The 65,804-nt window shown below is 49.5% G+C and overlaps 4 protein-coding genes across 13 annotated transcripts; 1 reads left to right on the top strand and 3 right to left on the bottom strand.

Moving 5' to 3' along the window:
- Positions 1 to 7,942: 7,942 nt before the first annotated feature.
- ADNP (activity dependent neuroprotector homeobox) lies at positions 7,943 to 30,439 on the bottom strand. Of its 7 annotated transcripts, XM_063172639.1 has the most exons (8): positions 25,599 to 25,703; positions 23,998 to 24,086; positions 20,743 to 20,896; positions 19,447 to 19,492; positions 18,000 to 18,306; positions 14,466 to 14,578; positions 13,550 to 13,642; positions 7,943 to 12,023 (listed from the first exon to the last, which is right to left on the bottom strand). In XM_063172639.1, exons 4-8 carry the CDS (start codon positions 19,483 to 19,485, stop codon positions 8,898 to 8,900), a joined length of 3,678 nt encoding a protein of 1,225 aa, XP_063028709.1. In that variant the 5' UTR covers positions 19,486 to 19,492; positions 20,743 to 20,896; positions 23,998 to 24,086; positions 25,599 to 25,703; the 3' UTR covers positions 7,943 to 8,897. The 7 variants fall into 7 exon arrangements, with proteins under 7 accessions (XP_063028709.1, XP_063028712.1, XP_063028714.1 ...); XM_063172642.1 differs by lacking the exons at positions 18,000 to 18,306; positions 19,447 to 19,492; positions 23,998 to 24,086; positions 25,599 to 25,703 and adding an exon at positions 30,354 to 30,439; XM_063172644.1 differs by lacking the exons at positions 18,000 to 18,306; positions 19,447 to 19,492; positions 23,998 to 24,086; positions 25,599 to 25,703 and adding an exon at positions 30,354 to 30,431 and having other exon boundaries at positions 20,743 to 20,899.
- Positions 30,440 to 37,779: 7,340 nt separating this feature from the next.
- DPM1 (dolichyl-phosphate mannosyltransferase subunit 1, catalytic) lies at positions 37,780 to 43,596 on the bottom strand. The gene is made up of 9 exons (XM_063172638.1): positions 43,478 to 43,596; positions 42,986 to 43,085; positions 42,268 to 42,301; positions 41,802 to 41,878; positions 41,666 to 41,691; positions 41,272 to 41,367; positions 40,714 to 40,782; positions 40,314 to 40,428; positions 37,780 to 38,245 (listed from the first exon to the last, which is right to left on the bottom strand). The coding sequence occupies exons 1-9, from the start codon at positions 43,582 to 43,584 to the stop codon at positions 38,141 to 38,143; spliced, it is 729 nt and encodes a 242-aa protein (XP_063028708.1). The 5' UTR covers positions 43,585 to 43,596; the 3' UTR covers positions 37,780 to 38,140.
- Positions 43,597 to 43,649: 53 nt separating this feature from the next.
- MOCS3 (molybdenum cofactor synthesis 3) lies at positions 43,650 to 45,674 on the top strand. The gene has a single exon (XM_063172636.1). It carries the CDS (start codon positions 43,650 to 43,652, stop codon positions 45,240 to 45,242), a length of 1,593 nt encoding a protein of 530 aa, XP_063028706.1. The 3' UTR covers positions 45,243 to 45,674.
- An 8,494-nt stretch (positions 45,675 to 54,168) lies between these two features.
- Positions 54,169 to 63,047, bottom strand: KCNG1 (potassium voltage-gated channel modifier subfamily G member 1). 4 transcript variants are annotated; one of them, XM_063172635.1, is made up of 4 exons: positions 62,911 to 63,047; positions 59,766 to 59,877; positions 57,703 to 58,504; positions 54,169 to 57,233 (listed from the first exon to the last, which is right to left on the bottom strand). In XM_063172635.1, exons 3-4 carry the CDS (start codon positions 58,459 to 58,461, stop codon positions 56,463 to 56,465), a joined length of 1,530 nt encoding a protein of 509 aa, XP_063028705.1. In that variant the 5' UTR covers positions 58,462 to 58,504; positions 59,766 to 59,877; positions 62,911 to 63,047; the 3' UTR covers positions 54,169 to 56,462. The 4 variants fall into 4 exon arrangements, with proteins under 4 accessions (XP_063028705.1, XP_063028702.1, XP_063028704.1 ...); XM_063172632.1 differs by having other exon boundaries at positions 57,703 to 58,507; positions 62,911 to 63,046; XM_063172634.1 differs by lacking the exon at positions 62,911 to 63,047 and adding an exon at positions 61,631 to 61,649 and having other exon boundaries at positions 57,703 to 58,507.
- Positions 63,048 to 65,804: the final 2,757 nt, after the last annotated feature.

Genomic DNA, 65,804 nt, shown 5'->3' with positions numbered 1-65,804 from the left:
CTGCTGGTCTCAGCTGGAAACAAGCTCCTCAGCTTTGTTGGACAGTGAAGCCATGCTGGCTATTCTTGTATTTGTGGGCAAATTTCTGCTGTACCACCACAGAACAGCATCCCAGCTGCTCACTAGAGTTGTCATACCAGCCAGCCCTCACTGATCTTTATTTCCTGCTGTATTACTCTTGGAAAATGAGAATGATTTTCCATCTCCTGTGACTCGTGGGTAGGTCAGTCTCTGTTTCTCTGAACGCCTTCCCAATGAGCATGAGAATATTGAGGATTTTGCCAGGCTAAATCTGGCACTTGCAGTTTTGCCACACTTGCAGGATGTGCTGGAGGGTCCAAGGTGCTTTCCATGCCCATTCCTTCTCCTCCTGAGGCTGAGGAGCAGCTGCTCAGCCTCTGTGGTGGCTGGTGTGCCCAGGCTGGCTGTGCTGGTGCCATGCCCGCTGCGCCCCCTCTCCCCTGCCAGGGGCTGCTGCTCTCTGGGGGCACTGCCCCGGAGCTGCCTCCTGCCAGCTGGGAATCAGGGGCACTGACCCCTGCTCGCCCTCAGCAGGGCTGTGCTGACCCTTTCTGACATCCCCCCTCCTTTGGAGTGCTGGGAATGGGCTCCACAAGGGTTTGCTCCATGTTGGGACTGAGCTTAGGCTGAACATCCTGTAGTTCTTCCTCCTCAGCCCTCTGGAAGCTGAACATGACGTTTGGCTTTTTTCCAGCCATCAAGAGCCTGCTCTGATTGCCCTGGCATTTCAGCTGATTGGCAGCAGCCTCACAGTGCTGGGAACCAGCAGCTTTAGCATCCCCAAATGCATCGCCTGGTCCCAAAGGTTTTGTTAGTGTTTGTGGGTTTTTCCTTTTTTCGCCAGGTTGCTGCAATAGTCCCTCTCTGGCTCTGCCTGTCCTGGTCCCTCCCTTAGATTGTCCCACTGGGCAGGGACTGGGAACCTGAGGGCAGGGCTGGCAGTAAAAGCCAGGGCAAAGAGTGCATGGAGTTACCTCACTGATAAAATGGGAGTATTTGTGCTAGAAGGGTCTGTGAAGGTCTCTGCCTGTGCTGCTCTGGAGCCTGATGTGCTCAGTGTTGGTTTTTTTTACCTTGGTTTGTCTCATTCCCTGTTTCACTCCAGCTCCCTCCTGGCTCCCCTGAAGCTGAGCAGGAGGCACTTGGGAGTCTGGGCATGGCACAGGCAGGGCTGGCTGCCCGAGGAAGCCTCTCAGACACAGATTGTCACGGCACCACAAACGGCACCAAAACACACCCAGACCTTCTGTTGCTCCTCCTGGGAATGATTCTGTCAGTGAGGAGCTGCACCCATCACCTGGTGAGCAACACACCCAACAGCACACCTGGGGCTGGACACTCAGGACCCAGCCTGTGCTGAGCTCCCGTCCCACACTGCTGTGTGCAGCCACCTCTGAGCAAGCAGCCAGTGAGCTGAGCTCCCAAGGCTCCTGCAGGGCTATTGATGTGTGCAGGTCATTATTGCAGCTGTTGAACGGATCTGAAGAGGCTGAGGGAGGAAAAGTGGGACATGGTTGTTGGTTATTTCTCCTGTGTTTTTTCTAAATTCTCTTGACTTCATGTATCTCATTATTATTTATGAAATACAAATAACTCTCTGGCAGATTTTTTTGTGTTGTCAGGGTATTGTACTTCACAAGGGAAGCCTGATTTATCCTTGCCTTGAGGAAATTATATGTTGTAAGTGAAAGGTTGTCATTAATGACCAGTTTCAGTCAACAAGATCTATGTGATGCTTTCTGGAGCTTGCATGGGATTGACTTTGCTCCAGAGCGCTTGCACAGAAGTGTTTGGAACAACAGGAAGGAAAGGACTTTTGTGTTTCTCCAGGAAGAAAATCCTGCAGCTTGTGCTCCTCATTCAGACATTTTGGGCTTACAGAGCAGTACTGTGATTCCTTTACCTGTCTGTGATAGTAAAGGTGCTCCATATGGAGAATGGAATCCAAGGAATGCTAAGTACAGGATATGTACTGTGGGAGGAAAGCAAAAACTGGGCTCCAGGGCTTGTGCTCTGAAAGTTGGAGTGATTTGACATTGCTGTGTTTGCCCTAGGACAGAAACTACTCCTGTCCTGAAGAGAATTTCACCTGGATGTGATGTACCCTGGAATGACCAGCTCTAGGCCCAGCTTTGCTGTTCTGACACTGGGCTGAGTTGTCAGTGACCACTCTGCCCTTAAATGGGTCATTTTCTTTCTGCTCCCTGTGTTTGCTGTGCCATCTGGGGCCTGGGGGCTTCCAGCTGCATTTCTCCAGGGTGCTTTCAGTGCCTTCCACACTGTGTCACACAATTTGTCTCCCTGGATAACCTGCTGCCTGTTAAAATGCAGCTGACTGAAGTCTCTAAAGCTGCCACCAGAAGTTTTAATCTTCCAGGCATGATTCTACATGCCAGTGCTTTTATTTGCCTGCAAGTGCAGAGTGGCGTGTGCTTGATTTTTCAAAAGCTCTGGTAAATGTTTTAATCCTTTCGTTACTATTATTTGATCAGGCCTCATCTGAACATGCTACACTGCCTTCCAAATGCTAAATTCCTCTGTAATTCCTTTAATCTTTATTTTCTCAGCTTATTCCCTCACTGTTGGATCTTTGAGTTAATAGAAAACAGGGGCAGATCAAGAGAGATCTGCCTTTATGATCTGGGGACACAGAGGAATCCAGTGATCTGGAGGCAAAAAGCTCTTTGCTCCTGCTTAAACCTTTCTCTTTTGATCACTTCAGGAGCCTTTGGAATTTCAGCCTTTGGAATTTTCTCCCTCTTCCCCTCATCCCCCTCCTGCTTAGCAGGCAACCACCTCACTTCTCCTTTGAGTTTCCGTGACCACAAAGGAATGATTTCCTCTCAGCCTGTGAGCTGTGCACAGCACAGGTTCCTCCTGCCCTGGGGGACACCTGTCCCACTCTGGAAAAGCTCTCCTGGGCCCTCTCTGGGAAGCCTTGTGTGGAATGGGAGCTTGGCCTCTCCTTTCCCAGGGACTCAGCAGCTGAACCTCAGATAAGGGTGAAGCGGTTCCTTTGACTCTGGCTGCTAACAAGAGTTCCTCCCTGAGTCTGGGGGATGCAGCCAAAGGAGGAGAGGTGTTGGAAGTGGTTATGGCACAGTTTTGGAAGTGGTTATGGCACAGCACTGGGAGTCACCCCCAAAATGCCCCATGGGGGTACAGAGAACGTGGCACCTGCAGGTCAGAGGGGAAGGTGTGAGTCAAAAGAGCTGCAATGTTAGAGAAAGAGTGAGGTATTAGACATCAAAGCATCACATTTACTATCACAGGGATCTAAAAAAATACTAAACTCTCATTGCAACTGTAGCATCATCTTTTGGAGGAGTTTTGGGTAGTAAGTGCTCTCACTCTCTCAAGTAACAGGTTACAAAGCAGAGTGGGACAGAGGTTTCACGAGCTTGGGAAAGGCAGAGGCTGCTTTTGGGGCTGTGGGAGAGGCTGTGCCCCAGGGAAGCTGGCTTGCTCAGGCCAGAGCTTTCTGCAAACAGACTGGCACCCAGCTCGTTAACCTTAATTACTGTCATTCACAGCCCAATTTCTGCCCCTCGATCCCGGGGTGACCACTGGCAGTGCTGCCCTAAAAATGAGGGACAGATTATTTTACTCGAGAAACTGGAGTGGTCTGTAACTTTTCCTTCTCTCTACTTTTATTTTGGGGAAGAGAGTGACAGTGTTCATATCCCACCATGAATTATTACAGCTGGATATTCTCACAGCTTTTTGCTTCAGGCTTTTTGTCCTTTCTGTTTCACAGGGGTGCAGGTCATGACTAGCAGCACTTCCATGATCAGTTCAGATTCCCCAGCTTGTCTTACCAGTGCTTGTGAAGGCTGAGAGTCAGAGAAGGAAAACTTGGGTTTGGGTTACACTGAAAGTTGTGCCCAAGGGAAGGAGGTGATGAAACACAGGGAGGAGAATTGCACAAAAATACATGGGAAGATTTAATCTAAATAGCAAACTGGCCTCTGGAAATAGGTGAAGTTTAGAGCCTGGAGAGCATCAACCTCAGGGGAAAGACAGGCTCCTTTTCCATTGAGACTGGGATTTAAGCTGGAGGTTTGCATTGCTGCACTACAGAAAGAAATTACTTATCTCCTCAATTCGGGATTAATCAATTATTTGAATTCTTAAAAACCCCAGAAGCAAACCCAAATCCCCCTCTGTATTTCTTCTGTAGTCAGTATTTTCAAGTGGTACTAATTCATTTGCATTTCTCTGTGCTTTAAAACTAATTTCCCCAGTGTTCTACTCTATTTTTATCTGTTCAATATTAAACCAGCTAAGATGATTTCAAAGTCTGTAGAATCAGGTGTGAGAGTAAACAACTTCACATTTTCAGCACTGCTTGCAAAGTCAGTTATTATTACTGGAGAGCAACTTCAGTTCTCAGATGATGATTCCACCCCCCTGGTCTCTTTCAGCAGACAATTCCCTCAAGTATTATTTCCTGTTCTTGAGCAAGAAGCTGAATTTCTGCCCTGTTTCTGTTTCAGAGCCATGTCCTGCCTGGCCTCACCCCTCTGGCCTGCAGAGCCTCCCCAGCTAAGGCTTTCTCCTGGGACAGTGTTGGTACCAAAAGTCAGAGTAAGTAATTCTTGATAACCAAGAGGCTCCTGGGAAAGGTGCCTGAGTTATTCTGAAGGGTTCATCCTTCAGGACACCCTGGCTCTGTTACACCTCAGGTCTTTGGCTGGCAGCTCTAAGGGGAAGCACAGATTCCTGACCCTGCTGTAGCTCTGTGGAGAGAGAAGATTTATTCCAAGATTTGATCCCAGGAGTCTGTACCTGGTTGAGCTTCCAAATTCAGTGAAGACAATACCCAAAAATCTCACTTTGTTGACCTTCATGTTTAATATTTGAAATAATCAGGGGTTGGAGAGCGCTCTAGTGCAAACCTGCCAGTCCTGTGCCAACTCTGCCAGCTCCACAAACACTGATTTTGCAGGAGACTTTGAAGTCAGTGGCAGAATTTTAAAATGCCATAAACACCAGCTGGCTGAAGCCTCCAGCACACTCTGCACCAGGAGCAGTGTTTTACAAACTGCTGCGTGATATAACCTCAATGATAGAAATAAACTTTCTGTGCAGCTGTTCTGGGCCTTTGCAGGTTCCATTTTGCAGTTAGGTGTGATTCAGCCAGGACCACCAGCAGCACAGCCCGTCCCTGCACCTGTAGCATTTTAAAGGTTTTTACTTCAGAAGAGCCCCAGGAACATTAAACACCCCTAGTTCTTTGAATAGGGAAGAGAGGAGGGGATGTTCCTTTTAGATTATTGGCTTTGCATCAAGTACAATGTGGAGAAATGGAAAAAATGCTTGTTTTAAAAATGCATGTGGAAAAGCTCAAGATGGAGAACCCACTGCAAAATCTGTAAAGGGAAAAAAAGCACCAAGCTTATGGTGAAAGTAAAGCTGCATGGCTGTAACCATGGAGACCAAAGCTCTTCTGATGCAGAAATAAATGAACACAACCTTTTCATATTTATTAGTGGGACTGATGATGAAAGATAAAGTCAAATTAAAATATAAAGCAATAGAGACAAGAGTGAGTGGCTGCCTCTGCCCCTGCAATGCAGGTTCTTGTAATGGATCATCACAAACGAGCTGGGGTTACAGAGAGACAAATCGCTTATAAAAGGAACAAAATACTCCCAGTTCTACCAACCTGCTTATGCAAATATCAGCTTCTTTATTAACAAAACTGGAGAGACAAAGCACATGACATATTCCTGAAATCTTTTGGTTCTGACTAAAATGGAAATTGTTTTCCTACCACAGGTGTGTGAAATGTGTTCTACACAATGGGAAACTTTCCTATAACTGTACTAGGGAGTATTTGAAACCTGCTTATTTCTTAGTGGCAAGAATAAGAGAATTTTCCTATAAAATTTTCCTATTTTCCTGGGTGAATATTCAGGTTTGCCATGAAAATACGTGTCAAAGGTCCAAGTCCTGACTGGTGAGTTGCTGTTGGGGAGCTGTCGCTGCGGGACAGAGGGACAGCAGCAGCAGATGGCACTGGAGCTGATTTCAGCGAGGGTCAGAGCTGGAGCAATGAACCTGCACTGCACAGCTGACAGCAGACATGGTTTGACTGAGCAGCAGTCCCAGAGGAGGGGAAGGATGCAGCCACGGCCCTGCAGGAGGGTGCTGAGGGGAAGGCCGGCTTTGGGGCGTGATTCAGGGACAGAGCAGGAGCTCACAGAGCTGCCTGCGTGCCCCTGCCTGCCGGGACATCCCTGCCCGGCGGCTGTGCCTCGGGAACAGGGCAGGCAAGGAGGGAGGAGCAGCAGGAAAAGGCAGCAAAGAGCCCGGGCTGGAGCACAGCAGCTCAGGATGGGAGCAGGGCTCCAGCACCTCGGCTCTGCCCGAGCCTGCAGCGGCAGCACTAATGCCGGGGGCTCCCCAAGCCAGTGCAGGGCCGGGGGCGGCTGGAGCTGCTCCTGCGAGCCCGGGATGGGCTGGGAAAGGCTGGGGATCTGCCCCGGGACTGCAGAGGGGCTGGGAAAGGCTGGGATCTGCCCCAGGAGGGGCTGGGAAAGGCTGGGATCTGCCCCAGGAGGGGCTGGGAAAGGCTGGGATCTGCCCCAGGAGGGGCTGGGAAAGGCTGGGATCTGCCCCGGGAGGGGCTGGGAAAGGCTGGGGATCTGCCCCAGGAGGGGCTGGGAAAGGCTGGGGATCTGCCCCGGGACTGCAGAGGGGCTGGGAAAGGCTGGGGATCTGCCCCGGGACTGCAGAGGGGCTCTCTGTGAAAGGCTGGGGATCTGCCCCGGGAGGGGCTGGGATGTGCCCATGACTGCAGAGGGGCTGGGAAACACGGGGAACTTCCAGCCCATCCAGCTCATGGTACCACATCCTAAATTACACACATCGGGTTAAGGTCCTTCCAGTTTTACTGAACTATTTTCTTCCCCTTTCTGACTTCCTCAAAGTGTGGTTAGCCTCAAATCTGGAGAGGAATCAGTGAACAGCCTCAAAGCCAGATTTGAAGAGTAACTGGTTTGAAATACTAGAAAGTTTATGCCAAGACTTTAAATAACCACCCTCCATCCTTCTTGATATCCTGGTAAGAGAATGGTTGCGTACAAGACCTTTAATTTAATCACTGTATAAAATAGTATTTCCTGGAATTTTCTGGCAAATGAAACACTATTAAAGAGATCATATTTCAGTCTTACATTTCACTGACTACACCCAGGACTTCAGAACACTGCAATCTGATTTTTAACTATAAAGTTTGCTAACACTAACATTGCCTTAGCAGGTACTGAGACAAGTGTGATGCACATTGGTAAAAGGATAAAAAGTTGTTTGTGTCATTGCTAAACAGATAAAGGCTGCTGCACTTCCCCACTGCACAGAGTTCTTATCTCATCACAGCAGCATCTCAGTGAATCCCCTCAGGTCCCTGCCCAGAGCCCACACTGCAGGCCTGGCCTGGCCAAACCAAGCACAGCTTTGAACAAACTCCAGTTCAGTTTTTCTGGTGTCCAATTTACTTTACCTTCCAGGCTTGTGCTCCCCTTGTGAAGGGTCAGTATTCCAAAGCACTGCCCTCCTGGCCCCCAGGCCCAGAGCTCTGCACACTCAGGGGAGGATTTTCCAGGTGAAATCAGATCTCCATTCATTGAGGAATCCACAGATCTCCTTTCCCCAGGATGCAGAACAAGCAAACCAGTACAATGCTATTTATAACTGTGTTCTACAGCACTGAACAGGAACAACACATTTCAGCCCAAGTTACTCTGCACATTCTCAATAACCTTGAAGGAGATAAGTACTCAGTAAGTACTAAACAGAGAGGCCCCAGCAGGGCTGGGGAGCACTTGGAAAAACAGAGGCAAAAAAGGAGGAATGAATATAGTGAGGTTGGATTTACCAACCAGGAATGGAGCACTTGCATGTAATAAAGCAAATATTTACATTAAGCACAATACAGCAATTTATTTAGATGCTTAAATGAAGAATACAAAGGGAAATAAAGATCACAAAATTATACATACTACAACAGTGTGTCATATATTAGATGGTATAAATGAATACAACACCTTGTTGGTGTTAACTAAAGATAAAACTAAATATCCAAATCCAGCACTTTGTCTCAGTGTGCTGCTTCAACACAATACACTTTTATACAGATCTAAAAGGTGTCAAAATTAGTAGCTGCAAACTTGTTTCTTGCATGTGATTTTTCTTTTTTAGCTTAAAAGATTTCAGAAAATGGCTCTGAAATATGTTTGTCATCAGTTGTCATGTCAAGGATATTCAGAACAAGAAAATTCTATAATACAACAGAGCCCAGATATATTTTTATGTTGCTGGCCTCTGGTTGGAGATTGTACAAGGTTATGTGCAAAAACTAAGTCTGTCAAAATTCATACTAGAGCAGTCTCAAGCTTTGCTAGGGAAACTAGATACAGCATTTATTACACAGCAGGGCAACACTAAAAAAGAGAAACAGATCTATGATGGGTACACAAGAACAGTTCCATAAGCTTCACTTGAATAGGTCTAAAAGACTGTACAAATATACATTTCAACTATTCAGAATGATACATGAAAACTCCATTTGCCCAGAGTCTGCTATACAGGGCACCGGGTCGCTGGCACGGGGCTACCGGAGAGGGGCCCTTGGAAAGACACAACTCAACATGGACAAGGTGAAGGGAGGGCTGGAAATGCAGATAAAATAATCCTCTGCTTTTCTCTGTGTGCATTCTGGAGCCACCAGCGTATCCATTTTCACACGAAGTTACTGTGCTCATGCCAGCAGGAGCCCCCAGCCCCTGGGCCAGCAGATCTGTACACGAGCCCGGGCAGCAGGAGCAGCTGGCAGGGCAGCGGCGCCCAGGCAGTGCCAGGCCCAGGGCTGCTCACGCCTGCTGGCTGCTGAGCTCCACCCCGGGCAGGCTGCCGTGCATGGGCTCGGCCCCCACGGCCCCGAAGGCCTCGCCGTCCTCGCTGTCCATTGTGCTGCTCTGCCACTCCATCTGCTCGCTGGCCAGGCTCTCCTCCAGCTCGGAGGCGTTTTTCCATTGCGACTGGTCCTTGGACCAAAACCCTTCTACTTTTCCATAGGAACGATTCTTCCACTTTGACTGTTCTTCATCGCTTTCAGATCCACCCCCCTTGGCCTCCACAGCGGGTTTACTGCCCCCGGCATCTTCGCTTTGGGAAGATTCATCTGTCCACACTTCTGGTTTTACCTCCAATGCGTTATCTTCAAAATCCGAAACCTGCTGGGAGCCAGGCCCGCTTTCAGACTGGGAAGCTCCATCCTTCCACTCCACTGCATCTTCCTGCTCATCCTGATCACCTTCACTATCTGAAACGTCACCCACCAGTTTTGTGGGCTCTTCAGCAGCAATTATCTCTTCGTATTTAGAGCATTCCTCTTGTTTTTGCTCAGCCTTCTCTGGAGACTGTAGTGTGTTTTCCTCCAGGATTTCCTTGGCTAAGCTGTCCTGGGGGTCCTGCACTGTGCTGTCTGTCGAGGGTTTCCCACCCATGTCAGAGACATGCTGGCCAAAGGGACTGCGGCTCTCGCTGTATTCCTCCTCTAGGTTTTCGTAGCTGTCTGAGGAACTGTCATTGTCTTTTTCTAAGTTGATTTTTTTATCAACAGTCTTACTGACATTGACCCTGGAACTCTTCTCGTCGTGGTTTTCAAACAGCCATTCAGCATCAAAATCCATCTCGTGTTTGACTTTGTTCAGCTCTTTCATGTTGAAGCCCAGCAGCACCCCAGGTTTGTACTTTTCACAATCCCTGACACATTTCTTCCTTTTGTTGCTGAAGTGAGACGCGATGTCAGATTTCCAGAGCCACAAACTGGCCGCCAGCTTCTCGATCTCTCTCCGAGTGGGGTAGGGCTGCTTATTGAAATATTTTGTAAGAAACGTTTTCCTGGCTTCGTACGAATCATCTTCGTGACCCTTGGGGTCCAGTGCTAGAACTACAGGTTCTTCTGGCTTCTCCTCAAAGGCAGAGGGGGAGTCATCGTCATCCATCTTCCTCTTCTTCATCAGGGGGAACTCCATGTGCTCGTAGGCGCGTTTCAGCGGCGCGGCCGCGGGGGACTGGCCCAGCCGGGACGAGGTCCCTTTGTCCTGCCCGTTCTGGGTCTTGCCCACGCCCCTGCAGTGCACCAGGTGCAGCGTTATGGTGGAGGCCGTCATGTTGCTCGTGTACACGCCCAGGCAGTGGATGCACTTGTAGGTCAGCTTCTTCTCCACGGGGTGAACCGTCTGAATCACCTGGTGCCTCTCCCGGAGGTGATGTGCCAGTGCGTCGGAGATGGGGCCTTTTAGGATCGAAAAGCACAGAGGACACAGAGTTTTCCCTACATCTTTTTTGTAGGGCACTGCTGCTTGCGGAGAACTTTTGACGGGTACGTCAGATTTCTCCTGGATTTTGGGCTGCGGTTTTGGGGGGACCGGGGGGGTGTTCTGAGCGTGGTAAGCTACGGATTCGGCAGGAGCATCCCGCAGGTTGTAGGTGGTGACAAGGAGGTGTATGTTCGTGTGGCTGCCCTGCTGCAATGTCAAATCAAAGGTGAGGGTGGAGTCGGTTTTAGGTCCCATCTCCTCATCCACGTGCACCATGCGCATGTGGGCAGCCATCTTCTCCACGTCGTTGAAGGTGGAGCGGCAGTAGGGGCAGGAGAGCCCGTGGATCAGCATGTGATTGAGCAGCGTGTCCGTGGGCAGGTAGCGGTTACAGTAGAGACATTTGCTCGTGAAGTTGTGGATTTTCATGATGTAGTTGGCCACCGCAGGCACCTTCTCGGCCTTGTGCTCCTTCTCAAAGTGGACGCTGTACACGTTTTCGGGGAACAGCTCATTGCAGATTGTACAGATTTTCCACTTCTGTGTGGATGAGGTGTTGACAGCGGAAGGACCTGTAGCAGCCACGGGGGATTTGGAGCCAGACTGCCCCAGAGCTCTGGATGCCTGGGACTGCGACAGCGACGCCTGTTTGAGCTGTGCCGACGACAGTGAGGAGGAGTTGGCAGACTGCAGCGAGTACCTGGCTGAGGCCTGGGACCTCTGCTCCCCTCCCAGCGTGTAAGGCCTTCCATTGCCACTCGCTGAAAACTGTTTCATGCTTTGTGATTGTTGGGAAAGAGAAACAGCTGCATTGCCACTGAGGCTGAGCCTCCCCCCCGGCTGACCAACATAACTGGGGGGAACTGATTTAACCCCGTAATTGTTCTGCTGTAGGTGAACGTTTGACATCATATTGACTCCTGCAGAGTTTAACGTGGGCTTTGGTATAGTGAGTCTGTTCATCATCTGCTGCGACGAGAGCGAGCGGACGCTGCCAGCAGACAGGGCACCCATCCTCTGAGGGAGTCCCATAGGCTTTTTATCCTGGGGTTTGGGAGCTATTAGCATCAAAGGTTTGGATCTGGGAACCACTACATTGGTGTGACCTATCATTGCCGTGACCTGGTACCCGATTCGTTCGTGGTCTTCGATCACATGCTGGACTAAAGCTTCGTAGGATTTCGGCATGAAAAGGCATCGTTTGCAGTGGATACCCCCCTCCTCTCGGGCACTGGAGCTCAACGGAACCGCACCGTTGAGGGACTTTTCGCCTCCCTTGGCTACGTAAGGAGCAGCAACGTGCTGAAAATGTTCCCTGTAAATGTGCTTTCGAACTATTTCGTAGAGCGGGTCACGGTAAGTGCACTTCTTACAGTAATAAACAGCTTGTTCCACACTGTCAGCCTGCTTGGGTTTAAGGCTCTCGTGTTTGTTTTTATCTTTGAAAGTGCTGATGCCTCCACTCGGTGTACTGGCATTGGGAGCATGGAATATTTTAATGTGCGTTTCCAAAGTCTTTTTGTCCGCGTTGAAGGTACAGTAGGGGCAGTTGAGCAGGATCCTGTTCTCAAAGTCTTCGCTGTGAACATTCCGGAAGTGGCTTTTGTAGGCTGAAAAGAACTTCGAGGAGAAGGGACATGCACTGCAGCAAAAGGGCTTTGTCCGATAGTCCTTGAACAGAGAACAGAGCACAGACTAAATATTCAACTGCACTTCTCAGCAAAATAACACCCATGGTATTCTCTACACAACCTTTCTGAACACACTCACGAGTCCCCTGCAACTGCCTCAAACCTTCAATTCACTTCTCTCCCATTTCTGGACTGCATCAGCCCCTAAAAAGCTGCTCACATGAACACACACATGATGTGTTGAGTGCCAAGGGGTCCCTCAGGGGTTTAGCCATGACCTCGGCAGGTGAGGCTGAGTCAGAAGTGTCTTTCCCTACTGGTCACAAAAAGCCTCCTCCCTGCAGCTGAGCTGCAAGAAAAGGTTTCTGTGAGCTCCTCTCTGGGGAAAAGCCAAGCAGGACTGTTTGAGGAAATGAGACCATAACCAGATGAAATACTGCCCACCTGAATCTGCCAAACTTGAGAGATGTAATATGGACCTATAACTTCAGCTATTTCAGTATCTTTATCCATTACACACTTCAATAGCACAGATTCCTCCTGAGTGTCAGAACAAATCCTGTGCACCGAGCTACACACACGTCACAGGTGAGGGAGCTGGAGAGCTGCACTGCAGAAGGAAGCCGGAATATCTGCTCTGGCCACCTGCTGAAGCCTCACACACCTGGTGGAAACTGGCTCCAACAAAAAAAAACAACCAAGAGCTGTCTCCTCTTATATTACAATTTTTATTTTGGGTTACCTAGAAAAAGGGACATCAGTGTATTTTATGCAAGACAGTACTAAATGGTAATTTTCAGAGTCACAGTAGGAATCCATGACAGGATGGGTCCCAGTTTCCTCTACTTGAGCTCTGAGGTGCTCACACAGGGATTCCTTTATAGAGAGGTTTCTGACTTCTCACTGCTGGGATGACTCTGTCCTGCAGCCCCAGCAGAGGATGCTGCAGCCCACATCACTTGCTTGAATCAACAGCATCATCTCCTCCCTCCAGTGCTGGCTCAACTCAAAATTCCTTTATTACTGGCTCAGAAACATCACAACAGCAGGACTTGCAGTGCCACTGAGCTGCTGAGCAGAACTAGAAATGCCCAAAGCAGATGTGGGACACAGCCTGTGGGACCCAGAGCTGCACTGACAGTGACCCTGCACTAAGCAGCACCATCCAGGGAAACAGCTTTGGAAGGGATGGAAACCAGGAATAAAACATCTGAGCAAGGTGAAAGACCCATTGCCAATTGTATAAAGTTGTTGATCCTTTGGCCAGAGGGCTGGTGAAATTGTGCTAGGCTTGGGAACAGGTGGGAATGGGCTCCAAAGGTGCAGCTGTTTGACTTGAGCAAGGACCCACCAGGTCTGCAGCACTGTCCACCCAGGATCCTGAGACACACACCAGGAACAACTTCACAAAAGTAAGAAAAAAAGCACATAGCTTTTTGCTGCCCCTTGAGCTGCCAGCACCTGAAAATCAGTGAGGAAAACTGCAGGAAAAGCTCTTGGCATGTCTGGGAAATGCCCTTCAGCATGACCCACTCCAGCCTCAGTGTCAAGGAAACTCTTACCAACCTGGTTTTTTGTAAGCGATGGGTCCCACAGTCCCACATCCTCCCATGTAGTGTTTTTCAAATAAAAGTCATTAGGTTCAAACTGCTTAAAATCCTGGAGAAGGGAAGATGGGAAGAGAGGACAGAGAGTCAGAAGCAAGGCCCAAGGGCTCCCTTAAGCAATCCCTGAGCACCCCTGCACCATCCCAGGTGCTGCTGGCCAAGGCAGAGAACATCACTCAGGGCAGGGGGGAGTTTGGAGAGCACCTCCTGGAAGGGGGAGAGCTCTGAATATTCTCCATATCACAAAACACCTGCAAAACATCTTCACCACTCATCCTCCTGACCAGCCTACACTGTAATTACAAACTCATCTCATTCCAAAAGCAATCCTGGAGAAAAGCATTCCCAAACTGATGTGTGGCTTTGGGGTTTTTTGGCTGCTTTTTCTGAGGGTGGTGGTGTGGTATTTATTTTGTTTGATTGGTTTTGTTTGGCTTTTAATTAATTTCACACAGGAAGCTTTTAAAGTTGGACATGGGTGATGTCCAAGACTCCTAATTCTTATTTTAAAAATTATCTTATGAAGCATTTCTTTGGCATTTCGCCTTTGGCATGAAGGCAGCCTGACCCAGGTACAGAGGTGATTCTGTAACTTCAGGACCTGCTGCAGCACAAACACTTCCTGAAAACCTCAGACCCATTTCTGCCCCAATATCCGACACCCATCCTGCTTCTTCCAGCATTCCTGGGTTTCAGTAGCCACTAATGTTTCTAGAAGTGTTTACAGGCACATTATATCTCAAGTTTCTAATTAACTCCTACTTTGTGTGGAACTTAAAACAAGTCTAAACAAAAATCATGGCATACACAAATATCTCCCTGTCCCCCTGACTCTGCAGCATTTTAGCTCTAACTCTTGGAGGTGCCATACTTACTTCTATATGTTCTTTACAATACTCCAAACCAATGTCGCTAAGTATTTTTTTCACAGTTTTCCGGGCCTTTCTTAAACTGCCAAGGTTGTTGACAGGAAGTTGGAACATAGTTTCTATTGGAAGAGAAGAGCAAGAGAAAGGTTTAAGTCAAATGTGTTTTGTTTGATAATACTGCACTTTTCATTATCAGTAATTAACTGCCTTATTCCCCCACAGAACTGGTCCCAGAGCTGTGCCATTCCCTAACACACTGTTACATTCTCTGGCTTGTTCCTTGCTGAGGCTGCCCATGAGGCTGCACAGGGCAACGCTGAAAGGGCAGCACACTGATGGAACAGCTACTGCAGGAGCAATGGGCTGCCTCTGGAAATAACTTGCATTTCTTCAGAGTGTCTGTCTTTACCAGCCCTACACTGAAGTACTTCAGAATTCAATTCTCTCCTGTGCAATGTATCCCAACGGATCTGAAAACTGGCAAGCTGAGCTTCAAGGTTTGTGCCAGTCTTGCAAGAGATTTCAGTGTCTCTTCAGTGATAAAGATGCTTCTTCTATTCTGCTGTAGGTAGGGTAAGAAATTAATGCTGTTTCCTCCCTCCACTGTAGTCAGAGCTTTAACTGGCTGAAGCTGTTTAGCAAACACCCTCCTAGGAAGAGAGGACCTGAAAGCTTGGTCAGATCCCTCCAGAGAGAGAAACCACTGGGAAAAGTACAAGAGATGACCTAAACCTCTCTGTGTCCCTGGGAACTGTCAGCCTCCCTCCCATCAGTGCCCACAGTGCCACTGGGCCTGGCTGGGCTGCCCCGCTGAAAGGGAACCCAACTCATGAACTGCTCGTCTCCTATGCTCTATCCATCCTCATCTCTACTGGAAAAACAATGTCTAATACAACCTAGAGCAAGCCAGGTCCCTTTTAAAGACATGAAGAGTGATTTCAGTGCTTCAGAAATACCTCCAGTGACTGCATGATCCCATGTCTCAGAAAAAAATCAGTGAAGCAGCTCAGTCAAATATGGTCAGGATTTGAATTAATATTTTCAAGTGAATTTCAAATCCCAGGAGATAATCAGAAATGTTATTCCTAGTGATTAATATGAACTGCAGAAAGAGCAGTGCATGAACATAGTGCATGTTAAAGCTCCTGGCAATCTGGGCTGCCTTCTTTGAATCCCAAGTCCCTACCTGAAGAGTGAAGCCCTGTGCTTGCAAAGAAAAGCATTTCTTGTCTCATGACACAGCCAGAGTCAGTGTAGAGCTTGTCTGCAGGCACTGATCACTTGTACACCTGAGTCAGGCACAAGTCTCAAAGTACTGCTTGGTATCTAACAGCTAATTTCAAAATTCCACCGAGCTTCTTCAGCAAAGGCATCAAATGCTTTCTCTTAATTCTGTATCTGATACAGCTGAACAGGCCACAGGTACCACGATGTTCAGAAACTCAAAGAAACCAAATTATTTCCAACTGCCTGAAAACAACATCTCTGGTCTATCTGCAGCATCTTCTTGCCTCTGCCCTTTGCCTGCCTCAGTCAAATTTTACAGACATGAAATTCCCTGGAACTACCTATCACCACCCACCATAGCAGAGGACACAGCTGGATCTTCACACCTGAAACCTGAACTTTCAAACTCCAGCTTTTTCCATCAACCTTACTTTGCAAGTTCTGCTGGGCAGCTGAATCCAACTCACCTCATTGTAACAAAACCCCTCATCCTTAGGCATACACAGTTAATTTTATTTAGGAAATGTCTGACTATTTAATCTTAGTGAGTGGAGAGTCAGATACAGTCTGATATTATTACAGGCTGTGACTACAACAAAAGCTTTTAGCATCTCCATCCATTTCTATTTACAGCAAGTAACTGCAGCTGTAATGTAAACATCACTCTGCTGGCACCTCCTTGGATGGGGACATAAAAGCAGTTGGGATTAAGCAGCCTCTCAAATCATCATCTAGGCATTAATGCTGCCCTGGAAATGAGGCATCCTTTATCTGGCCAAAAGCTGATGTTTAAGGGAAGACACCTGGAGCATCTCTGACCACATCAACCTACACTGAAGTGCTGGGTGGAATGAATAAATGACTGCTTAAAACCAACCCCAGCAACACCCTGACTTGAAATCTCCAGGTAGGATCCTCAGGTGCCTCAGAAGGCATATCCCAAAGCTCTCTCTCATGTCCAGCGTGTGTGTACACAAACTGGCTGCACCAGCCACAAGGGAATGGCAAAGGAAGCACAGGGACTGTGAGCAGTATCTGGAACCTTCCTTTGCTCTGTGCAGTTTCCAGCATAAAGGTCCTGACCACAACCAGGTACTGACTCCTAAAACGATTCAGTAGCCAAATGCAAGCAGAAAAGACAAGCTATGAAAGAGCAGAAGATAACTAACTTAGAAGCACCACACTCTGAGTTCTCACTTCACATTTGCAACAGTGAATGTTTTCTTGACTGCATTCCTGTGCCAGTGCACAGAGCCCTCCCTCTGATCTCAGCCCCAGCACTGCACTTGGTTGATGTCTCAGCTTTGGTACAGAACAACCAAGCACAATGGCTTTCTACTGTCACAGGCTGCAGAGTAAAACAATGCTTTGCAGCCAGAAATAAGCCTTTTATCTCGTTCAGGCACCCACACCTGTACGAGTTGGCCAGGGCTCTTCAGGAGGCCACTCCAGCTACCCCTCCTGCACTAAGGTAATTTCTTCATAGGATCATCATGGGATGGCCTGGGTGGGAAGGGACATTAAAGCCCATCCAGTTCCCCCCTGCCATGGGCAGGGACACCTTCCACTATCCCAGGTTGCTCCAAGCCCCATCCAATCCGGCCCTGGACACTTCCAGGCACGGGGCAGCCACAGCTTCCCTGGGATACGTCTGGCAGGGGCTCATAGAGAAGAATTTCTTCTTAATGTCTTCTAATTTCTTCATTTTATCTCTTGAGCTGAATGTTTCTTAAAAGCACTTCCATTCAATTTTCACTAAATAAGTGACCTCGGGATAAAACTGCAGATGTGATTTCAACCCTCTTGTACATGATTAAAAAGAATGAAATATAGCATCAGTTTTAATTTCTCTTATGAGCACACGAGGTTCACCCTTCCCTTCCTAATGTTCTCATTTATTCCTACTATGAAAACTGAGAAAACATGAACTTTTTGGTGATCTGTCTGACAACAAGAATTACCAACCACCCTGTTGAACAAAGCATTAGGTGTGAACAAGTGTGCAACACAGACATTTGTATTAGCAAGGTACAACCTCAGCCTGTTCTGTCCCATCGTGACTCAACTCAATCTTGTCTTTCTAAAATAATCAGCAGTGTAAGAGCTCTAGTTCATTAAAGCAGATTTTTAACCAATTTTGAACTAAACAATACTATTTGCTGTTATTTCTGTGCATGCTTATAAAACACAACTGCTCTTACTCTGTTTTCCCCTCTCCCCCTCATCATGCTCTGCTGCTTCACAAGGTCCAGCCTTTCCGAGCTCCTTCCCCCTCTCCTTTCTTGGCTGGTTCTTAGCCTCCTTGGTCCTTACCTCGCTCATTTTCCCATTTCTCCTCTTCCCTGTGCCAATTCATAGCGTCCACATTCTTTCGTCGTTCTCTCTCATCCTGTCTCCACCGCTTCTTGATATCTTTGTCCTTAACTTGCTCATTTTCTCTCCTCTTCTCATCATCCCTGTGCCATTTTATTGTTTCTGCATTTTTCTGCGGCTCCACGCTTCTTTTGAGATAGTCTTGTCGCCTCCTCCTCTTTTTTAACATATCCCTTTCCCTGGCACGAGCCTGCTTTTCTTTCTGGGAAAGAAAAGCTTTACGGGGCATCATGAGCTGCTGCTGTACCTGCAATAACATCGTATCCATGGAATGATGCACTCTGAACATGCACCCAGTCAGGCACAACAGCTCACCTGGAGCTCCACACTTCACACCCAGGCAATGCCCTGCTCCATGCCCTGCTCCTCCTCTTCCCTCCTGAGCCGGGGCTCGCTCCGAGCTGGGCCAGGCCAGGCCCCGGGTGAGCCCAGGCCGGGCCAGCCCCAGGAGCCGCCTCAGCAGTCCCTCAGTGACCCCAGGAGCCCCGGCTGGGCAGTGGCAGTGGCATTTCTGTCCCCTCCCTGCAGCTCCTCCTCCCCCAGAGCCTCTGGCAGCCCCTTGGCTTTGCTGCTCCCGCTGAGGAACAGGCTGTGGGTGGACAGAGGTGTGAACTTGGGGACCTTCAAACCAGTCCCCTCTCTTCCTGGAGGGATGCATTTAATCCAATTTAAAGGTGCTAATTTTTCTTTCCAGACCTCCATCTCCACCCAATTTGGGTGAGAATGGCTCTCTTGGCTGGGAGGAGGGAAGGGGGATTAGGAGACAAGCCACAATCTGAAAAATTGTGTAAACTTTGTTTCCTGGGGAAACCTGGCCAAAACATTTAACTGCAGTTAATGAAATAAGTCCTGACTCATCTACCCAGACTTCCTCCAAGTGTGTTATGTCTTGCTATTCACAGGAACAAAGGGAAAAAAATGAGACTATTTACTTGGAGTTTCTGCTGACAGCATTCCTGAGGGGTGGGGCTTCTTGGGGCTGGTGTTTTGAGGCTTGGGGCATTTTGTTTCTAGAGAGGTGTCAATGGAGACTACATTTAACAAACTGTATTTACTTTTGGTCATTTCTCTGTAGTCACCCAACACATTCACATTTTCATATGTAAAAGTGTTAGTACCTGCAATTTTGAAATCATAGAAGAATTTATATCATTATTAATAACCTTTAAATATTTTTCTGTACACACTGAGCAATGTTTCAGAAAAGGAAAACTGCAGTTGTAGGCCAGGTTTGAGTTCTTTGGTTGGGTTTTTGTTAAGTTTTGAAGAAAGATTTGCAGAGGTCTAATCAGAATGAAAACTGCAGAAATGACAAAATTACTAGATTACAATACTTAAGCAAAGCCTAAAACAAAATGAAACAAATGTACTTTTAAAATTTAGCTACCTTATGGAAAGCACTTGTTCCCAGCATGCAATACTCCATCTTTTTCCTACAGAAAAAGCAATGTTTCAAACCCTTATTCTACAAGCTGTTCCTTTCCCCTACAATACAACCCACCCCACACACTTTAACCCTCTACTCTGGTCTATTGCCTTTGTTAGGTCTGTATCATGATCCCATGGCTTTCATTCCAATAATTCAACCCCAAATTTATTAATATCCATAATAATGCTAAAAGGGAAGGGCTGCAGCAGAGTCAAACACCATAATAAAAAAAATTCATGCAGTGTGGTAACACACTAGTACATAAAATTCAGATTATGCTAAAAATGACTTCATTAAAAGGGTGGGTAGCTCTCTACCAGACAGCCTGGGTTTGGGTATTAAATATTTCTCAGTAACAGTTGGCATTAAAATCAAAAAGCAACGGGAGCCCAGGATCACACCCTCAGTGCCACCCAGCCACTGCAAATCTGTACCACAGTTTCAGTTCTCTGTGGGCTGGGTGCCAGGACATTACTGCTGTTTACCAGAGCAAACTTAACTCATTATCTTTGTAAATGTACATTATCATTACAATTTTATCAGTAACCTGGTTCAATTTCAATAACAATAACATGAAACACATCATGCAAATGATTTTCCCTCCCCCACCCAAGGCAAGTAGCAACATTTCAATCTGTCATTGTTGTATTTTCTTTCATTTGTTTCTGCTGCTGGGAGCTTTTCCCCCTTTGGTTTTATCTTTTCACAGGATTCTCCCCTCCCCTCCCTTTATACAGCCCACTTTGACTGATCAGTTTATAGACAAATGATAGAAAATGCCTTAATAAAAAGCATTTCAGCTGAATTTCCAAAATTAAACATTTCATTTGAGATTCAAATAAGTAATGTCATATTCCAAGGAATAACTTAAAGGGACATCCAACTTAAATTGCAGATCTTTGAACTTTCCTATCCCAAGTCAGAGTGTTTCCCCCAGTTTGTTTAGCATTCCAGAATCATCTCTCTTGCAGACTAAACTAGCTTTCACTTTCACCTCTGATGGTTTTAAACCGGCAGAAGAGTGAGAATTTTAAACCAGGAAACCAATTAATCTGCAGTGAAGCTGCCAGAGTTATTGATCCCAAAGCCCCCAACCTCTCGATTTTTCTAGAATCCAAGTTGGTGTTCCTTTAAGTTCAAAATGTCCAAACCTCAGAAGCAAGCAGTCAAAACTATCCTTTTTTAGCCCATACTTTGGCAAATGAAAACCTTTACTCCTCCCCATCTCTGCAGTACTTCTGATGAAGCATTTACCTCCAAAATGAATGGTGCTTGGGCGTCTCAGACTCATTGGACAAGCTTCAAGCACAAGCCTCCAAAGCCAATTCTCCTTGCAGAACGCCCCCTCGGGGCTCTGTTACACCCCCTGCGGGAGCCCAAGGCCCGGGCACAGAGGAAGGCTCATATCCTGCTGGACAAAACAGAGCAGAGACAAGAGATAAGGGGTGTGATAAGGGCAGTGTCACACTGACAGGTACAAACCGCAGCCGCGCCTGTGCTGGGGCTGCAGGGCAGCTGTGCTGCAGCAGGTCTGAGCACGTCTGTGCTCCAGGTTTGTGCCGATTGTGCTGGGGGACTCTGCAGTGCTCAGGTTTCACCTCAGGTACCCAGGGCACAAACCCAGCAGGGCAGAGGCTGGCAATGCTCCTCCTCACACTCCATCCCCCTCTGCAGTGCTGTGCCTCAGCCCCATGAGCACCTGAGGCATCAGCAGCACAGCACAGCTGCGCCTGGCCCCTCAGGGACACCGCGCCATCCTCGGGCACTGCCACCATCCTCGGACACTCCCTGGGAGGTTCCCTACAAACAGGTCCCACCTTCCATGACAATGGGACATCCAACAGGTGACATGGCCTCCAGCCACAGCCCCAGGACACACATTCCTCTGGTAAGCACCCAGATTAAAACTGGCAGAGGATGGGCAGTTTGGGAAATGGCATGTAAACGATCACACTTTGTGGGAAGACTGATCCCTCTTCAACTGACATCAGCCACGAACAGAAAGTCAGTCTGGCACATAGTGGAAACACAACAGGTACCGTTAGAGCCATAAAATCTGAAACTACCAAATCTAAAGTTTATAAAAGCAAAACTTGTTGAGTCATTAATAATTACTCTGCCAGGGAGTAAGGCAATATAAATTGTCAGATTTTAATCTCTTGATTACTCAGACAGAACAGCCTCAAGTACAGAGTGCTTTTCTTTGGCAAGTACACTTCCAAGACAAGACACTACAACATTTTAAGAAATTAAAAAAGACAACATTTTTAAAATACTTCACATGGCAGCAAACCTGAATACTGGAATATTGCACGTGCTTTATTTAACAAGAGCATCACCCATACCCTCAGCCACACAAAGATGGGTTATTTTGTTTCAGAGTGGATTATTTTCTGACCAGAAGGCAGACTTTGAGTCCCTGTGTGTCCAGCAAGTCCAAATGAGCTCTCTCCCAGGGAGTCCTCCCTGCAGCAAACACACTTCTGGGTGAGGACCCATCAGCCTGGAGAGCAGATCAGAGGCAATTACTGCATCAGGCTGATGATACTGAGCTCAGGGAAGTACTTCATCCCATGCTGGGTCTCCCAGACACTGAGGATCATTTCCCTGTGCTGTGCTGCTGACAAGGATCCCCGCGCATCTGGCTTGCTTCTTATGTTATGTCATCCAAACGTCTTTGATTTTAGCCACTATTTTGCCAGTATTTCAAGCTGAAGAAGTTACTGGTTTCTACCTAACAGCTCAAGGCAGAATCTTACATCAGAGCTGGCAGCAGCTCCGTCTTCCAGGGCAAGATGAAATAACACTTGGTTTCTTGATACTGTGTGTTTTATTTCCCTACTCCAGCTGCTTTTGAAACAAGGTAACTTTTAACAATTTGCCCAGCAAACTGCCTTTCATAGCCTGCTCTAAAAGCTAGCCACGAAGCAGATTTGCAGAGAAAGCTGGTAGTGCAACACGGAGTGAAATCTCTTAAAATACAGTGAAAATATGCAAGAAAATGAACCTGTGGTTCCCACAGCAACAGAGAAGCTGCCTCTCCGTGTATGCAGGTTAAATGATGCTCTGTGGTGTGATGGTGTGGAATATTCTATATTCACATGAGGACAGTGATGACCTGTCCCTGAGACCTGACAATTCCACGACAGCTGAGCAAGGACCAGTGATAGATGGGAAGCACAAGGGTTATCTCAGGGAAGAGTGAGCAACTGGAATAGAAGTATCAGAAAAAAGGAATAGGAGTATCAGAGAGAAGAGAGAATTTGGAAGAACAGAAACTACTGAGAGCCCTTCTGAAAGTAAGAGTTGCAATTAACTCTCTCTGCTCCCTGTACAGTCTCTTCCAACACACCTCTCACTGGCTGACACAGCATTTTCACTTTCTTCCCCGGGACTCTTCCCTTCCCTCCTTGAAGCATTTCTGGCCTGGTGTAGTGAGGGCTGTGCACCCGCACTCCTGTGAGGGCAATGAGATTTGTTCAGCAGCACATCTGACACGCCAGACAAGGAGGGCTCCTTTGCAATGCATTCGCTGGAATCCCGAGGAGCTGTTTGGTAACAGCAGTGACACTTCCAGCTGAGAGCCCTCCTCAGCCCAGGGGCCGCCTGCAGCGGGAGCTCTGCCCAGAGCAGGGAGGGCTCCAGGGCTCACAGCTCAGCTCCAGCAGGGATTTGGGGTTGCAGAGCCAGCACCCCCTGCTCTGAGTGAGCCCCAGCCCTCCTGCTCGGGTGTGTACCCAAAAGAGGGCTGGGCACACGAAACAGGAATCAACACAAACCCTAAGTGACACCCTCTGGAATGCCCAGCTCTAAAGCTGAGGATATCACCCTGGTGGAAACCCCCAGCTGCAAGCTGCTACCTGGACAAAGCACTGTAAGACCTGACACACTCCAGCTCTCCCTCACAGGCACACAGGCAGTTTGTTAACAGCCCCTCTGTCAAAAAGCCAAGGATTTAAAAATACTAAAAACCACTTCAGAGACTAGATCAGCAACTTCCAAAACCAGTTTCAAGTTGTGTGTCAAAACATAAGGACTATTTCACACCACTTCTCAGGGCATCCTACACAAACACGGCCTCAGGAGAGAAGTCCATCTAAAATGTGGCACTAAAGAAAACCCCACTTTATCCTGAGGAGGAAATTCTGAGACTAAAAACGTTTAACATCCTGTTTCAGTGGTTACAGGCAATTTTCAGCAAAGGTTTATGAAATTCTGGTTTATACCTTTTTGTTTGGGCTTGCTGCCTAGCCTCAGCTTGACTCTTGCATTAAGAACTCCCAACTTCCCATCCAAGGAAGAGCTATGGAAGGCAGTTGTAGTGAAAGGAATCAGTAAGGCTGGCATGCCTCAGTCTCCATTCATTCTTTATTTAAAGGCTATAAAACCACCTTTTGCAGTTCTGCAGACAGGGATCTCCTAAGTCATTCACACACTTCTCATTCTTGCTCAATTTCTGGAATTTTCCACTGGAGCCCGAAGCTCCATCTGGTGGGTGTGGACACTCACTGCAAAACTGAGCAGGAATTAACTGTTTCCTCATCAACTTCGCTTCAGCAGGAGGAGTCCTGGGCACTGTGGCATCTCTGTGCCCCCATCTGAAATACAAAATGGTCATATTTTGATTGCTCTGGGAACCACAACTCCTTATTTCTGTTCTGATGAACAATCTGCTTCCCCAGGCTCTGCTGGGAACAACTGGTGCATTTTCTGATTTTGATGATGTAGGCTGAGGTATGTTAAAGAATGCTGGTAGCTGTAGTTGAATGTTTTCTGAGGGATCTTTTCAACACATGTGATAAAGGCCACATCAACTCTGGCAACCTCTGTTGCATTCTGAAAAGCACTTTGAAATCATGTTCATTCTCTAGGGCACAAGAAATCCTGAATTAGAGACACAGCTCCAGAATTATGCTTGCACACCTCCTGCCATCTTAGAGTATCTTCTGTGACTGTTCAAGACCTTCACAGATAAATGTTTATATGCACACAACATGGGCAGCTAAATCAATATTCAATACACATTCTCTGTGTGAGAGTCGGGCTTGTTCAGGGCTCTTTCTAAAAGATTTTGGTGTGAAATGCAATAAAGCCTGCACATCTTGCAGAAATTTGAAATCCAGCCTGGAGATCATTGAAGCACAAAGGATATTATTTGCTTACACCATGATATCCACACCTCAGTGATCAGGAAAAACGGCTGCATGAGTATGCTCTACAATTCCAAAATAATCCTCATCTAGATTGTAGCTAAGCATGAGCAATCCCAGAATAAAAATAATTTTGGAAACAGAAGCATGATTAATGAATGAGCAGTTACCATTTAAATTAAATCAAGAATCACCTTTAAATTTTCAATCCAAAGCTCACAAAAACATTCGTGTAATTAAACAAAGCAGCACAGTAGTTGCTGTAAAACGTGCAAGAACAAAGCAAATAATCAATATACACGTAATTTATGATTGGATTACACTGACTGGGAAACTGCAGCCAGATCAGACTGCAAGTGAAAATGGTCCCCTGCCCTCTGTGTCATGTTCCCTGACACCAGCACTGTGTCAACAGCCAGAGCAGAGCCCTGATACAGCCAGAGGAGTGTTGTGCAGCAGAGCAGCTCCTTCCCTCACCCAAACAGCGGTGCTGGGCTCCAGCCAAGCCCCGGGGCAGCAGGAAGCAGCTCCAGCCCTGCCCTGGCAGCTCCCACACACACAGACACAGACACACACAGACACAGGCACAGATACACACACACAATCACACACACAATCACACACAGGCACTCAGGCATGCACACCCAGAGCACAGAGCAGCCCTGCTGTGCCCTCAGCAGCCACGGGCACACAAAAGAGCACAGCAATACTTTGCCCAGCCCATCCAAAGCCCCGCCAATGCACGCTGTCTCAGACAGCAGATCCAGCAGATACTGGAGGGATCTCGCCAACTGGCTGCATTTGAGTTTTCCAAGGGTAAAAATAGGCACTGAAGGAGGCTGGTGCTGCTTGTTTTCCCTTGCCTTACACTTCACACACGCGAGGCACCAACGCTGCCATTACAACAGGAAAGGCTGTAAACAAGAGCTCCAGCTCAGTCTTACACTGCACATTTCTTACCTCTCCCCTCCTGCCTAAGCACAGCTCCCAAGGCTCCAGTCCCTGCCTACATTCCACCATTGGGCCACCTCAGCTACTGCTGTCCTCCATCTGCCTCAGGAACCTTCGACAGGCAAAGGGCTTCACAGCAACAGCAGCAGCAATGGGAAACAAAACAAAAAAGAAGATCACAAACTTGAATTTGACTATTTAGGTGAAAAAGCATTTTAAGACCGCTATCGTGTCCACTTAGACTTCCAGAGCCATTTTGTCCCCTGACTGCTGCTGCTATGAAGCTGCATCACCAACAGCTTCCTTGGCCCAGCTGCAGCACGAGCACAAGCTGTGAGATCCAGAGTCCCATCAGGAATCACTGCACACAGAGAGAGAACAGGGTGAAAGACAGCATTGGCTGAGACCTGAGAGAGGAGCTGGGGCAGGGAAGAAACAGCCAAAAGTGAAGGCAGACTTGAGAGCAGGCCCTGTCCTCCACCTGCAGCACTGGAGGAGTGGGAGTGCTCCCTCAGGGAACAGCTGCTCACACAGTTGCTTTATTTCTGTTTATGGTTGAGTGTTTTAGATACAACTTGAGAAGTAGACATTAAATGAAAGATTTTTGCCAAGTGATCTGCATACATCTGTAGGTGTGATGCGTCCACAAGGTCAACTACACAGGCCTTGGACTCCACAGCCACTCTCAGTTTTCATCTAAATAATCTCTAATGCCACCTTAAAAAAAACCACCAAAACAAAACCCAGTAAGGATTTAAATGGCGGTAACTGAAAGTGAGTCACTGCAGAAAAAATGGTATTTACTCCATTCTTACTCCAAACCATCAACCCTCATTCACATTCAAGAGCACTACAGAGAAATCAGAGACACTAAATACAAGCTCCAGTTTGCCTTCTGACACCAGAGCTGCAGTGAAGCTCTAACAATGCAGTTCTTGCCTGGAGGCACATGGCCCTCAGGTAGATAAACAGGAGTTCCACCCTCTGGAAAGCCTTTACTCAAATCTGGAACACCCATCTGATTTTCAAACCAGTTCCTCCTGAAAGCTCCAAAGGAACAGGCCAATGTGGCCATCCTGCCTAGGCAGCAAGGGCATTCTTCCCAAATGTGTCAGGTGAGGCAAAGTAAACCTCCCACATATACTGAAGGTATAGGATTTCTTTTTAGTAAAACTAAATTAACATCAACAAGGGCTCTTTTTTTCCAATGCAGAGACTCAGAGCAGCACCTTTCATGGTCATCTCCATCTCTTACACTATCAAGAAACACCACTAGCAACAGATTTATTTCTATGAGCAGAACTATCTCCCCATTAGAAATTATCCTGTTACAATTATGTTCATAGGAACCATACCCTATATATATACATATATGTCTGTGTGCAAATCTGGGCACAGAGCAGCTCTTGACTCAATATAACAAAAAAAATCGTGAGATGCTTGTTTAGATACAGGCCAGCATAGTCAGCTCAGCTGCTGCCTTTTCAAACAAGAATGGTGCGTGCATCTTAAAGAAAATAATTCCACTACAAGTAGCATTATTAATATACAAACTCAGCTGCACTAATGACTTTTAAAAATTTGTCAATTTGCCCGTGCAGGTAGAGCAGCTCCAATGGCACCTGTGAAACAACACAGCGAGCAGCTGCAGCCCCAGAGCTGATCCCTGCCTCTCCTGGCACCTCTCCTACAGACTTTTAACTAGTCCTCCTCAGATCTGATATTGCTTTGTTCATTCCCAATGTAATTTTGTCTCCCTTAAACACCTCAAGTAGCGGAGCAAAGATAACTTCCCCTTTCTGAAAATAAAACCCCACAAAAACCACCCCAACACATTTCCTATGAAGCTGCTAAATGTTACTTGCAGCTACCTCAAACATATTAACCTAGGAGCACCATCTTTGCTTCCACAAAATCACTTGTTTCAATTTCTTTCTTTGCATCAATCAAATCAGCTGCCATCTTAATAACAAGCTATAAAATACACATTTGGACCATATCACTTATGACTACTGATAAGATTCTGATACATTTCCGTATTCCAGAATTCTACTGTAAACTTCAGTGTTTACTTTCAGTATTTATGTTATTACAGCGTGGCAAAGCTGAGCTGGGAATAATCAGCCGTTATTCACCCTGCAGTGTGTGAGCAGCCCCAGAACAGTGTCCTGCCTTTCCCTCCAGCTCACAGTGCTCAGAACAGCACAGGGACTGGGGCAGCACCAACAAGTGAGAGCTCACACTTAACCCACACGCTGTGGCACTAACAGGGACCACTGTGCCAGTGGCAGGGAGCTCTTCTGGCCACTGGCAACCTCTGCCCTGCACACAGAAAATCCATCACGTTCCTGCTCTCAGCCTGAGGAGCACACACACCTTCCTGGTGTGCAGCTGATGCTGAACGCTGCAGGGCATGAACTTTCCAAAACAGTCAGGAAGTTCCTCTTCAGTCTTCCTCTCTTGTGAAGACTTCTCATTGCCAACTGTGGCACTGGGTCTGTCTCACCTGCAGGCAAAGGAGTCACCTTTCACCTTCCCCTGCACACCCAGCAGCAGCTACCTCCCTCAGCCTAACAGAGTGCACTGCAGGCTCTTCATGACAACACACCCTGACACAGAAATAGTGGTAACATAAAGAGATGCCTTCTACAAACCTGTCTGAAGGACCAGTGCTTCTATTCAAAACAAAAAAAAATTACTTTTAGTAATGGGGCACTAAAATGGTATCAGTTTTCAATGATCTCAGAGATGTCCCCTGGGAGCATCTCATGTCTGCTGGATACCAAAAAGTCACTCTTGAATGCTAGCTAAGAAATAATGCTAAGTTGAGCAAAGGGCATCTAACTACCAAAAACAGTGCAAAACCATCTAGCTTAGTATCAGTTTTGGAGAACAAGTTATTTGTTGTGTATCAAAAAGGACATCTCTAGTTAGACTGAAGGTGGAAATATATGCTGTAAAAATCTTCAGAAAAGGTAACCATTATGTTACAACTCATCAGCATCTGGTGTAATTCTCTTAACAATTCTCCTCTGTTGTCTCCTTTAAGATTTCAGCACATACCATGGTAATGTTCATCTACTGATATCAAATTACTGCTCAACATCTGCAACTGCACATCTGCAAAAGAACCAAGCTTTGGTTTGGTTCGTTATTAAAAGCAGGAAAAAAAAAGCTTTTCTGTTTCTTAAGCAGACTGATCCATCTTTCTCACCTAGAAGGATGACAACTTGTGATTATGAGTTTGCAGAGTCCTGAAGTGAAAGTTTTCCAAGTAGGAGACCCTGCAGGAGGGAGCACTGCTGAGGCACACAAGGCTGATCTGCACAGCAGCCAGCTAAGGTCGGTCCATGCTACCCTGACAGGTGGGGTAGCATGGACCTCACACCTCCAAGAAGAAATAGAAAATAGCAGCAAAAATAAATAGAAACACAGCTAGGGAAATAAACCCCTCAACTCAAGGAAAAGGGGGCTTTCTCTACAAGGAACACAAACCTCTCTGACCTACCAAACGGCCTAAATACACCCAACAACCATCAACACCTGGCAGCGCCCAGTTCGGGGGCTCTGCCCTGCGGTCCCAGACAAAGCCCCTCGAGGCTCGCCCCACAGCGGGGACTGCAGCCCCATGCCCAGAGTGGGGACAGCCAGCCGGGCGGTGACAGGAGCCCAGAGCCCGGGCCGGGCGGTGACAGGAGCCCGGAGCCCGGGCCGGGCGGTGACAGGAGCCCGGAGCCCGGGCCGGGCGGTGACAGGAGCCCGGAGCCCGGGCCGGGCGGTGACAGGAGCCCGGAACCCGGGCCGGGCGGTGACAGGGGCCCGGAGCCCGGGCCGGGCGGTGACAGGAGCCCGGAGCCCGGGCCGGGCGGTGACAGGGGCCCGGAGCCCGGGCCGGGCGGTGACAGGAGCCCGGAGCCCGGGCCGGGCGGTGACAGGGGCCCGGAGCCCGGGCCGAGCCGCCCGGTGCCCGCTCCGTCCCCCGCCCCCCGCCGCAGCGGTGCCCGGCGCGCAGGGCGCCCCCTGCCGGCTGCCGCCGCGCAGCGCCCCGGCCGGGCTGCGGCGGATTCGGGGGGGCCGGGGGTGTCACGCCCGCGGCCGCTGCCCGGAGGCACCGGGGGTGCGCCGAGCCCCCGGCACCGCGCACACACTGCCGCTTGTCCGGGAACCCCCGCCCGGGCTGCAGCCGCCGCGGGAAGGGGTGCGTGGCACGGGGGTATCTGTCCGGTGCGGCTGCCAGGCTCCGGGTTTGGTGTCTCCCGCCTTTGTCTCAGCACCGGGCGTCGGTAACTGCAGCCCGGGGCAGGGATGGGTGAGGCAACGGCGCCGCATCCCGCGGCTGCGGCTCGGGATGGCAGCGGCGGATCCCGCCTTTTCCCGCGGGCAGGGACCCCTCGGCTGCATCCATTCATCGCGTCCCCGGGGCCGCTCCAGCACCAACTCCGCCGGCGGGGCCCGGTGCAGCTGCACACCGGGATGCCGGACGCGGCCGGCAGCAAGCGGTCCCGCTCCCTCGGGCTGCCGGGACACGTCCGTGTGGGGAAGGGAGGCGGCCGGGGCCGGCGGCGGGGAGGGAGCAGCGCCGCGGTCCTCGCAGTCGCCGGGGCTCCTCAACATGTGTGCGGGCGGGGAGGGGCCGCTGCCAGCTCCGCACGCCCGGTGCGGCGGGCAGGGCGGCGGGCACGGCGCGGGATGCCCGGGGGAGGGAGGGGGCGGTCGGGCGCTGTCCCCGCCCGGGTCGCACCGCGGACCCGCGCTCGCACCTACCTGACCGGGCTCTCCTCGCAGCGAGGGCGGGCTGGGGCGGGGGGGGCCGCCGGACCCTCCCCGGCGCCGCCCGGTCCCGGGGCGGGCGGGCGGAGCGGAGCCGCCGGCGGCGCGGGGGAGACAAAGGGGGAAATGACGGGGAGGGGGTGCAGTGTGCGGGGCGGGCGGTGCGGAGCGGCCCCGGGGGCGGGGGCGGCGGTCACTGGGCCGGGTGCCCGGGGCGGGGGCGCGGGCGGGGGCAGCGCCCGGGCCCCTCAGACAATACAGCCGGGTCCCGCTGCCCAGAGCCTGCCCGGGCCAAGATGGCGGCCGAGAAAGAGCGGAAGTGACGCCAGACCCTCATTAGCATACGGGACTCATTGTCCGGCGGGAGGGGAGGGGGCCGCGCCCCGGGGGGGCGGGGGAGCCCCGGGGGTCCCCGCGGGACCGGCCCCGCCGCGCCCGCGGCACCGGGCGGTGACACGGCCCCGCCGCGGGGGGGCCCCCGCGGGGCGCACCGGGGCGGCCGCGGCCATGGCGGCGGCGGCGGCGGCGGGATCTACCCCGGCCCCGCTAGGAGGCGCCGCGCCCTGCGGCTGGGTCCGGCGCGGGGATCCCTCCGCCGCGCCCCCGGCCGGGACTACATCCCGTCCTGAGGGGCCGCCGCCGCCGGGGCGGGGGCGCGAGCGGGGCGGGGCACGTGACCGCGGGGGGCGCGCACGTGACCGCGGGGCGGCCCCGGGAGCGCGCGCGGGCTTCGTGCGGCGGCGGCGGCGCCTCAGGGCAGCGGCCGGGCCGGGTCCGGGCCGCCCCCGCGGGCCCCGGGGCACTCCCGCCCCGCCCCGCTCCGCTCCGCCCGGCCCGGCCCGCTCTGCCCTGCCAGCCCGGCCCACGGGCCTTCCAGCCGGCCTCGAGGCCGCCCGGGCCTCCGTCGGAGGTCGCGAGGATGCTGAAGGGCCTGGAGCATCTCCGTGCTCAGGAGGGGCTGAGGGAGCTGGGGCTGCTCAGGCTGGAGAGGAGCCCTCAGCCTAGGCTGTCCGTGTCTGTCCCGGTGTGCAGGGGGTCACGGCAGGCCCAGACTCTTCTCCCGACCCAGCGATGGCCCCAGAGCCACGGGCAGGGACTGAGCCCAGCAATTCACCTGCACAGGAGGCAGAGCTGCTGCCCTGGGCACTGCCAGCCCTCAGCGGAGCCCAGAGAAGCTCTGGGGTCTCATTCCAGAACAGTCTGGACACGGTCCTGTGCCATGGGCTCTGGGCTGGCGCTCCTGGAGCAGGGAGGCGGCACCGGCTGAGCCATCGAGTCCTTCCTAGCCAGAGTGGCTCTGGCTTGTGCCCATCACAGCCTGGCCGGGGCTGGGGTGCCCAGGGAGGGGAGGAGGCGTCGAGTGAGGCAATGGCCATGTGGGAGCCTTGCTGGGACACCCTGCCCAGCCTGCCATGGGCTGGGACAGTGGCAGTGATCGGGGAATTCTGTGAGGCCGCACAGGAGCTGTGTGATTTGTGCACTGCCATGTCTGAAATCCAAATTGGTCACAGAAGCACAGAATGTGCTGAGCTGGAAGGTGCCCACCAAGACCATCGAGTCCAGCTCGTGGCCGTGCACAGGAATCTCTCTGTGTGCCTTCCCATTTTGGGTTAACACTCTGAGAACAGTGCCCAAAGGCGGGGCTGTGATCTTTCTGGTGAGCCCTGTACACATGTGCTCACACACCTGTGCAGAGCCACTGGACATCCCATTTTGCAGCAGGAACATTGGATCAGGACAAGACCCGACATGCAGTTCTTCCTTGTGGATCATGACACTGCTCAAGACCTCCTCAACAAACAAGGATGAATTCTAAAAAGCCCTCTAGGAGTGGCAGGGATGGATGGCTTTTGTTGCTTCAGAAAGACACAAGTACTAGGAGAAGGAAGTAAAGTGTAATTCCCTCCATCCTCAGTGTTCACACCCTTTCTGGTTCAGTGACATGTTGGAACTCAGCCTCACAGTGCCAGAAAGGAAATTTGATTCCTTGCCTGAAGTATAGAAGCAAAGTTGTTGCCAATTCTTTAAACTTTATGTAACTTAAGGATCTCCTACATTTTCAGGTGACTGGTGTCCTGACAATCTGTACATGCTGTCTATCACAATTCACTGAAGTAGTGTTTATGAAGAATTTGGTGACATTTTATTGTGTCTCTGAGGCTGCCTTGGGACTTTCTGGCTCAGTGGGACATGGGAATCCTCTGCTTGTCAGTGCAAGTCACACCTGGGTTTCACTGGGTGTGAAGTGGCATCTTCACATCAGTGGTCACAAGAGTCAGGAGGTCACAAATCTTTTTACATGGGAATGTAAATTAAAAAACCAGGAATTACACAAAACTTTAAAACCACAGCTGGTGCTTTGGTGTTAGAGCCCCTAGAACTGAGGTACTTTGGGAGTCCCTGAGACACATGTGGAATCTGTCTCAAGGAAGGACAGCAGAGAGAGCTGGTTTGGTTTTCCTATAACAACATAATTTTGCCTTTTAAGAGTTGATATTTTTCTTCTGATGACACAATTACTGAATCATGTTATTGAAGCATGTTGGGAAACATTTCAAAATTATGCTAAATCAGGACAATATTCAGAATCAGTTAACTTCATGGCTGCTTGAACCAGTCTGCTCCTTCCTAAAATACACAGCCCCACAGCTGAGCACCTTCCTATTTCAGCACTATTTTATTTGTGCCTTGCCACTGACCACTTTTTAGCCATCACTTAATGCAAAATATACAACAGCTCCAGAAGAAGCACCCACAGACCTACTCTAAGGGCTGGATTTGAATAAGCAGAAGTGTCTGAAGGTTGGAGTGTAGTGGGACATGATAATGCAGCTGGAGATAGAAATGATATTTGAGAGGTGTTTAAGGGAGTGAACACAGCACGAAGATCTGTGCAGAGGACACAGCAGCTCAAACACAGAGACCTGGGATCCAGAGAGGAGAACTGAACAGCCTGTTGGGCATCATGCCCTGCCCTGCATTTTGTGAGTGAGTGAAGGTATGTAGTAAATTTGTATTTGCTGTGTATACTCATCAGAGGACAAGGTACGAGAAGGTTGGGATGGAGAGAGAGGTGGTTGGAGAGTTCCCCCAGAGCAGCAATATCAGGGAGTTTCCAGCTGGGAACACTCCCAGCCATGATGTTGGTGCTCAGTCGGTGATTGCAGTATGGAAAACCATCTGAGAAGAGTTTAGAAACTGGAATTTGGCATGGGAGGGGGTGAAATTGGACCCGGCTAGAAAGGAGAGTATCGGGAGGCAGAAACTCTCAGTGCACTCAGTGCAGGCAGGGGTTTTTAGGCTGGGCAGAGAACAGGAGGGAAGGGAGACGTGGCAGCAGAAGCTGGAGCAGAGGGAGCCGCTGCCTGCCTCGGGGTAAGATCTGCAATGACAGGGCTGGGAAAAGGGGAAGGATGAGAGGGGTGTGAAAGCAGTCCTGAATGATGGACAAGATCTCGTTCTCATTCACCTCAGGAGGGTTCTCGTGGTGGTGCGCAGAGTGACAGCTGCCAACAGAGAGCTGGGGAAGAAAGATGAGAATTTACAAAGTTTGGGTGAAAAGATTGATGGTAAAGCCAAAATTCGAGCAGTGAGGAAGAAGGAGAAAAGGAGTCTTGATATCATTTTTCTCCTATGCGTACAGAGTGAACAAAATTAAACAGAAGTTGATACTAATAGTCTTAATCTACTTTTTCTATTGCAGAAGTGGGTATTGTTTCTCACAATACAGCCGCTAGAAAAATCAGTAAAATCACTGCATTGTAAGAGACGAAGCACTTCACACCAGAGGGGAGACAATTAGCACTCCCAGGCTGAATAGCTTTAATTGCACATGCGTTGTGCTGCTGCTTCAGGTCAAAACTGTGCCCAGATTCATCCTAGTACGAGTTCAGGAGCAGTGTCATGCTTGGGCTTTATTCAAATGAAAAATAATTAAGACAACTATAGATGGTTTTACACACAACATAATTAATTATATAATAAATACAAGAGAGTTAATCAGCATTAGGACCACTGATCTCACAATGGTCTTTAAGACCCACTAAGCCACCCAGCTCCTGTGCTGCTCAGACACTTGCCAGCACTGGTGCCAGTTTCTGCTGAACAGTCAGTTCAGGGACAACTTCCCACTTTATGCTCTCTGCTTTGTTGAAATCCCCCTCAATGGCTGAGTCTTCAGATCTAGTTTTGAATTAAAAGGTGCAATTAGTTTTTCTCTCTCTGGTTCCAATATATTTTCCCCTGAAAAGTAACAACCGATCTATAAGAAAGTTTTTAATTGCCACAGTGCCTGGAGAGAGAGGGTAAAGTGTGGCAGGAACAGAGGAGGAGATGATGCTCCAGGTTGCTGTGCTTGGCACTGGTTTCTCTCTCTGCCCATGTCTCCTGCAGCATGGCACAGGGGAGCTAACAAACGTGTTCCAAAGCAAGGGAGGGGCTGATGAGCAGTCCTGGCCCCTGCACAGCCCCTGCTCCTGCTGATCCTGTATCTGCACTTGCCTCAGCTCTGGAATGCCAGCCGCTGAAATGTGCCACTGAAGTCATCCCTGCACTGAACTCAGCAGGCAATCTGTCACTGAATTCATTTCTGCCAAGATTCCAATCCAGCCTTGTACTTGGGATCCTGACAGGCCCTCAAATAAATATTATTGATTAGTCATCATTATTTTTTACTGTTGATATGCAGAAGGTTGTGGAGCCTTGCAGTTGTACTTTTACATAGTCCACTGGAAAATCTATTTGATTATAGTGTTCATATTGGCAGTGAGGTTCATCCTTATTGCAGCTGAGGTTAAAGTCTCAGATTTTGTCAAAAACCCTAAGTAAAAGTGAAGCTGAACCCCTGAACCTCAGAGCAGGCAAATCCTCACCAAAAGAGCAGCTGGGCATCTGGGACTGACCGGATTCACATCCCAGAACACAAATAAGCCAGAACTTGGGCTCTGAGTGGATGTCCCAGCTTCAGCACCATCCTGGGCCAGAGGGACTGAACTGCTGGGCCTTGTGCCTGACCCTAAACCTGCTCAGGGACAGGGAAATCACAGTGCCAAACGTGAGTTACCTTCTCCCCTGCATTCAGCATCCTCAGCCCTGCTCTGAACTGACGGGAGCCAGGAAGCAATTAAAGCTCTGCTCCTGCCAGATGATCGAGTGCTTGCAGACACAGATTCCTGAGAAAGTATAAGAGAGAAAGTGCATTAGCAGAGTATTTGTGCCTCCCTAGGAAATGAATATGGATGTAATTAAGAAAAGCTGATTTATGTGGAACCGTAAAGCCAAGGACATAAAATGAAAAATTCTCAGTAAATGTCAAGTCAGTGTTTTGTGGTGGCCAAAACAAGGCAAGGAGAGTATTGCAATGGTATTAAAGAACTGAGAATTAAAATGCCACTAGATAAATCCCTAGTACATGAATATTTAAGACATTATATGGAGTTCCAAGCACCTGATCCTCAAAGATTCTAGAAGTGCTGTTCCACTATAGTCTGTTACTAACATTTTGAGAACAGTGAGATCACAAGACTTTCTTTTGCTAGGAAAAGCCAAATGGTTTCCATGGTGTGTGTGGTGAACTGTGTGTGTTTGTAGATCCCACTAAGGCAGGAAAGCCTGGATGTTCCTAATGCCTCCTGTGCCCATGGGATCCATGGATTACTTCCTTCAGAGCAGCTTCCTGAAGCAGGTGGGTGCAGACTGAGACCAGTTTTTCTAATTTCAGGCACTATTGTGTTTGCTCATGTCCTGATGCCATGGAGCTCTTGCTTTGTTCCTTTACAGCACTTTTTTCCCTGATAAATCCATCACCTTTAAGCATAGTGAGAAATGTCACCTATTTACCTGAAACCAGACTGCCCTGACACATTTCAAACTTTCACACACTGCAGCACACAAAATGCTCCTGTGCTGTGACCCTGACTGATATGTGAAAGCACCTTCCTCCAAACATGATCTCATCAATAAATGAAGGAATTTTACCTGGTAATTTTCATAATTAAAAAAGTAGCCATGGACCTTCTAAAAGCTGAACCCTAATTCACAGCAGTCAGGTGATGAATAATTCATACACTGGACTTGTTATATGTCCCTACATAAAAATGAGGAAAAGATGAACTTCATGAGGCTTAATTTGCATTCCAGTAAATGATCAGCATTATATATTTAAATAAATACCTAAACCCTCATTATTTGTTCATTAAAACCTTGTAACTATTTTTAACTTAAAATAATGATTTTTCCCTATGAAACCTTCAAATGAGGTATAAATAGATAAAACCTATTTACTGCAGATTTCACTGACCCTTAAATCCAGAGATGTATTTCTGTGTACATTATTGCTCTGATTATTCTGCAGCAAATGAAATTGTATATAATTTTCTGAAAAAGTACAGGCAAATGTCACAAAATGTACAGTTCAGTCACTGTGATCCAGTTACATGTGGATTCAAAATCTGCATCTTTTATTATGTGAAAGCAAATTCCATCTGTAGTATTTGCTTTGGACAGTCAGCAAAGGAGAAACGATCAGAATCTGTACAGCCCCACTAGAGAACACAGAACTAGCTCCAAAGCTGTCCACTAGAAAATAACCTATATTCCAAGTTTTGTTGCATTATTTTATCAATATGATGACTGTGAAATATAAATTCATCATTTGTCTACAGACTTTCTATATGTTTTCTAACATTAACAACTGCATCTAGTATGCTAAAGGAATGCAGACAAACATGAGCAAAATAGGCAACATTTTTGAAATACTTGTTGCTTCTCCTGTCACACCATTAATTTTCTGACCCAGGTGTCCACAAAAAAAAAAAAAAAAAGAGGCTATGTATCTATAATTTCTATATTTTTATTACAGATATATAAAGCCATTATTGGAATAATCTCATCTTCCTCCCAATTGCACATCTGATTGCAAGAGCTTCGTAATTTCTGAGTTCTGGCTCTATCTATCAGGCCATGAAACAAAAACTTGCACTGCTGTTTGCACATCCTTCCTCAGCATCTGGAGCAAATACAGACTTCACTTTGCAAACTGGAACGTGACATCAGGAAAAAATCTTCACTATCTTCCCTGAGTGATTGGGGTGTTCCCTAAGCCTGCTGAGGTCCCACTTCACAGACTCTAGATGGGTTTAGTTTCTAAAGAAGGGAAGGAAAGGGACTCATCTGCTTCTGGACAAACACACAGAACACAAAATGACTCCATGCATATGGCTCCATTTTCTATCCAAAGGATATTCCTTCTCCCCAGTCCAGGCACAAACCACTGAACTCTGAGTTCTCTTACACTGCCCCAGCCAGGAGCACTTTGGAGCTGCTTCATGACAGTGTGTACATGTGCTGGGGGAAAGGAAGGACACTAATTAGTAAGTATTTAAATTAATATTTACAAACCACAGAATAAAGACAGGACACATTCTAGGGTTTTTTGGTCCTTGCTCATCTTTATTTCAAAATTATCCTTATCTTCTGCTGAATAATGATTCATCTCCAAATGCAAAAGATCATTTAGCTTTGTGTTCTTTATTAAGACAATTATTCTTACAAAAATAGAAAAGCATTAGCCTTTATTAATTTTTAGTTACCATACAGTCCATTTCTGTCGGAAGGAGCATTCTGGGCTGCAGAATGTTTGATTTGTTGTTGACGGTGTTTAATTGTTAGGTCATGGCAGGTCTCCTGGCCACCTCACAAATGATCAGGCTTTTGCCATTATATGTTTAAATCTACACAGACATCAGAAAATCTGTCTAACAAATTTACTTCAGGATGAACTCTCAGGTTGTAGCAAACAAGGTCAAGAGCCCCTTTAGAAAGGAGACAATTTCGTTGCCTCCCAGTTTGGATTCTCCATAGACACGGTCCACAAAGGAGATGGGAACCTGTTGAAACAAGCAAAATTGGTTTTGAGGTTCAAAACCAAAACCATCAGGAATTTGTGGAAACAAAAGAAGGCCCTTAGAGCTGGAGCTTGTTCAGGCATGGGGAGGAGGCAAGCAGCAGGCTGGCTCATTTGTGGCAGCTCTCAGCAGGGCTGCAGTGGTGCCCCACAGCTGGGGAGTGTGGAAAGGCTTGGTTTATCACCTTTCAAGCTGATCCAAAGGCATTACTCATGGCTGGATGATCCACCCAGGCAGAGCAAACTAACAGCTCACAAAGCCTGCAGCATTTCCCTGTCAGCCAAACTCAGAGCCTTTGAGTCAGTGTCTCAGGAAGCACAGAACAGCTCAACCTCACCCTGCCTGTGAGATGACCTCAGGACACGACAGCACCTATTGTACAAGACCTGTTTTTATCAGTCTTTGGCCATTTTATAGATTATCTGCAGCATTTACAGGCATTTGACACATTAATTTTGGTCTCCTTCACAAAGTGACACTGTCCAGATGAACTCACTGCTGATGAGATGTTGGGAACGTTCTGCTTTCACCCCTCTGAGCACACACAAGGGACATATGATAGAACATTCTGTGTTAGAATATTCAACCATTTCCATAATGTTTGTCTGCAAATTAAAATACTTCAGGAACTGAAACAAAGAATTGCAATTGCAATAGGCACTAAAAAATTGGCTTGGTGTTTAGCTGGCAGTGTCAACTAAAAAATCATCTGGCAAGAGGAACACACCAATCCCAGGCCTGTGCACGTGTGCCAGAGGGTCTCTCACAATTCCAGCAGGTCAGGCCAAGACAGGAAAGAGCCCAGGACAGGAAGATGCCCAGAAAGGCAGGCAGAGACTCAGCAATGACTCTGCTGTCTTAGCAGTGTCACCCTGACCATCCCAGTGACAATCCTGGCAACTCCACACAGCTGATGGGCAGAAGTCACTGAGTACGAAGCCAGGGCAGGATGGCACAAGTGGCACTTCCCGACCAGGATGAAGAACAGTTAATATCTCATCTAATGAGGGGACTCCAGTGTTACCCTTCAGCACAGGAATTGAGCACTGAGCTGTTTCTGGGCTTCTGCCTCCCTTGCACAAGAGGTTCCCTCATTGCTCTCACAGGCTCTATTCCATGTGCTGGAGGACCCTGCACACCTGGTGAAATACAGCAGAACAGGAGAGATGTGCATGCAACTCTCCAGGTACAGCCTGTGTGAGTTCTCATCAGCCATTTATTCCTTTTAAACTGGCACAGCTCAATCTCAGTTCTCAACTCTGCTGAAGAAATATTTTTTCCCTGTAATGCTGTTCCACAAGCAAAAAAGGTGGGAGAAAAGAGCTGCTTTGTTGTGAGGAAATGCTCTACCCTGTGTCAATGGAGAAATGCCACACATGAAGTTTGGAGAGAGGAGTACAAGCACCACAATTCTCTGACAATTTATAGTCCTGGAATCGAGGATGAAGAACTGGCTCTGAGATTCTCCTGCACAGAGATTCCCAGTGAAGCATCTCTAAAGATGCAGCAAGAGCAATTCAATGAAATAAAAAAGGCAGCAGACTGCTGGAGATAGAGAATCTAACAATTGCATGGAGTTTTTTCATTGACTGTAGACAGCACATTCAAGGAGTTTAGAAAAAGAAAGTTGTGAGAGCTGCAAAGTTGGAAAATAACAAGGCAATAGTTGACAGAGAATGAATCTGAAATAGAATCAGGCTGCTGGAAAAATGAAATAATTTGTAAAGACTCGAGTAGAGATGTCTGTACAATAGGAAGCAGGGAAGAAAAGGCTCAGAGCAGCTTTGTGGTGTATTTTGACTTCTTTCCCTCCTTTGAGGAACCTTGTAAAATTGTGTGCTGCAAAAGGAATTGCAATAGGAAGAGGGGAATAAAAAACTGCACTTTAGGTCTGGCATCCACCTGACACAGCTGGAAAAACAGAACTCTACACATGTAATTTCTTTGTATTAATTTAAAATCTTGGCTGCTTCCTGGCAGTACCCAGAAGTGGGCAATGTGTGTCCCCTGGGAGGGAAGCACAGTGTGCCCATCCCAGCTGGCCCCATACCTCTCCAACAGTGAATCCCAGCTGCCGAGCCCGCACAATCATCTCCATCTGGAACACATATCCCTTGGAAACACACTTCTCAATCAGCTTCTGTAAGACCTCTTTCCTGTACAGCCTGTGAACAATTCCAAAGGAAATAAAGCCTGAAACCCAGTTTCTGGAACACAGAAATCCAGACAGAGTGTAGGAATCTGAACTGCAATCACTCAGCTCATTACTATTTATAAACTCTCTAACGAGGTCATGGGAGCAGCAGTTCTTGCAATCTAATCCACTGTTCCTTCCACCCTTTCCAAACAGATTTCACAGTCCACAGTAAAGAATGTCATTCTTACTCCAGTCCTTATCCAGCAGTTTCTTAATTTCCAATAAACTTCAGGAACTGCAAACCAGACCCTACCTGAAACTCCCTGTCAGATCCGATGCCCCCGGTCTCAGCAGGACCTGAGTCAGAAAATTGGCTCCACGACTGTGAAAGAAAACATCTATGTTAGAGTTGTTTAGTACAAGAAGATGGGCACTTACTCCAACCATGAAAAACCAGGAACAATCCAAATCCACCTCCAGGTCAGACTGCAACACAGCTTGTGCTCCAGATTCTTTACAGGATAAATAAATAAACATGAACATCTGCCTGTTGTCTGGGAGGGACAGGAGCATTCCAGCTGGGCAGGTGAGGGTGTCCCTCACACGGCAGGGCTCAGCCTCAGCTTGTTTCCTGGATGAACGGGATGTCTATCCCAGCCTGAGGCCACTGCTCCAACCCCCTCTCCCAGCCCACCCGTGTCATTCCAGCCCTTCTTGGTGGATTTGAACCAAGGAACTGCTCCTGGTGTTCAGTGTGACTGCAGTGCCCAGCAGGGACAGCACTTCTGGTGACTGGGGAGCTCAGCTTACAGGGATGGAATTATTATTTACAAGTAACAAATTTCTGTGTGAAGAGATGAAAAGTACTAACCTGATTAACTTTCTTTTCAAATCCCAGCCATACACTCCTCCATTTCCTTTATATCTTGTTCCAGATACAATATCAAAATTGCCTTCTTTCTGCTTTCTGTAAACAATTGGTTTTATCAGAAAAACTGGAGGAATGTTTCAAAGTTCAAATTTCAAAGTAAAAACAATCAACCTTTCAATACAAAATCTGTATTTTACAAACTTCTGAAGAAATAAGAGACAAAGGGTGGCTATAAGCATTATTCAAACATTCAAACATCTTTTAATTGTTCTCTTATAAAGAGCTACTTCAGGGAATCTAATCATTATTTTTTACCCACTATGGCACAGAATTTCATATGCTGCCTCATAAATAATTTATAAAGATCAACTTTCATACTATAATCAGCACCCACCTGATAAACTCTGGAATGAATTTTGGCTGAAACGAAAGAAAGACAGATCAGAAAAAAGGGCAGGGGTACAACAAGAGCAAGCACTGAGAAGTGAATTCCAGCAGAGTGTACCAGAGCAGAGGACATGCAGCCTTACGTGGTGGGAGAGGTCAGCATCCATGATAACGATGAAATCCCCAGTGGCATACTTCATCCCATGAATGTAAGCAGTGCCTGATGGAAACAGAAACAACTGCCCTCAACTTCTGACACAGCAATGCACACAGAAACTGCGCCTGAGGATGGGCCACTACCCAAAATGTCATTTACAGAGCAGCCCCTGCACTCAGGAGCCTCAGGAAACAGACTGGGCTCCAAACCATCACCAATCCTTCACCCCCCAGCCTGGGCTCAGGGCAGCTCTGAGGTTCTGGGAAAGGTTTTAGAAACACACTGGGATTTTCATGTGCATTTTTAAAGATTGTTTGTTTACAAACAACTTGATGAAAATTGTTTCTGCTTTTGGGCTTTACTGTGATTTCTTCTGCACCTTTATACACTGAATCAAAGTATACAACAGATTCTTTAATTGCTTTTACTAATCAGAGTTAATAAGGACTTACCCAGGCCCAGCTTCTTTGCTCTGGGTCTCAGAAGCTACAGGAGATATAAAGAACACATAAATGAGTTGACATACAGTTTTAAAAAATACTCTGAAATTTCCTATATATTTTTTTCTTAAAACAATCTTCATAAATGCAACTTAGTCCAAAAATACTTTAAAAAACTTGGCATTTACACAGTAACAGATTGAAAAGTATCTGACTGCCAGTAAGTAAATGACAGCATCTTGTATATAACTGAGGGTTATGTAGTAATATATTACAGAGATAAAAAAATAAATAAAAAATCCTGTTCTTGAGGAATGCAATGAGACAGATTAAAAATAAATCATACGCCCAGCCCAGCTTTCATCTTTCCAATTTCCTTACTCCTGCAGTCAATTAAAATGAAATTAAATCTTATGCAAACCCCATCTTTCCCTCGGGCCTGCACCAAGTACAGCAACACTCACAGTCATTGCTCAGGAGCACACAGAAATGCACCAAGGACTGACAACACTTTGCAAACAATTCATGATCTTGCATATTTGGTCAGAATGAACTGTCCCGAGCTTACACTCGTCTAAAGTGGTGTACAACAACTTGTTTAAGGATGTGAAGAAAAAATACAGGGAATCAATCCCAGTTCTCAAGGACTTACAGTACTTTCCAATAAAAAAAAAAAAAAAAAGAAAAAAAAAAGGGAAAAAAAGGAAACATTACTGAATACACAACTCACTATTTTATCCGATCCATATATTTTTTCCAGCTGCTGAGCAACCTCCTGCGTCCCATCTGGGCTTCCATCATCTATGATGATAATTTCGAAGTCGATCCCACTGAAAGGAAAATGATTTCCCAATGAGCAGGTGGGGCTGCCCAGAGAGGGCTGGAGTGCCCATCCCTGGAGGGGTCCCGGGAAGGGCTGGAGGGGTCCCGGGAAGGGCTGAGGGGTCCCAGGAAGGGCTGGAGGCGGCACTCGGTGCCGAGGACAGGGTGGGGATGGGCACGGCTTGGAGTGGATGTTCTGGGAGGGATTTCCAGCCCAGTGACGGGCGGCTCGGTGCCGGTCAGGGACACCCGTGTGCGCACGGAGGTCGGCACTGCCCGCCCCACCTGTGCGCCCCGGTCACTCCATGGGCGGGCATTCCCAGCCCCGCAGACACGGCTGTCGCTGCGCAGCCCTGCCCGGGCCCCGCTCCGCGCCCCGGCCCCGCTCCGCGCCCGGTACCTGTCGCTGAAGGTGCGCACCAGCAGCCACACGACGAGCGGCAGGTTGTCGCGCTCGTTGTAGGTGGGCAGCAGCACGGAGACGCGGCCGGGGCCCCGCGCCGCCATGGCGGCAGTGACGCGGCGCCGCGCCGGAAGCGGCGGGGCCGGCGGGGCGGGCGGCGCCGGCGGCCATGGCGGGGGCAGCGGCGGCGCGGCTGCGGGCCGAGATCCGGCGGCGGGAGCGCGAGCTGCGCGGGCTGCGGGAGCGGCTGGCGGCCGAGCTGGCGCGGGGGGACGCGGCCGAGCAGGAGGAGGACGGAGAGCGGGAGCGGGACGAGGCAGCCTGCGGGGCGCGCCAGCCCTCGGCGGCCGAGCCGGCGCGGGGGGACGCGGGGGATGCCGAGGATGAGGATGGAGCCCGCGGGATGCGGGAGCGCCTGGCGGCCGAGCTGGCGCGGGGAGACTCGGGGGATGCCGACGAGGAGGACGAGGACGACGACGAGGATGAGGAGGAGGGATCCCTCGGCTTCCCCGCGGAGCTGCCGCCGCTGCCGGCGCGGTCGGCGCTGAGCGCGGCCGAGATCCTGCGGTACAGCCGGCAGCTGGTGCTGCCCGAGCTGGGCGTGCGGGGGCAGCTGCGCCTGGCGCGGAGCTCCGTGCTCGTGGTGGGCTGCGGCGGGCTGGGCTGCCCGCTGGCGCAGTACCTGGCGGCGGCCGGCGTGGGCCGCCTGGGGCTGGTGGATCACGACGTGGTGGAGACGAGCAACCTGCAGCGGCAGGTGCTGCACGGCGAGGCGCGGCGCGGGCGGCCCAAGGCGCGCTCGGCGGCCGCGGCGCTGCGGCGGCTGAACTCGGCCGTGCAGTACGTGCCGTACCGCGGGGCGCTGCGGCCGCGCTCCGCGCTGCGCCTCGTGCGCCAGTACGACATCGTGGCCGACTGCTCGGACAACGCGCCCACCCGCTACCTGGTGAGCGACGCCTGCGTGCTGGCCGGCCGGCCGCTGGTGTCCGGCAGCGCGCTGCGCCTCGAGGGGCAGCTGGCCGTGTACAACCACCGCGGCGGGCCCTGCTACCGCTGCCTGTTCCCGCGGCCGCCGCCGCCCGACGCCGTCACCAACTGCGCCGACGGCGGCGTGCTCGGCGCCGTCACCGGCATCGTCGGCTGCTTGCAGGCGCTGGAGGTGCTGAAGATCGCCTCGGGCATGGGCTCCTCCCTCAGCGGCTCCATGCTGATGTTCGACGCCCTGGAGGGCAGGTTCCGCAACATCAAGCTGCGGCCGAGGAGAGCGGACTGCGCCGTGTGCGGGGACAGCCCCAGCATCACCTGCCTGCAGGATTACGAGGCGTTCTGCGGCTCGGGTGCCACGGACAAGTGCCGGGCGCTGCAGCTGCTGCCCGCCGCGGACAGGCTGTCGGTGCAGCAGTACAAGGCGCTGCTGGACGCGCGGGCCCCGCACGTGCTGCTGGACGTGCGGCCGCCGGTGGAGGCGGACATCTGCCGCCTGCCGCACGCCCTGCACATCCCGCTCCGCAGCCTGCAGCACCGGGAGCGGCACGCCCTGCAGCGCCTGCGGGAGAGGGTGTGCGAGGAGAGGCAGAGAACTGACGGCCAAACCCCGCTCCCTGTGTATGTTGTGTGCAAGTTAGGAAATGATTCGCAGAAGGCTGTAAAAATTCTGCAGGAGTTACCTGCCGAAGAATTTGGTTCTGTGGTAGCTAAGGATATCAAAGGGGGGCTCATGGCTTGGGCCACTAAAATTGACTCAACCTTTCCTCAGTACTAGAATTTTAAATGGTGAAAAAACCCACATATCTTCAGAGTGAGTTCTATAGGGTTCCATCTCCTCTGTGTAATGGCTATATCACATGGGAAAACCAGACAGAAATACCATACTGCTTTTTTTATGTTACCTTCTTTTCCTAAGAAAAATGCTTATTTTTGTAGCTGTCTGATTATTTTTGTAAAAATGTAAATCTGTCCATGAAAGTGGAAAGAAACGTTGGTTATATGGAAAGAGTTCCTCGGTTGTGATTTAATAGTAAAAACTTGGCATAACTACTGACTTGTGCACGTGGTGATTGAGAATATCCTAATTAGCAATTGTAACCTGGAAAACAGCAAAACACAGGAATTATGTTATTGCTCAGTCTCTGAAGTGATTAACAAATTGAAACAGTGCATGAAATGAATAAAAAATAATTACTGTTAATCCCTAGCTGGTCTGCAGCACTATTAATCTGTGACAGGGAATTGCCAGGACAGCACTAACGAGACCACGGTGATCAACACCTTTCCGTTCTGTGTAGGAGCCGTGTGTATTTATGGACTGGAACAGCACCAGGGTGTAAAGAACTTCCAGAGCCATCCATCCTCCTTTGTGGGATGGCAAAGCAGAGATTCCCCAGCTTGAATACAGAAACTGAGGTTAACTCTCAATAAGACATAAGTTTGACCCCGGAAAGTTGGTAAAACAGACAGAAAATGTTTTTATCAGTGCTTGCAAGATTTGAGAGATTGAGGGATAATGGGGAGGTGAGAGGGGGCAGAATTAGGTATTTATTTATCCTCCCTCCTGCAAGGACAGAGCCCTGTTTCCTGAGTTTTCTCCCTGTTGCTGTGGCAGTGGCACCTCCCCAGCTGGATTTGCTGGCTGGCATGCAGAGCTCTGCACATCTGGGGAGTGTCTGTACTTACTGAGTGAAAAGAAGGAGAAATAAATAGCTTAACAGAGCTGCCTGAGGCCTCATCACCTCACATAGCAATTATCTCCTTATATTAATTAAGGTATGGATTTCTTTACTTTCTGAGGAGGAAAGAAACACCTGTCATGACTAATCTTCACATTGTACCAGGGGAAAAAAGGAATAGTGCCATTATAATTAGTAGTTGGAAATGTGTATTTTGGTAAAATAAATTCGAGAACAGCCACACTCCCAGCTGCATTATAACATGCCATGGTTCTAGCCTCGTGAAGGAACAGCTGTGAATTTGTAAACAGAGAGTCAGATCTTGCACTTTAGAGGACAATGAAAACATGAAAGGACTTAAAGTAAATTTCAGTGTTTGTGGTGTGTGCCCAAGAGTTGTGGGGCTGTGGAGGCACAGCTCAGTCACAATGCCTGGATTCTGGGGTTTCCTCTCTTGGGAAATAGAAACCAGGGGGACTTGCTGAAATGCCTGACCTGGGTTTACATTTGTCTGTCTTCACTGTGATTTCTCTTTGCTATGACTTCAAGAAGAGGCTGGAATGTGAGAGGCAGCAGGGGCAGTGATTCTGTCAGTCCCATGGTGGGTGCTGTGTCACACATCCCTCTGCCCTCACAAAGGCATTCCTTTAGTCAGTCCAAGCAAGGAGAACCCAAGGACTTGGAGAGAAGGGAAAAACTCTTTGATTCTAAATCTGAGTGCATAGAAATTGTGTGTGAAGTCTCTTCCCTTGTTCCAGGATCGTTTTGCTTATTTGTTCTGTAAATGCAGTGCTGGGCTCTTTGAAGATAGGCTGAACAATCAAGGATCATAAAATCATAACTAAGCCCAAACCATTCTTATTATTGCAGGCTTATCTTTTGTTTTGACTTGCTTTAATTCTTCAATTCCAAACATGTAGTGGTGTCTCTGTTCACTGGGAGGAGCTCTCCTTAGAAACTCTAGAGAAGCACTAAAACTTTGTGGTTTGCATTGCTGCCCAAGCGCTGTGGGAAGGTTGGGTGTGCTGACACTGTGGGTGAAGGGAAGCTGCTTTGGCAGGGGGCTCTGAGCTGGCTGGGCTCTGTTGTCAGGAGGGAGGAGGTCAGGACAAGATCTGGGCCTTCGCCCTCGATGTCTCGGGGTTGCATTTTCTAATACAAACTTCACTGTTCTAAACAAAACTTTGCTTTAGGTCCTTCAAACACTCCAAGCATAGATTTATCCTTTTTTTAAATGTGGAAGCTTTGAGCTGTCCTTTGTGAAACTACAGAAAGAATAATGTGAGGGCTGTGTGCTAGGTGGCACTGCAAGTTAATAAACCACAGCTCTCCCGAGCTTCAGAGATGCAATTCAAGCTTAGCAGGAGCTGAGGTCCCTGGTACAAATCCATCATTGTGCAGGTCTTTTGAAAAAAACACCAGGGAAATAAAATAAAATAAAATGGAGATGAATATTAACGTGGATTAGGGTAGCAACATTTGGAGCAATGTAAACAACAGGAAAATGCACCCACAAATTGGTTTCTGGCATTAACCTTTTGTAGTTTGTGTTGCTTGGTTAAATATAGCAGCCTTGCTGCTCTGCCTCACTCTGCAGCTTCCACATCTTGGAGGAGAAATAGGTACAGGGCAGGACAAGAAGCAGAGAAAAGCAGAATAAGGTGAAAGAGAAGAAATGCAGAGTTTGCGAAGTTTTATTTTGCACTCATCTGGTGCACATCACTTTCCCCCCAGTCTCTGCTGTGTGTGTGTTGCGTTGAAATCTTATTCCAGTGAGCAAGTTCCAAGGAACCAATTTAATAAAGATGTTCTAAAAGTTGTAATAGCTCACATTCATGGACTGTGGGACCTGGACAAGGCAGTGGGGCACTGCACCTGCTCTGATGGGAGCCCTGACAGAGCTGCACCCTCTGTGCTCCCCTGACAGCACCAAAGCCCCTGAGACACTGCTGTCAGTGCAGGAAAAGAAAATCACCTCTGTTTGCCCATTCTGCAGGCTTTTAGCCTTGGCTGTGCTCGTTTGATCTGTTCTTTACAATATATTCCATGTGATTGATCCAGAGCCAACAGAAATGCATCTGTGATGGTGCTGCTTTGCCCTCTGGTGCTTTTCATTGCAAAGTACCTGCAATTCTGCTATTTCCTACTCCTGCTAAGAACAAAAACTAGCTGCCCTCCAAAGTGATGGCTGTCATGTGAATCTCAGCAGAAAAGCAAGCTGATAAAAATTCAGTGCAGTTCTGCTGTGTACAAGTTTTCCAGCCAGAGAAGAAAGTATTCCTGGGCTGCATTGGGAAATGAAGGTATCCACGGGGATCAGGGTACAGCTGACAGGCTGATCAGGCCAGCAGGCTGTGGCAGAGCTGTGCCCAGGCTCTGCCCTGCCCCTGGCACCCTCAGATGGGTGCTGCCTGTTCCTCAGGGTGCTCTGGCCCTCGCTGGGCTCGCCGGGGAAGGAGCAGCACAGGGATGCTCCTGCTGGGAGAGGAAGCTGTGCTCTGGCTCTCAAGGTGTTCCTGCTGTTGCTAGGAGACCAAATCCCTGCTCTGAGGAAAGGTTATCTCCAAATTTAAAATGGCTCCTTGCAAGTCCTCTGGGAAATGAAGTCTCTTGGGCAGGTGGGCATTTACCTGCTCGGGAGCAGGGGAAGGAGGCACGGAACCACAGGGTGGTTTGGGTGGGAAAGGACCTCAGAGCTCATCCCATCCCATCCCAACCTTCCACCATCCCAGGCTGCTCCCAGCCCTGTCCAGCCTGGCCTCGGACTCTTCAGGGGTCCAGGGGCAGCCACGGCTGCTCTGGGCACCTGTACCAGGGCTGCCCGCCCTCACATTAATAAAATCTTCCTTATCGTTAGTCTGAATCTACCCTTTTTAGTTCAAATCAATTCCCCTTTTCCTACTGCTCCAGGCCCTGCTGAAAAGTTCTCATTTTGTGAAGCACACTCCTAACTGCACTATGTAAGGGTCTGAAATTATCAAAAATCATTGAAGTATTTAAAGTTGCCCTTTTATATATATATTTGTATGGACACATAAGTATGTGCAGAGCCAGAGGTGTATTCCACATGGGGGACAGAAATGTTTTGGGCAGAATTTACCGAAGTCATTTCCAAGACTTGCGTGTTGTCATTTCAAACACACTTCTGAAACTCTGCTCTGTTTCACTTCACTGCTGGAGTAGTGGGAGGTAGCAGGTGTGTCAGTGATTGGAACTCATTAAAACTCTCTATAGCTGCCTTGTCATCCTCAATTAGATGACTGTATCTTTTTTTTAATCACTTAAAGTAGATTCTGTCATTCCTTTTATAAATAAAACCATAACTTTACTTAGCAGGCTGCTCTTGTACAAGGATGGAGGTGTTTACGTTGCCCACGTGACCTGGAAAATCTTAATTTTAGTCAGATAAAGTTGTGTTAGCCTTTTGAAAAGTATCTCCTGTCAATATTGCAACCAAATAAAAGCTGCAGAACTATTTCCAGGAGTTTCCCCCTTGCAGAAGTGATGGTGATGGTATCTTCATCCTCGTTTCCTTGCAGACCCCCAGCCCGCTCTGGAAAGGAGAGGCCACGGCTGCAGTGCAGTGGGTTGAAGTTTTCCTCTGGATATTAAAAAACCTTCCCCAGATATTTCAATATTTTCTGCCCCCTTTCAGAGCGGGCCGGTGCCGGGGGTGCTTTAGCCCGGAGTTTGCCGGAGCGGCCCGTAGATGGCAATGTAAGATCCCTGGATGGGGCACGGTCCTGCTCTGCAAGGATGAAACCCGTCCCCTCCCCAAACACCGACTCACACCCGGATTTGGGGCTCTGCCCAGCGATTCCTGACCCTTCCAGCAGCACGGAGCCACCTCTGGGGCCAGGCGGGCATTTGGGGCACTGTCCCTCTCCTAGTGATAAATGCAATTGTACCCAATACAGAAAATAGCCAGAGCTGCACTTACAGGGAGCACTTGTCCTTTGGCTTTGCCTGTCAGGAACAGGCAAAAATGTAACTGTAATTCATCCCAGTGTCCCAGAATCCCAAAATCCCAGGATCCCAACATCCCAGCATCCCAGAGTCCCAGAATTTCAGCATCCCAGCATCTCAGAATCCCAGCATCCCAGAATCACTGAGGTTGGAAAAGACTTCCAAGGAGCATCCCGTCCCCTCTGTGCACGGTGCCCACCCTGTCCCCAGCCCAGAGCACTCAGTGCCACCTCCAGCCCTTCCTGGGACACCTGCAGGGCTGGGCACTCCAACCCTCCCTGGGCAGCCCCTGCCAAGGCCTGGACACCCTTTCCCTGGGGGAATTCCTCTGGAGTCCTCACGGTGCTGTGCAGGTGCCTGCAGCACTGCAGCTGTCCCTGGAGAGGGAGGAGAATGCACAGAATGCACCTGGGGCTTTCCCAGGTCCCTCTCGAGTGAAAGTTTCCTCAAACCAGTTTCAGGGCTCCTGGAAGCCTCCCCTCACTGTGCCATGAGATGCTTTGCCCATGGACGTTGTCCCCAGAAATATTCCTCTCCAAAATTAAAGTCACCTGCGATTGTGCTGTTGGGTTGAGTTTGCACGAGGATAAAATTTATTGATTTCACAAAATATGCTTTCCTTTATGAGTGAAGAAACTGAGTCATCTTTTCCTTGGCTGACCTGGGAGCTGCCAGCACAGGGAGAGTTAGGGATGATTCCTCTCCGCTGCTTTGTGACATGAGCAGCATCACTAATGAGAGGAGAGCAGCACTGCAATTTATCATTCAGCAGTTCTGTGTCAAAACTTCATTTCTCTATAGAATTAACTACAGAAATTTATCCTGCTGCCTCCTTTGCTCCTGAGGTGGGCGCCATTAAAATTATATTGTTATCTTTAACAAAAAGATAAACATTATTATCTTGCTGACCACTTCACTCGCATGACTGAGAGCTGTCAAATGAGCTGTAAAGTTTTTTAAAGAATCCCAGTCTGCAGATGATGGCTGGGAAATTCTCATATTCCAGGTCAGTCCCTTGAGCAGGCTAATTATTGTGGTTTACAGCCCCGTTTTTCTGGACCCACACTGAATGTAGGAGTTAAATTATGACCCTAATTAAGGATGGCTACAAAGCTGCTGTCATTAATGAGGGGAGCTGACAAAGGAGGAGCTGAGACTCAGCCTGACAGAGTCACACAGGTTTCTGTGCCCTGCCTGCCTCTGGTGCTGCACGAGGCTCCGGCTCCTGTCACAAGGGCTGCAGGGACAATGAATGAATATTTATAAAGTGTAGCAAATATGCTCTAATTACCCTAATTGGCCTGCTGTGGTTCCAGTTATGGCAGAACTTAATTTCTGTTCAAGTGACATTTGCTTCTGGATTAGTTCCTGCAGGCAAAGAAAAAGCAGAAGCCGTGCTGAAGAGGGCAGAAGATCCCCTGATATCCTGATCCTGCAGCTCCCTCACATGCTCCTGGCAGGCTCCTGGCTAAGAACACTCCTCATCTCGTTAGGGATTTCTAGGGAGCATTTCAGAGCTGCGAGACACTGGGAAATGACAAAGAAAAACAATGAGCAAAAAGGGAGGGAGCACTAGTTTTATTGTTAAAAATCAATAGGCCAAACTCTGAACACCTTCAGGGTGGCAGCAGACAAAATTCTCCTTGACTTTATTGGAGGTGTAGAAGTGTGTCTTTATTAGTGGGGAATGGTTCTGCAGAGTGACTGACAGAGGAGCCCTGTCCTGAGGGCTCACACAAGCTGCTTCCATTCAGGGAACACTTCTGCCATCTAACCTGGCCTCCACCCTCCTTTGGCTCTGTCCATTGCTGTCAGGAGGGCTGAGATGTGAGGGATGCTGGAACGGGATGGCTGAGATGGTGAGGGATGCTGGAACGGGATGGCTGAGATGGTGAGGGATGCTGGAACGGGATGGCTGAGATGCCACAGGGGGTGTGAGTGGGCAAATCCAGTGGTTTGCAATTTCTGCTGTGGCAAGAGAACTTCTGAGGTGCGTTTTTGTTGACAGGGGTGACATTCACCTGCTGAAAAGATGAATTACTCTAGTTCCATGCCTTCAGATCTTTTGGATTCTGTGGGCTGCACTCTGTGTTTGGGATACTCCAGATCCACCAGCTCGTGGGACTTGGGATCTTTTCCTCCCTGTATTTTGGTACCACTGTCATCTTTTGGATAGATAGATATTAAATCCACTGTCGAATCTTGCATGAGGTAGCCAACAGCACTATTAACACAGAAAAAATGGGCCATGCAGTATTGTACCAACTCCTGGTAGTAAACGGTGAGTAGTGACTGTGGAAGGGGTGACATCTGTGACATCCCAGCCAGAGCCAGCTGCTCAGGGCAGGGGTGATGGCACCGACTGCTGTGAGCAGGGATTGATGTCGTGGTCTTCAAAGTCACATGTGACACTTCTTTTATTGTTTCATTTCTAATTATTCTAATTCAAATTCTAATTATTAAACTGTTAACTCACTCTATGCAGGTTTAGAATTATCCACTCCAGTTTTCCGCCTGTTGCAGAGCCCACAGAGGGATGTGACATTCTGCAGCAATCAGTGTTGCTGAAGCCCGGTGAAACCCTTCCCACACGGGTCAGGGCTGTGTGGAGCACACCAGGTTCCCTCCCAGACGTGCCCGTGACTCAGCCCTGCAGGAGGTTTTTGTTTAATGAGACATTGCTGAAGCCTCTGGCTGTGCTGCTCTGGGGTGCTGAGTTACACTGGGAACACTGGGAAGGGGCACAGAGCTCTAAATATCCCCTGCAGGGAACTTTGAGGACCTTGGCCTGTACTGAATGTGAGCACGATGAGAATGGTTTCAGTGCCTCCTTTCAGCACCTTCTTTGCTGTGCTCTTACAGCAGCCTCGTGGCTCTGCCTTCATCCCTGTGCTGCTGAGGCAGGAGGAGGCTGGCAAGGGAAGGATTTCAGGGAAAGTAATTTAATGCACCACCTTACCTGGAAATTCTGCTTTCAACAGGGACTTTTCTTTCTCGGTTTTTATGGATCCTTTTTGTTCTCTTCTGAATCTGACAGATGCTTTGTTGAAATATTTTAAAGTTCTGTCCCAAAGAGCTGTGACTGTGATTCTTGGAACAGCATGCAAGGAAGAGGTGTCCCTATCCAATCTCATGCCCGGGTTTTCCTGCAGGGGGATAATTCCCTTTGCTGCTGCTTTGTGGCCCTGCTCAGAGCCCAGCTGTGCCCAGCCCCGCTGCCTGTGCCACCCTGCAGCCCTCGGTCCCTGAGGGGGCCCGGGGACAGGCAGGGACAGCCATCACTGCATTAATCCATGGAATGCAGCTCCTGCTGGGGGATCCCAGCTGCCCAGAGCCCCAGAGCAGCAATCAGAGCAGCGCCAGCCCTGCTGCTGCTGCTGCAGACAGGCTCTGCCCTGCTGGCCCCATCAAAGCACCGGTGCCTGCACTGGAGCTGCCCTGGTGGCTGCACACGCTGGGAAAAGCCAAACAGGGGTGGCAGCCCTCAGCTGTGACCCAGCAAAGCGCCAGCTCTGAGCCAAGCCACACTGCCATGGGTTTGATTAGAAACCCAGATAACAGAGGGCAGAGGGGCATGGTCTCTGAGAGCCCCGGGAAAGAGGGAACACAGCAGCTGGGGCTGAGCTCTGGGGCTCACACTGAGCTCTGGGGCTCACACTGAATCTGTGCTCACACTGAATCTGTGCTCACACTGAGCTCTGGGGCTCACACTGAGGTTTGGGGCTCACACTGAATCTGTGCTCACACTGAGCTCTGGGGTTCACACTGAATCTGTGCTCACACTGAGCTCTGGGGCTCACACTGATGCTGTGCTTTAGGGCATCTCAGCTGGATTTATTAGCACAAGGACCACAGCAATGGTTCCCCTGTGACACCAGAGGGGTCACAGCCACTCAGTCACACACCCTGGGCTGGGCACAGGCCCCTCTGCCCAGCACAGCCCCACGCAGGCTGGCACATCCTGCCCCTGCCCTGGCACAGCCCGCAACACGCAAGGTGCTTTCACCTTGCTCAACCAGCTTTCACCTTCTGCTCCACCAACACCCAACTCCAGGGTGATGCTTTTATTTTATTTTTATTGGATAAGGGCTTTAGAATCAAGCTCCGGTTGTGGGATAAAAAAAATTAAGTGATACATGAAATAAATGAGCACTAATGTAAAGACAGTGAGAAAATGGATGGCCCTACAGCATTTATTAGTTAGCAGAACATGGAAATGAGCTTAGGTTTTATTTGGTAAGTCTTGATTTCTCCCTATATTCACGTACAGCTCCTTATTTATGGCTCAGCCTGTCAAACACATTCTTAGATAAGCAACTGTTGCTCACAGGACTAATCTAATTACCAGTTCTTTTTATAACGAACGCTGACACAAAGGTAGAAGATGCATAGCACTTGTGCTGGAGCCAATGCTCCAGATGATCAAACAGTTCTGAAATTTCAAAAAAACGGGGAGAAGAAATTTTTGTCACGATGTTCCTGTTTTTTGTCCAACTCTAATTAAAGATGAAGAACAAGAGTGAAAAGCTGGTTCATTTGCAGCTTTGGCACAGACTTAATTGCCAAGAGTTTAGACTGGGTATTTTAGCACTCTGCAGTAATGTTCCACAGGCACATTTCCCTACCACAGGCTCGGGAATGCTAGAGCCCTAATTATTTGTAAAGTGCATTTTTAAAAGTTTTGGAATTTTCCTTCAGGAACAAGCATATAAGAACAGCTTCAAATTGTATTTTAAAGACATTTGCACAGAAAATCAGCGTGCTGTAGGTCTGGCCAACCAGCACAGACTGAGAAACTGATTTTACTTTTTTTGGAAGGACAATGTTGTGTCCTTGGCCTTCATTTAAACCATAAACCATTATGCATTCTGACATTTCATGCAACCTGCTCCAGAAATGCCAATAAGAAATAGTATTTCTGAAAATTAAGACAAAGAAGCACTGGTCAGTGTGATGGGGACTTCTAAATTCCCCAAGCTCTTAACTGCTAGTAAGGAATTTTACTGCAAAAGAGTGGAAAATAGGTGAAACTCTTTAAATCAGCTTTTCTTTACCTCTCAGCACACATGAAATCAAACAAGTGGATTTAATTGTTTTTGGAGTTCTGGAGTTTTTGTCCTGAGCTGTTCTGCAAGCCAGGGTCAGTCCCTCTAAAGTAAAGGGGGTCAGTGGTGAGCGTGCACAGAACCTGTGCCAAACCCGTGTCCCTGTGCTAGGACAGAGCCTGGACCAAGATGAACAACACCTGCCTGTGCTTTAGGCTGTTCATTGCTTTTCCTGTTTCAAACCCTCCCCATTGCCAGCAGGTGTGTGCTGACGGCAGAGCTGAAGTGAACCCTGTGCTGAGCCCCTCCTGAGGGAGGACAGGGAAGCTCAGAGCTCTCTGTGCTCCCCTCCACGACTCCAATCAGATCTTCCTCTTCCCACGGGCACGGAGCTCCTGCTCCTGCCGCGGTGGCAGCTCGTGGCAAGGGTGGCCCCGGTTTGCCCAGCAGCGCTGGGGCCCCTGGGGCTGCCCTCTCCCAGTTCCCCGCAGAGCTGAGGGAGAGTGAAGCTGGGAACAGATGGCGGGGAAGGCTGGCATCTCCTCATGCATATTTCACTGGGTTTGCAGCTAGTCACCTCCTATAATAACATTAAGTGCTACAAAACTCCAAGGCTTTGCTCCTCGGAATGTTGCATTCGATGGCATCGGATCAATGCTGTAACATCAATTAAATTTTGAAGCTGGTGAGCTCTGAGTATTTACATCTTTAGCAAGGTTAGGCTATAAACAGCTCGATTCTTCTGTTCTGCTGTTCTGCTGTGGTTAGGGCTGACTTGCACAGAAGGAGCTGGTTCTGTGCTGAGTGACGAATGTTACGTGACGTTTTTTAAAGCACAATGGGACAAACATCTGTGGTTATTTCCATTACCCTCTAAGGCGTGTTACTGGGAGACAATTCAGCCATTAATCCTGATGTATTTACATTATTTATATACAAGAGGAACAAGAAAAATGGTCGCCTGTTTAATGATTATGTACATTGTGATTCGGTTGGAAAAATGTGTATTACAAATGGCAAAACAGCCTGTCAAGTGCATAATTATATGTTGCTCTTCTTTTTTGTTGTTGCCAGAGAAATTTTAATTCTTTAAATCCCACTGCATGATCTCAGTGAAAGTTCTGCCCTATGCATTATATGGGGGGGAAGGAACAGCATAATAACAGACCTCTGTAACCACATCAGGTCCCAGCTGGAGCCCCTTCTCTTCGTTTTAATATGAGGATTACCTTTGTAAGGTGCTTCCAGAGCGAATCAAAAGATGGACTCTGATACAACGACAGCAAGAGAAACAGGAAGGTAAATTCACTCGTTGTCCCTAGTCTCGGAAGAGAGAGTGGTGAACAAAACCTCGCTGCCTTGTGACTCATTGCTCATCTGAGACTTGGCCTTCAGCAAGAACTGCGCTCTCCTGTACATGATCCTCTCCTGCTCCTGCTTCAGCTCCAGGTAGGAGCGCGAGAAGGTGTGGAAGATGGAGGTGACCGGGAAGGCCATGAGGAGGATGCCGCTGAGGATGCTGCTCAGGGCCACCACCTGCCCGGGGATGCTCCTGGGCACCATGTCCCCGTAGCCCACGGTGGTCATGGTGATGACGGCCCACCAGTAGCAGGCGGGGATGCTGGTGAACTCCTGCGAGTCGGCCATCTCGTTCTCGATGACGTAGAGCAGGGGCGCGAAGAGCGCGATGGCCACGCAGAGGAAGAGCAGCAGCAGCCCGAACTCGCGCGTGCAGCGCCGCGCCGTCAGCCCCAGCGTCTGCAGCCCCAGCGAGTGCCGCGCCAGCCGCATCACGTACAGGATGCGCAGCGCCCGCAGGATCCGCAGCACCAGCCCCACCTTGTCCAGGTAGATGTTGCCCGAGCTGGGCTTCTTGGAGCCCTCGGAGCCCGTGTCCACCAGCAGGGTGATGTAGTAGGGCAGGATGGCGATTATGTCTATCAGCGTCAGCGGCCGCCGCAGGAACGCGAACTTGCTCCGGGCCTGGATGAAGCGGAGCAGGAACTCCAGGGAGAACCAGGCCACGCACACGGACTCCACAATGAAAATATTGTAGCACATCTGGGAACACTCACCCTGCGGGAAAGAGGAGGAGTTTGTAATCGGCTCTGGGTAATAACTGTTTTAGTCGGTGCGGTGACAGGAGGAGAGGCTTCTGTGTTGGTTTTTTTAACCCAAAATATTAAAGGAATTGAAGCTGTTGCTATGGGGAAACACGTTGGCAGCTTGGAACATGCTAAATGCAAAACTTAGAGAGGCTCTGCTTATTCCACAGAAGATACTGCTCGGGAATTTCAGGCTTTCTAAATACAAAGTCTAACATTAAAGGTAATATACAGAAGAGTGCACGCTAAGAGAATTTTCTTTGGACATAAAACTGGCTATGGTTAATTCTCTTACAAGTAATTGAAGAGTCATGTAACTTTCAAATATTCTTCGCTCTAAATACAGCTGCAAAATCCCCATTGAAGTCAATAACCTCAGACCTTGTATTTGCTCTGCTCTTCCCAGCACATACCACTTGGCATCCTGAAAGGTAACTTACCTTTTCCTCCTCCTCCCTCAGGTCAGGCATGGTGCTGATGGATAAGTTCACTGCTGTAATAGTTACAAACAAAACAGACAAACACGCAAACACCTTTCCAGGAAGGCCAGACTGGGGCCTTTCCACCATGTCTTGCAACTTTCTCATGCACAAACCAATTTTTGTCTCCTCTACTGTTTCACCTGTTGTTTCATTTTCTAGGAGGTCATCCTCCCGTTCACTAATCTCTGTGAGCTCCTCCATTTTTTGCAGGTACCTCCTTTTACAACACCAGTCCAAGTTGTCCTCCTCAATGCCCCAGTAGAGCAGCTCCTCCTGGAAGGACAGCGCGCACATCTCCCTCAGGAGCCGGAGCTTGCCGACCCGCAGGAAGGTCAGGATCGTCCTGAACGCCCCCGGGTTGCGGTCGAAGAAGAACTCGTTGCACGTCACATCATAATCGTCACAGATGTTCAGAATGTCGTCAAAGTTGGTGCAGAACTTGAGCTGTCCCAGGCGCGTCAGGGGGAACTCGTCCAGCGTGGTCCAGGGCAGCAGGTACTTGATGCCGCCCACGTTGATGATGATGTGACGCTTGCGGTCGTCGGGGTGGAAGCCTTTGAGGAGATCCTCCTGAGGGTGGATGAGCCTGGCTCTTTGGTAAAACACTCCCTTGAGGGTTTCAGACTCTGGAAAGAACGTGTGGTTGAAGGAAGGATCTGAAGTACAGCTCAGGGCGCTATAGTCATAGTCGGAGTTCTCTCCAGGCATAAGAGTCATCTTGGAAGACAACTTTGCATCCCTTCGCTGCTCCTGCAAGTGTCTTCTGGAACAGAAAACAGACACGGGGGTGAGGAAGTGGCAGGCTGCTTTCAGGTTTTGAGCAAGTGTAGTGCTTGGAGCCCAAAAGCATTTATGGATGATGAGAGCAATTGGAAAGGAAACAGCAGTGGCTGAGCATGGTCAGGCCTTTCTGGGCAGGCTGGGTCTGTCCAGCTGGGCAGCGCTGACCCATGCCAGGGGCTGTGCCAGGTTCAGGAGCTCTGCCTGGCATGTTCATCACACTGGAGGCTTCTCCTGTCCCAGATACAGAGGCCTCAGCTCCCAGTAGGTAAAGATGGAAACCAGGAAAAATTCTTTCATGTGGTAGGATGTTTCTGGTTTGGAGTGGAGGTATAAAAATGATGACAGTATCACATTAGTGACACTAATCTGTGAGCACACAGAATTCAAGTGTGCTTTGTAGAAAATTAAATTTAATAATTTTTTTAAGTATTACTCATAAAACTTTTGAGTATTTTAGCACCCATGAAATATATAGAAAGAATCAGAAGTCAGTTATGTTGTAATTCAGTGAATACACACTTATAAAAACCAGTTAGTACAAGACTAATTTCTAAAAGGCCATTGGGAAACAACCTGTGGGATAAAAGCTCACTTGTATTGGTGATCACACGAACATTTGTACAGATCTTATACACAATTAATGACATGGCAACTGTCTTTTTATGGCCTCATTTACAAAAGATTGCACAGAAACACAGGATTTCCATACAGACCTTGTTGTTTCAGTTATCACTGACACCCTACATGCAGTAACAGGGCTTCGTCCTTGCAGTACACTGAGCCAAGCTGCCCTTACCTCTGATTGTAAGAGGCCAAACATTTCTAATGACAGCTTGGAAAATCCTGTTCAAATTCAGCTCATGCAACACTGGCGTAAAGTCCAGGGAGTGGAGAGAACAGAATTCAACTGGGTATCAAGCACAGGAGCTGGAAATGTTCAAACCTGTGGCCTCCCTGAGTCACTGCCCGTCAGGAGTCAGCCTGGAGTCTGCTCCTGCACAGGAGGCAGAGCAGCCCTGCCCCAAGGCCTTTCCTCTGCACACTCAGCCTCAGCCGAGTGCATGAGTCCCTGAGCTTCACTGGACAAGAGTATTTATTTATTAAGGAGATTGTCCAATACAGAGACATTAAATATGCACCAGTATTTTGGCTTTCTAGCCTCAGATTCACAGGAAAGGAATAAATATTCCGGTTGATTGGCTTCAGTAGAGTTTTGTTCTTGTCCTGGCTGCACTCACCTCCCTTGGATGGGCACCCCAGGGACACAACCCCTGCTAGGGCCACTTGCTGAGCCACAGAGCCTCCTTTTCAGAAGCTGGGGTTATAAACCACACCAGGAGTGGCACATACCTATTAAAGAAGAAAAACCCATGATTACACAACAGCAAAGGACTCAAAGCACAGCTGCACATCAGTTTAAGAGCTCTCCTTGCTGCAAGGGCGCTTACAATGCTTCAATTAAAAACTCTCCCAGTTCTGCTCCTGAACTTCCCGGGGGTTTGGGCAGAGCAGAGCAGCTCTGTGCACACTTACAGGGCAGCCTTGGGTGGAGAGCTATTTCCTGACTCCTCACTCACCCAGAACCACAGAATGGTTTGGGTTGGAAGGGACCTTAAAGCTCATCTTGCCCCACCCCTGCCATGGATCAGCAGAAGAAATGCCACTGGAGTGCAAGCCATGGTTTGAAATGGAACCAGGGCTGCCTGATGGATGTTTGTGTAGGGCTTCATTTCCCAGACCAACTGCTGTTTTATTTAAAAATGCCTTTTCCCTTCTGCCTCACCATGCCTAAAGCAGGGCTGGTCCAAACAGAATGGAGATTATGACTGATATAAGATATGGATAAGTGGGAGCTGTTAACCACTTTCCCTTCTGTAATACCAGATGATGTTGGTTAGCAACAACTTATCCTCTGAATCTCAGCCAGGAAAAATGAGGAGGCAGCTCATCCCTGTCACTGGTTTGATCTCCCAGCATATCCACAGTTGACACAATGGGAAGAAATGGAGAGAGGGAAATGTAAATGTTGTGCGTGTGTCAGACACACGCTGTAACCCTGAGGCAGCAACTGTGAAAGAGCAGAGCAAAGAGAAAGGGATTTCTTTCTTCACTGCCAGCTCCTCGACCCGTGTGAGACAACAAATTGGACAAATGAACCCCCTGTGTGCCACGCTGAGTGGCTGCACTCAGAAAGGGCTGCTCCTTGCTTTGCCATCACCAGAGCTGGCAAGGCTGCAAATCCCACGTAGGATCTGCTGCTCCACATGGGTTATTTTCATGTTCTCTGCCTCAGATACACGCAGCATCATATCTACAGGGGAAGAGTAGGAGGAGATAAAGGACAATAATAAACGTGGCCTGACTTTAAGGAAGGGAGAGAGGAGAAAAAATAAACCAATGCATTTCTCTGTGTGTTTCTTCTTTTCCTTCTGAGGGTGCCTCGACAGAATGATGGCCAGCATTGCTTTAGGAGGAGAGAGATCTAATTAATGGGAGGGCTCCTTGCTGTTGAGCTGAAAGCCCAAGCAAGCTGCTTTATTCCTCCATTGCAGTCTGGTGACACTGGGGACAGCTGGTGAGAAATGCCTTCAGGAGCACACAGCAATGCAAGGTCACACAAACACCCCAGCCCAGAGCCCCAGCCTTCCCAGAACTAAACAAGGTGAACTTTAGGGCTCTCTGTGACAGTGAAATCCTCTGCTCTGCTCTGCCCTGGCGGAGTCAGGCCAGTGGTAAAAGCCCTCCAGGGCTCTGAGCAGCATTCTGCCCTTGCAGTGCCTGGCACCCACTGAAGCCCAGCTCAGGCTCCTGCTGCCCTGCTGGCAGTGTGCCCTGCTCCTGGGCAAAGCCCTTCTCTCTGAGCATCGCTGCTCCCGTGTTCTGTGCACCCCTCCTGCCTTACCCACCTGGGAACTGCTCTGCCTTCAGAACCTGCGGTGACACAGAATAACTGTTCCGGGGCAGGGGCTCTGGGTGACTCCGAGGGGTGGGTTGGGCATGGCAAGTAAGTGAGGACACATTTTCAAAAATCTGTCCTGCACAAGATGATGATATCCATTATGTCTGGTGAAGAAATCAAATTAGGAATCCGTGCTGCCCTTACTTGCAGCCAAAATTCAGGAAGGATGCCAGGCTCCGAGGCAATGGGAAAAGAATTATTAAAGATGCCCTTCTGAGAGAAGGAAATAGAACTCATGAGAAACAAGACAAAATTCCACTGCAAGTGTTGTTCCCCCCCTCCCCAGTGTCCGCTGCAGTATTTTGAATTCTGCAGTGCATCTCTGATGTAATCAGAGCTCCTGCAAGGAGTCCTGCTCCTGCTCCACGGCACAGACAATTAAAGTTGAGCCTGGATGAAAACAACCCTGCAAACAAGATGCAGAACTCCCCCCATGTCTCTTCTGTCAATTCCAGTGCCTGCAGCTCATCTCTGTTGCTTTTTGCCATTTGTAAATTCAGTTTAAAAAGACATTAAAAAAAAGTTTCAGATTTCAGTGCAGGTTGAATATGAATCTAGTGAATTTTTGGAAAGAATTCCATAAGGAACAATGTAATGATCCCATCTCCTTTAGTCCTTCCTCAGTTAAGCAGGCAGCATTTCCAAGCAGTGCCACACTCAGCTCTCCCCTGGCACAGGATTTCTGTGCCGTGCCTCCCTGCCAGGCACCTCCTGCCACACTCCTGCAGCTCTTTGCAGCCTGAGAACAGACCTCAAACTTCAACTCTGCTTGCAAAACTGCACTTCCACCAAATCAAAGTAAAACTTAGAAAGGTCAATGTATAGCATGAAACAAAACTCTCCTGAAAAGCAGATAAGCTGAAAAAAATATTCTCTGTCTTGCTCTCCTTGAGCCGGACAGTTGTGGCATCTTATGACAACCTACAAAGAGAATTATGTCAAATATGCTACTCACTGTTTGGTTTAATAAAGCTGAGCCTTATACTACCGATAATAATCAAAAGTGAAATAACTTTGCAGATAACTTATATCCCCAGGAGAATGTTCTGAAATACATCAGGATTAATAACTGCAGTTACTCTCCTGCTGTGAAACATATTTATGTCAACAAATTTCAGCAAGTCACATTCATAGCAATCCCTTAAACATAATTTTAAAAAGTAAAGGATTTGACATTTACTTGTACAGATAAATATTTTGCTAACGAAATTAAGATACGTAATCAAGGAAGAGTTCTTTCATGCTCATCCTGTCCTCGACCCCTCCCCAAGACTTTTCCAATGAAAAAAAATCTACCGGAAAGACACTGCCTATCAAGAACAGTTCACTCGATGTGCCCGTCAGTCACCAACGAGCAGAAGTCAGCAAACACACCAACACCAAAGACACCCCTTAACCATTTAGAAAGGAAAGCCGTAAAGGACCTTCAGCCTAGGCGAGGCGGCAGCGCAGGGACCCGCGAGCCTCCATGGTGCGCCGGGAGCCCCGGGCGGGCGGAGCGGAGCCGCAGAGCAGCGAGCGGAGCGGCGGGGAGCGCCCGGAGCGCCGTCAGCCTCCTCCGCGCCGGGGCCGGGCCAGGGCACGAGCGGCGCCGGGGAGCGGCCGAGCCCCTCCCGCTGCGGGCGGCCCGGCTCCGGCGGGGGCTGCCGGCCGCTCGCCGCCCTCCATCGCCGCGGGCCGACGGCACCTGTTGCTGCGGCCGGGGGGCCCCGGCTCCGGCCGCCCCCGGCCCCCGCGGCTGCCCCGGGCCGGGCGAGGCGCCCGAACTCGCCCGCGAGTGGCCCGGGCTGGGATGCGCCGGCAGCTACCGCGCTGCGCCCCCGCCGGGGCCGCGGGCGGGACGGGAGCGCTCCGGGCGAGCCCCGGGCCCGCGCATGGCGCGGCACCGGCACCGGAGCGGAGCCCGGGCAGCCCTGCCCGCACCGCCCGCGCCGGACGAGCGGCGGCGGCAGCAGCAGGAGGAGGAGGAGGAGCTCCCGGAGCCGAGGAGGAGCGCGGCGGGCCGGGGCCGCCCGCAGCCCTGCCCCGTGCCCACCGGGCACAGGGGCATCCCGGGCTGCCCGCGGCTCCCGCAGCCCTGCCCCGTGCCCATCCCGGGCTGTCCCGTCCTCCCGCAGCCCTGCCCCGTGCCCATCCCGGGCTGCCCGCGGCTCCCGCAGCCCTGCCCCGTGCCCATCCCGGGCTGTCCCGTCCTCCCGCAGCCCTGCCCCGTGCCCATCCCGGGCTGCCCGCGGCTCCCGCTGCCCTGCCCCGTGCCCATCCCGGGCTGTCCCGTCCTCCCGCAGCCCTGCCCCGTGCCCATCCCGGGCTGCCCGCGGCTCCCGCAGCCCTGCCCCGTGCCCAGGTGGCATCCCGGGCCGCCCGCTGCCCTGCCCCTGCCGTGCGCACCGGGCGCTCGCCGCTCGCAGAAGTGTTATTACGGGTGAAAGCACAAATCCCATCCCGGCCGCGTCCCCGAAGCGCGCAGAGGCTCCAGCAGCGCCGAGCCCGTGCTCTGCTCCCGGGGCGCCCTCGCAGCTCAATCAGACACCGGGGCATTGTCACAGACTTGGAGAACATTGCCCCGCTCTACTTTTTAATGACATTTGTTTGACATCTGGGCGGAAGTTACTCTGTGCGGATGCGATCTCCACTCGGAAGCAGCGAGCTGAATCTCGGAGCCAGGGTTAAGGAGGCAGCAGCGGCTCAAGCCCTGTCGCAGGCTCGAGTGAACGCTCCCATCCCGTGCCCTGCTGTCCCCCGTGGGTGCAGAGACCACCTCCCCTCCGGGCTCCGATTCCCTCCCCTGCCCAGGCACCGCTCCCCGAGGGAATTCCCGCAGGTGATGTGCCAAAGTCCGTGCGGGATGGGGACAGGGGCCGTCTGTTCCTGCGGCATCGTGCCCTTCACCCGGAGCTCTGCGGGGTCTCCTGTCAAGCCAAGTCCTTCGTTGCTATGGTAATACAAATGAAAAATCTATACTACGGTAATTTTAGCCAAACACCTCTTTTCTCCCTAAAGTAGACGGGACCGTGGTTCAGGATTGTGTGGGCACACAGAACAGTCGTGCTGAGATTCCTCAGCCGGAGCTGCTGAACAGCAGTTGTGCAGAGGGCTGCTTTCCCCTGATACTGCACAGGATTTCTGTGTGACTTTGGAAAGGTTTCTGAGCAGGCTCTCAGCCTCTAGCAGGGAGGTGATTGGTGTTACTGGCCACGGTGACAGGTACGCGAGTTTTGGCTTTTGTGCAATAGTCTGGAATACCTTGCTAACAAAAGCCTGCATTTAAAAAGGCTTTGCTGCCAAAGAGGAAGGACGTGCTAAGTAGGGTCTCCCACGGAGTAATGTGGGAACAGTTCTGGTCAGTGTTTGCTGTAATAACTTGGGTGACAGGATGGAGGGCATTTCTAGAACATGTGCAGAGATTCCAGCACGGAGTGCCAGGCTCAGATTTCAAACGACCCCGAGGCTCTGCAGAACCTGTCTGAACTCCGAAGGGGACAAAATGATGTGGTGTGCCACAGAGGAGGAATACCACACATTAAATAAGCACCGTGAGGGGGACACGCTGCAGAGAGACTCAGACTGGAGTCTGCAGCCCGAACTGGAGTCTGTGGCCGGGCAGTGGCGCAGAGCAGCCGCTCCCAGCGCTCAGGGCAGGAGCAGCATCCCAGAGACATCCGAGGGAGGCATTCCTGCTCCTGCAGCACTCAGACACATCCGAGGGCAGCATCTCTGCTCCTGCAGCACTTAGATCAGGAGCATCCCAGACACATCCGAGGGAGGCATTCCTGCTCCTGCAGCGCTGGCCAGCCTCGGCTGGGGCGCTCCAGCCCCCTCTCAGGCGTGTCACTCACCCTGCCAGAGAGATTTAGGCAGGGCAGAGAGGAGAGCAGCAGCCACAACGGCGAGAGGCTCGGAAATGTAAGCTGTGTGCAAGGCTGGAATTCATTACTTGAGCCGGGAAAGAAAACACAATGTAAGGACTCAGCAACTGTCTTCGAATGTATAAACACATTTGCAAAGATGACAGTAAACACTTGTCCTCTGACCACAAATGATGGGACAGAAAGCAATTTGCTGGAGTGCAATTAGGGAGATTACTTTAGATATCAGGGGGAAAAAAGCAAACAAACCAGACAAAACGATTGCCCTGTGAGTATATGGAGAGGAGCTGGAACCTCAGGAGGCTGTAAATGTGCTCAGTGGAGATTCACAGAAAAGATTGGGTGAAGAGCTCTCAGCACTGGCTGCGACCATGCCTGGGGCAGGGGAGATTTCCTGCAACCTTCACTTGCCAGCCCTGATTTCTGTGAGCTCTGGTTGCCCGTGGAGTTAC

The sequence above is a fragment of the Melospiza melodia genome, chromosome 19 (assembly GCF_035770615.1).
Source record: "Melospiza melodia melodia isolate bMelMel2 chromosome 19, bMelMel2.pri, whole genome shotgun sequence".
Classification (NCBI taxonomy): domain Eukaryota; kingdom Metazoa; phylum Chordata; class Aves; order Passeriformes; family Passerellidae; genus Melospiza; species Melospiza melodia.
Note: the sequence above shows the minus strand (reverse complement) of the source record. Positions and strands in the feature narration are given on the sequence as shown.

Bases quoted from the DNA above. Each gene is read 5' to 3' on its own strand.
- ADNP (XM_063172639.1), bottom strand. From the start codon at position 19,485: ATGGAGTATTGCATGCTGGGAACAAGTGCTTTCCATAAG. The intron at 13,643-14,465 runs GTAAGTATGGCA...TCCCTTCTCCAG, and splicing joins ATTGTAAAGAACATATAGAA to GATTTTAAGCAGTTTGAACC. The intron at 12,024-13,549 runs GTTGGTAAGAGT...TCTCTGTTCAAG, and splicing joins CATCGCTTACAAAAAACCAG to GACTATCGGACAAAGCCCTT.
- DPM1 (XM_063172638.1), bottom strand. From the start codon at position 43,584: ATGGCGGCGCGGGGCCCCGGCCGCGTCTCCGTGCTGCTGCCCACCTAC. The intron at 41,879-42,267 runs GTAAGTCCTTAT...TGTTTCCATCAG, and splicing joins AGCAAAGAAGCTGGGCCTGG to GCACTGCTTACATTCATGGG. The intron at 40,783-41,271 runs GTTAGTACTTTT...TTTCTTTCACAG, and splicing joins TTGAAAAGAAAGTTAATCAG to TCGTGGAGCCAATTTTCTGA.
- MOCS3 (XM_063172636.1), top strand. From the start codon at position 43,650: ATGGCGGGGGCAGCGGCGGCGCGGCTGCGGGCCGAGATCCGGCGGCGG.
- KCNG1 (XM_063172635.1), bottom strand. From the start codon at position 58,461: ATGACTCTTATGCCTGGAGAGAACTCCGACTATGACTATAGCGCCCTG. The intron at 57,234-57,702 runs GTAAGTTACCTT...TCTTTCCCGCAG, and splicing joins TGAGGGAGGAGGAGGAAAAG to GGTGAGTGTTCCCAGATGTG.